The 70,973-nt window shown below is 39.3% G+C and overlaps 8 protein-coding genes across 8 annotated transcripts; 6 read left to right on the top strand and 2 right to left on the bottom strand.

The window, feature by feature from the left end:
* Positions 1 to 4,294: 4,294 nt before the first annotated feature.
* LOC140941507 (uncharacterized) lies at positions 4,295 to 6,067 on the top strand. Its single transcript, XM_073390514.1, has one exon. It carries the CDS (start codon positions 4,295 to 4,297, stop codon positions 5,912 to 5,914), a length of 1,620 nt encoding a protein of 539 aa, XP_073246615.1. The 3' UTR covers positions 5,915 to 6,067.
* A 6,399-nt stretch (positions 6,068 to 12,466) lies between these two features.
* On the top strand, positions 12,467 to 14,896 carry LOC140941339 (uncharacterized). The gene has a single exon (XM_073390324.1). The coding sequence runs from the start codon at positions 12,707 to 12,709 to the stop codon at positions 14,324 to 14,326; it is 1,620 nt and encodes a 539-aa protein (XP_073246425.1). The 5' UTR covers positions 12,467 to 12,706; the 3' UTR covers positions 14,327 to 14,896.
* Positions 14,897 to 19,905: 5,009 nt separating this feature from the next.
* Positions 19,906 to 22,128, top strand: LOC140941424 (uncharacterized). Its single transcript, XM_073390423.1, has one exon. It carries the CDS (start codon positions 20,291 to 20,293, stop codon positions 21,908 to 21,910), a length of 1,620 nt encoding a protein of 539 aa, XP_073246524.1. The 5' UTR covers positions 19,906 to 20,290; the 3' UTR covers positions 21,911 to 22,128.
* A 5,938-nt stretch (positions 22,129 to 28,066) lies between these two features.
* On the top strand, positions 28,067 to 30,023 carry LOC140941417 (uncharacterized). Its single transcript, XM_073390418.1, has one exon. The coding sequence runs from the start codon at positions 28,108 to 28,110 to the stop codon at positions 29,725 to 29,727; it is 1,620 nt and encodes a 539-aa protein (XP_073246519.1). The 5' UTR covers positions 28,067 to 28,107; the 3' UTR covers positions 29,728 to 30,023.
* Positions 30,024 to 33,997: 3,974 nt separating this feature from the next.
* LOC140941578 (uncharacterized) lies at positions 33,998 to 40,216 on the top strand. The gene is made up of 3 exons (XM_073390596.1): positions 33,998 to 34,256; positions 35,449 to 36,398; positions 38,965 to 40,216. The coding sequence occupies exons 1-3, from the start codon at positions 34,091 to 34,093 to the stop codon at positions 40,186 to 40,188; spliced, it is 2,340 nt and encodes a 779-aa protein (XP_073246697.1). The 5' UTR covers positions 33,998 to 34,090; the 3' UTR covers positions 40,189 to 40,216.
* A 2,687-nt stretch (positions 40,217 to 42,903) lies between these two features.
* On the top strand, positions 42,904 to 45,156 carry LOC140941221 (QRFP-like peptide receptor). The gene has a single exon (XM_073390201.1). It carries the CDS (start codon positions 43,081 to 43,083, stop codon positions 44,677 to 44,679), a length of 1,599 nt encoding a protein of 532 aa, XP_073246302.1. The 5' UTR covers positions 42,904 to 43,080; the 3' UTR covers positions 44,680 to 45,156.
* Positions 45,157 to 49,665: 4,509 nt separating this feature from the next.
* Positions 49,666 to 55,817, bottom strand: LOC140940878 (astacin-like metalloprotease toxin 1). Its single transcript, XM_073389842.1, has 8 exons — positions 55,805 to 55,817; positions 54,608 to 54,697; positions 53,439 to 53,630; positions 52,484 to 52,598; positions 51,771 to 51,955; positions 51,119 to 51,337; positions 50,314 to 50,484; positions 49,666 to 50,001 (listed from the first exon to the last, which is right to left on the bottom strand). Exons 1-8 carry the CDS (start codon positions 55,815 to 55,817, stop codon positions 49,826 to 49,828), a joined length of 1,161 nt encoding a protein of 386 aa, XP_073245943.1. The 3' UTR covers positions 49,666 to 49,825.
* A 298-nt stretch (positions 55,818 to 56,115) lies between these two features.
* Positions 56,116 to 67,456, bottom strand: LOC140940877 (blastula protease 10-like). The gene is made up of 10 exons (XM_073389841.1): positions 67,333 to 67,456; positions 64,810 to 64,873; positions 61,510 to 61,614; positions 60,101 to 60,304; positions 59,589 to 59,706; positions 58,664 to 58,848; positions 58,175 to 58,393; positions 57,476 to 57,643; positions 56,649 to 56,867; positions 56,116 to 56,126 (listed from the first exon to the last, which is right to left on the bottom strand). Exons 1-10 carry the CDS (start codon positions 67,333 to 67,335, stop codon positions 56,116 to 56,118), a joined length of 1,296 nt encoding a protein of 431 aa, XP_073245942.1. The 5' UTR covers positions 67,336 to 67,456.
* Between the last annotated feature and the right edge of the window lie 3,517 nt (positions 67,457 to 70,973).

Raw genomic sequence — 70,973 nt, 5'->3', positions numbered from 1 at the left:
TTTCGAGCGATTTTATTGGCTATTTTGGGCCACGTGTTAGCAAATCGGAGGGCGGGTATTAGACGATACACCCGTCCGTGTCGACTCATTTACCCTTTGATTTTTGAATGAATGAATGAATGAATGACTTGTTTATTTAAACCTTTTGCACCTTAGAGCTGAATTGCAGGTAGAAGTCAGTTAAACAGAAACGTTAATAATTAAAACACTAGTAGTGCATTTTACGGTTACAATGGCAGGACAGTAAATGATCCATTTGAACGTGTACAGTAAGCCGAAGATTAGTGATCAATTCCGCATGCTTTGATTTAAAGGGAAGATTGGGTTCTCAGGACTAATTCTTTGACAAAATTGACACAAGTATCTTCGCGACGTTGCCTTATAAGCGCGCGATCCATGCCAGTGCGTCTTAGTATGACCTCGTATGAAGTAAAGGGATGATAATGGAGAGGGCGCGCTTCTGGATTTTCTCCATGTCATTGGCGAGGTAGTTAGGGAGATTAGTAAAAGCAGCGGCTGCATATTCAAGAACAGATCTGTCAAGTGAACAATATACAATGATGATGGGATGGAGTCCACTCTTCCACGCGAGGGAGTGCCCCTTTCTTTCCACGCGTTAACTTCCGGGAATAATCAGCATGATTATGAATGATTATGAAAGATCAGTTGGGGAAAATCTCTGCAAAGTGGTGAAAATTTAAAGACGTTTGTATGGTTGGGGCAAGTGTGTGCCCCCCATCATACAAACGTCTGTAAAATTTGGTGACTTTGAGGAGCTACGTCTTTGTTAGTTGTCAACAAATCACTTTCAAACTTGACAATTTTACTAAACGCCCTCTTTCCAGCAGAGTCGACGGATTTTCTCTGACTTATCCGTAAAAAAAGTTGAAAAAAAAAACAACTTAAAAAGGTCTATTTGAATTGCCTGGCATGTTAGCCTTGGTCAACCTGGTCAGCGGAAGTATTAGACCTTTGTGATTTTTTGTGGAGCCTGGGACTGATACCGCTCGACTTTTTCACTTGCTCCTGCTTGCTGTTACACCATCGGTCGCAATATTACCACTTTTGCACGTCAATAAGCGATTTCTGTGGATACTTCAATATTGTGAAGCATCATTCGTAGGTCAAGAAACATGGATTGCTGTACAGAAGAACAACTGGGTTCTGGGTCTGGGTTCAGAACTAACCCTGAAGCTTAGGATCATAACCTTTTCCAGTTATGATTCTAGCTCCGGCCCCCTGCTGCAAGAGCTAGGATGGGACGGGCTTTCTATACGCAGAATTAAGCTCCTTGTTACAGAAATTTTCAAGGTGTACAACAATATGGCAACTGACCTATGCCAAATATTTTTGAAAATGAGGTCCACTTTTGATACTAGGGGCTCCTTTTCTAGATTTCAATTGCCTCTTCCCAAAACCAATTCAGTATGACAAAAAACGTTTTGGCCTTCAATTTGCGAAAACAGGGGCCCGCAGAAACGATCAGTGGTCTGAATGAACTGAAAAGGTCAGTATGGTGGATTCGTTTATTTTTATTTAAGATTTTTGCGACTGAAAACCGGATAGATTACAATTCGTTCATCTTCAACTGTTCAAGACCCTTTCTAATTTAAAATTTTTGTCACAACTAACAATCTCACACCAAGGACAGTGAAATTCAACCACATGATCAGTGATGCATTGCTGGGGTTGAGGTTCCGAATAGCTGGCCATGTAAAAAGTTAATGCCTAACCGGTCCCTGCTAAACTACTAGTTTGTCAAAATAACAGTGTTAGTGACATTCGAAAGACCCCTGTCGGGTTAAAAAACAACTTGTTCACACTGTTGAAGCCTATAATTTCCAACCTTCCATGCCTTTTCACTAGTTTATGATACTAAACCCGTGCTGCTCTTAAAATTCGTCTCTTATGTGAATGAAAAATAATTTTGTCAAGACTTCGCCAATTTTAACAAGCTCAATAGTTGAAAAATGACGAGCAATGTGTGATCCAGCTACCGTGTTACCTCACAATTTGGCAAATGCCCTACAATTTTCCAATAGGCTGAGCACCCTTAGAATCAGTTGTAAAAAAATCAAATGCACCAACCATAGTATCGTCCTTTTATCACCAGGCTCCACAGAGGCTACATAGGCGGATATCTCTAATTCCACTTTTTGGTTCTTTAAAGTAACACAGTAAAGTTGACGACAGAGACTGTATCCTACCTAGTTTGTTCGGTCATCCAGCATTGCGCAGGGTAATTATGGAATTTGTGGATTTTTCGAATGTTATTAGCCCTAGCAGAGTTGGATCGATGTGTTTCCGAATAAACACGTTCAACACGGTCAAAGACAATGAGACGATGAGGCAAAGGCAAGCGGCTATTGAGAGCCGCCGTACAAAAGCGGCCGTCTCGTAATTGAACAGCTAACAGGATCAGGAGTGGGTGAAAAAAATACATAAACAAACAACAGAATCGATGGACCTAACCCCCGAAGCGATATAAAGCTTCATGCCAGGAAAATCAAAAGAAATTAGAGGGTCTTTGAGGGCGCTGTAATAAGCGAGCACGTGTTTGGCATAGTTGAGCCATTAAGCGCACATGTCCGCATGTGCACTACTTCCGCATGGCTCAAAGGGTTTTGACTTGTACAAAGACGCACATCCCAATATTTGGCATCTTTCACCAGCTGTAATAGGGTGATTTTACTTAACCCCTGAAATAGGTAGTAGAATACTACGCACTATTATGCAGTAATTCTATTGTCTTATTATGTTTATTTACCGCCATTTTGCACTAGTTGTCATTAACTGTTTCTCGAGTCAAGTAAAATCGCTATAACACCCCATTGTGGGCCAATCACTGAGCGACCCTATACTACTATCAGAGGTGGATGCAAGAGAAGGCGAGCATGCTTATAAATGAGTTTATAGCAGGGGCGGATCTAGGAGGAGGGTGCAGGGGGTGCGCACCCCCCCCCCCCTGAGATGACCTGCGGTTTTCTAATACAACTAGCGGTATTATGCAAAAAAAAAAAACACTATGTGGTTTATTGGTGTTGAAGTAGAGCAAGAGACGAGTGCACCCCCTCCTAAAAAAAATCCTGGATCCGCCCCTGTATGGCTGCAAGGTGAGGCACCCTTCACAGTTAAAAGAACCATACATGATGCCAAAAGTAGTTTTGTCTAAAAAAGCGAGACATGGTCATTCTACGTACTACGTGGTTTTCGTAAGGCCGGTGTCTTTTCGGTGTCTTTTTAGCCTTCTCTATTACGTCATTTGGTGATCACAACCATCCAGAACACCAAGAAACTACTCCAAGCCGGTTTGACACGACACTTGACCTGGGAGAGACTGGGGGCAGATTCAATGCTAGTATAGGTCTCTGAGATTTCTCGAAGATGATATTCAGCGTTGCTGCAGCGAAGACGCATCTGATCAGAGCTAATGAGCGGGTCATGACGAGGCACGGATAAGGTGAATCATTATCAGTCAAATGCTTTATGGTTGGTAGGTCCAATCTATTGGACCAATCTGAAGTTGCGTCCATAACTGCCATGATCCTGCAGTTCCTATATATGTTTTTGATATATACTCATTGTTTCATCGTCCTTTCAATGACTTGTTCTCTGTTGGCTTGTTAGCTCAGTTGGTAGAGCGTTGCACCGGTATCACATAGGTTAAGGGTTCGAGTCCCGTACAAACTTGAATTACAAAACAAAAAAACACGGGCAACGGGCTTAGGAATAGTGGTCCTTGATGAAAGACTTCAAAATTTGATGACTTTGAAGTCTTCAAGTATAACATCAGTAAAGTGGATCTTATTATGCTATTAGATGACAATAACTGCTCTAACTGCTCTCTTTGCATTTCTTAATTTTTTATTTCTAAGGATACATTTGTGCATATTGTATACAGTTCTCCCGAATTTCTTATTGGCTTATACTCTACATAGTTTTTCTTAATTTCTTAATTCTTATATTCTCTTTCTTTCATTTTTAATTAATTAATTAATTGATTTATTCTTTTTAAACTATTTTAGTGTCCCTACTTAGTGGTTATACACCGCTATTACAGTTTTGACACTTTAATAAAGGTATCATCATAATCATCAATGCAAATATTGCGTTGCGTTTTAGCGAGTTTGTTGACAAGAATTCAAAAATCAGCTTTTGTACATCCGCTTTAGTATTTTCGTAACCACGATTTTTTCAGTTTCCTTCGCGTCATTAGTATTTCAGTTCGGTTTCGTCAGAGTCGTTATTCAGTGCAAATAGCGATTTTGTGATAGCGCTTCATCAAGGAAGGAAAATGAGTAGCAGTACAGTGATAGACGTGTTTGGTCACATTCTTTACAGTTTTACTCGAGATGTAACAGAGCACTATAATCCAGATGAACCGGAATTTACTGAAGAATCTTTTGGATACAGTCCTCTGGAAAGCACAGGACGAGAGTGGTATCTTCATCCTGTTGAGGAACTTATTTACCAAGAATACAGCGACAGAGAAGCAACAAGCCTTGACTATTTGGCCTCTTATAGTTTTAATATGGAAATACACGACGCAAGTTCTATAGAAGAGACCACAAACACCCCGGAGACACACCAAGATGACGACATAACCATGGCTTGGAGGCGACTGAGACCCTGCATTCAACGTACTATTTTAAAATCAATGTACTTCGGAGCTTTGATTACGCTTTTAACATCTTTGCTTGTAGGGATGATATACACGCTGGTATCGTATATATCCTTTAAAACTATCCACATCTGTCAATACTACCCGTTAAACTCAACGGCACTACAGGTTCAATGGATGAGGTCAATGTCGGATGTAGTTGGCTGCGCTTTCCTATATATCTGGTTCTTCGCACTCTTAAACTTTCTCTTTCGACCCTTTCAGTTACGCGGTGTTAAAAGAAAACTGTTCTTTGTTTGCCTTATTACATATTTTCTGGACACCATTTATCGTGTTGCCCTCCAGGCTCTAGGGATATCTCATTCCTACGTTTCGTATCCAGTGAAATTTCCTCTCAATGCTTTGTTTCTCATCAATCAATGTTTGCAAGTTCATTTTTTAACCAGATGTATTTGTACAAGTGCACGAAAAAAAATCAGGGCTAAGTTATTCTTCAAAATGATCGTACCAAGCTGTTTTAGTTTCTTGAGTTTTTTCCTTGTGGCTTCCTTGATTTATCCGGCATACAACGAAGCAGATGTCGATAAAAAACTATTGATTGCAACTTTCGCCCCTCTAGTGGGAGTTCTTGTAAAGGTTACCTCCCGTATTTGTGTTCAAACGTTGTATAACATCACTCATCCGGGGTATTCTTACGTATTATTATCGCCGTTGTACTGTGGAGCAGCTATCGTTTTTCGAGTTTTGCAAGCTGATCTTGGTAGCTTATACGACATTGTCATCCTGGGAATAATTCACGGCGCTGCAGAAGTCATTAAACGAAGCACCATGGTTTTCATTGATCACATTTGTCACATGTTGCGGAAAAGAAAATCAGCACCTTGGGGAAGTTTTCGTACTCCTCGCCGTGAAAGACTTATGGCAGATATCGCCATTATGAGCATGTTGTATGAATCAACTGCTATTGTGTCTATGAATGGATATTTGTACTTGTATCAATTTGTATACCTAAAGGGCGAGTCCTTCGTTAATTTACTGCAATCATTCGAAATTCACACGTCAGTCTCCCTCGCGATTGAGTGGGTGTTTAACAGCGTTTCTGTAGCGATTGAAACTCGTTATCAAAACATGCCTGTCATGGCTATTTGGAGAAGAAGATGGAAGCGCCACATTTTAGTAGCAATCGTAAATGCGGTGCCAATGGCTCTTTGGAGCAGCACTAATCTTTTAGATATTTTACATGGACGTTTCACCGAAATCTCAACTGGGCCATGCAAAATGCCATTTACTTGAGAACATTCACTTTATGTAGAACCTATCAAAGATTTACTTGCTGTAACGAGATGTTGAAAACGAATTGGAAAGAGAGAGTCACAGTGCTGACAGTGGTCGCTTCACTTGAACTTTAATTACTCTCAAATTTCAATGTAGCTTACATGAGCTAATATCTTCGAGGAAAGAAATAAGTTAAATACATAACAAGAATACACTATATTTAGTTTTAACAAATATATCTAGTTATAACTCACCGATTTGTTTTCGAGTGATTTTATTGGCTATTTTGGGCCACGTGGTAGCAAATCGGAGGGCGGGTATCAGACGATACAAGGGCGCCCACACAATCTGTTAGTGTAGCCGATTGTTATTTTATAGTAAATGTACTGGATATACCGTTTGCTTCACCTATAGCGATATATCGCTAACTATGTATATAACTCAATGATAACTAAACGTTGAATTACCTTGCCTGGGGTGTATAGTCGTCCTTTTGCCTCAAAAGCGGGTTTTTGAGCGATTTTGAATGAATTTGAGTTCGCCGTTGACTGTTCCATATAATAGAAGGACAAGGGAGGAATCCTTGTTTTGAAAGGGTTCCAGCGCCGGAGCGATTTTTCCCCCCAAAATCGCATCGCTCCGCTTTCAAACTTCGCAGCATAAAGGTCAAAAGATTTACGATTCTTCTCGTACCTTCCAATCGAAAATCCATCCAAACGGCCCGTAGCTAGCCCTCGAAGAAAATCAAAATCCCACAGTATTCGAGCGACTGGAATGCGTAGCAAGATTCATACGTGCCAGCCAGAAACCGTCCCGCTGATTGCCTCTTTTTGATTGGATGTCGTTAAACAACAAACGCTTACCAAGTCTTCTTCATCAGTTATTATTTAACCATTTGTTTAACGACATCCAATAAAAAAAGGCAATCAGCGGGACGGTTTCTGGGTGGCACGTATGAATCTTGCTACGCATTCCAGTCGCTCGAATACTGTGGGATTTTGATTTTCTTCGAGGGCTAGCTACGGGCCGTTTGGATGGACTTTCGATTGGAAGGTACGAGAAGAATTGTAAATCTTTTGACCTTTATGCTGCGAAGTTTGAAAGCGGAGCGATGCGATTTTGGGGGGAAAAATTGCTCCGGCGCTGGAACCCTTTCAAAACAAGGATTCCTCCCTTGTCCTTCTATTATATGGAACAGTCAACGGCGAACTCAAATTCATTCAAAATCGCTCAAAAAACCCACTTTTGAGGCAAAAGGACGACTATACACCCCAGGCAAGGTAATTCAACGTTTAGTTATCATTGATTTATATACATAATTAGCGATATATCGCTATAGGTGAAGCAAACGGTATATCCAGTACATTTACTATAAAATAACAATCGGCTACACAAACAGATTGTGTGGGCCCCCTGTGGATACACCCGTCCGTGTCGACTCATTTACCCTTTGATTTTTGAATGAATGAATGAATGACTTGTTTATTTAAACCTTTTGCACCTTAGAGCTGAATTGCAGGTAGAGGTCAGTTAAACAGAAACAATAAAAATTAAAACACTAGTAGTAAGTACATTTTACGGTTACAATGGCAGGACAGTAAATGATCCATTTGAACGTGTACAGTAAGCCGAAGATTAGTGATCAATTCTGCATGCTTTGAATTAAAGGGAAGATTGGGTTTTCAGGACTAATTCTTTGACAAAAAATTGACACAAGTATCTTCGCGACGTTGCCTTATAAGCGCGCGATCCCTGCCAGTGCGTCTTAGTATGACCTCGTATGAAGTAAAGGGATGATAATGGAGAGGGCGCGCTTCTGGATTTTCTCCATGTCATTGGCGAGGTAGTTAGGGAGATTAGAAAAAGCAGCGGCTGCATATTCAAGTACAGATCTGTCAAGTGAACAATATACAATGACAATGGAATGGAGTCCACTCTTCCACGCGAGGGAGTGCCCCTTTCTTTCCACGCGTTAACTTCCGGGAATAATCAGCATGATTATGAATGATTATGAAAGATCAGTTGGGGAAAATCTCTGCAAAGTGGCGAAAATTTAAAGACGTTTGTATGGTTGGGGCAAATGTGTGCCCCCTATCATACAAACGTCTGTAAAATTTCGTGACTTTGAGGAGCTACGTCTTTGTTAGTTGTCAACAAATCACTTTCAAACTTGACAATTTTACTAAACGCCCTCTTTCCAGCAAATTCGACGGATTTTCTCTGACTTATCCGCAAAAAAAGTTGAAAAAAAAAAAAAAACTTAAAAAGGTCTATTTGAATTGCCTTGCACGTTAGCCTTGGTCAACCTGGTCAGCGGAAGTATTAGACCTTTGTGATTTTTGGTGGAGCCTGGGACTGATACCGCTCGACTTTTTCACTTGCAGTTACACCATCGGTCGCAATATTTCCACTTTGGCTCGTCAATAAGCGATTTCTGTGGATATTTCAATATTGTGAAGCATCATTCGTAAGTCAAGAAACATGGATTGCTGTACAGAAGAACAACTGGGTTCTGGGTCTGGGTTCAGAACTAACCCTGAAGCTTAGGATCATAACCCTTTCCAGTTATGATTCTAGCTCCGGCCCCCTGCTGCAAGAGCTAGGATGGGACGGGCTTTCTATACGCAGAATTAAGCTCCTTGTTACAGAAATTTTCAAGGTGTACAACAATATGGCAACTGACCTATGCCAAATATTTTTGAAAATGAGGTCCACTTATGATACTAGGGGCTCCTTTTCTAGATTTCAATTGCCTCTTCCCAAAACCAATTCAGTATGACAAAAAACGTTTTGACCTTCAATTTGCGAAAAGAGGGGCCCGCAGAAACGATCAGTGGTCTGAATGAACTGAAAAGGTCAGTATGGTGGATTCGTTTATTTTTATTTAAGATTTTTGCGACTGAAAACCGGATAGATTACAATTCGTTCATCTTCAACTGTTCAAGACCCTTTCTAATTTAAAATTTTTGTCACAACTAACAATCTCACACCAAGGACAGTGAAATTCAACCACATGATCAGTGATGCATTGCTGGGGTTGAGGTTCCGAATAGCTGGCCATGTAAAAAGTTAATGCCTAACCGGTCCCTGCTAAACTACTAGTTTGTCAAAATAACAGTGTTAGTGACATTCGAAAGACCCCTGTCGGGTTAAAAAACCACTTGTTCACACTGTTGAAGCCAATAATTTCCACCCTTCCATGTCTTTTCACTAGTTTATGATACTAAACCCGTTCTGCTCCTAAAATTCGTCTCTTATGTGAGTGAAAAATAATTTTGTCAAGACTTCGCCAATTTTAACAAGCTCAATAGTTGAAAAATGACGAGCAATGTGTGATCCAGCTACCGTGTTACCTCACAACTTGGCAAATGCCCTACAATTTTCCAATAGGCTGGGCACCCTTAGAATCAGTTGTAAAAAAACAAAAGCACCAGCCATAGCATCGTCCTTTTATCACCAGGCTCCACAGAGGCTACATAGGCGGATATCTCTAATTCCACTTTTTGGTTCTTTAAAGTAACACAGTAAAGTTGACGACAGAGACTGTATCCTACCTAGTTTGTTTGATCATCCACACTGTCAACACGGTCAAAGACAATGAGACGATGAGGCAAAGGCAAGCGGCTATCGAGAGCCGCCGCACAAAAGCGGCCGTCTCGTAATTGAACAGCTAACAGGATCGGGAGTGGGTGAAAAAAAAAACATAAACAAACAACAGAATCGATGGACCTAACCCCCGAAGCGATATAAAGCTTCGTGCCAGGAAAATCAAAAGAAATTAGAGGGTTTTTGAGGGCGCTGTAATAAGCGAGCACGTGTTTGGCATAGCGGAGCCATTAAGCGCTCATGTCCGCATGTGCACTATTTCCGCATGGCTCAAAGGGTTTTGACTTGTACAAAGACGCACATCCCAATATTTGACATCTCTCACCAGCTGTAATAGGGTGATTTTACTTAACCCGCGAAATATGTAGTAGAATACTACGCACTATTATGCACTAATTCTATTGTCTTATTATGTTTATTTATAGCCATTTTGCACTAGTTGTTATTAACTGTTTCTCGGGTCAAGTAAAATCGCTATAACACCCCGTTGTAGGCCAATCACTGAGCGACCCTATACTTCTATCAGAGGTAGATGCAAGAGAATGCGAGCATGCGTATAAATGAGTTCATGGCTGCAAGGTGAGGCACCCTTCACAGTTCAAGGAACCTTACATGATGCCAAAAGTTGTCTTGTCTAAGAAAGCGAGACATGGTCATTCTACGTACTACGTGGTTTTCGTAAGGCCGGTGTCTTCGGTGTCTTTTTAGTCTTCTCTATTACGTCATTTTGTGATCACAACCATCCAGAACACCAAGAAACTACTCCAAACCGGTTTGACACGACACTTGAGCTGGGAGAGACTGGGGGCAGATTCAATGCTAGTATAGGTCTCTGAGATTTCTCAAAGATGATATTCAGCGATGCTGCTAGAAAGACGCATCTGATCAGAGCTAATGAGCGGGTCATGACGAGGCACGGATAAGGTGAATCATTATCAGTCAAATGCTTTATGGTTGGTAGGTCCAATCTATTGGACCAATCTGAAGTTGCGTCCATAACTGCCATGATCCTGCTGTTCCTATATATGTTTTTGATATATACTCATTGTTTCATCGTCCTTTCAATGACTTGTTCTCTGTTGGCTTGTTAGCTCAGTTGGTAGAGCGTTGCACCGGTATACATACATATACATACATACATACATTTTATTGATGCTCCCTAAGTGGGCTTTTCAGCTCAATAGAATAAAAAATGCAAATTTATATAAATTAATTAAATATGTAAGTACAATAATATTATAATTACAAAAAATATATCAACTTAATAAAACATTTGCAAGATGACGCCTAAAATTCCTGGGGCATTTTAAGGACTTAATATTATCATTCAAGGAGTTCCAGAGTTTTGCTCCTCTGAAAGCAAAGGAGCGCTGCCCTGTTGACAGGCGACATAAAGGTATATCCAAAGCACCTGATGATCGAGTTTGTCTATTATGGACTTGAGAACGTGATTTAAACATATCAGCAAGATAGTCTAGAACAAGCTTGTTAATACATTTGTGCATCATAGTAGCGTCATTTAGATGAGTTTCTCTCTAATAGGAAGCCATTTCGACGATCGCAACCCATCCGAAATATGGTCATACTTTCTTAGTCCCAGAATAATTCGTCCAGCAAAGTTTTGGACTTTTTGTAACTTGTCAATATTGCTGCTGCTGGTATTACTCCAGACAGTTGAACAATATTGGAGTTTACTAAAGACAAATGAATTTATTACTAACAAAAGCGTTTTCCTATCCAGGAGATGCTTGATTCTGTTAATTTGGTACAATTTAAAAAGGCATTTCGAGGCAGTCTCAGTGATATGTTGGTTATAACTGAGGCGTGTGTCGAGAAGAACACCCAAGTCCTTAACGACAGGCACAGGTGTTATTTCCTTGTCAAAAAGTGTTATACTGAATGATGACAGTTTCTTTAAAAGTTGTGGTAATCCAACAGCTAGAACCTTAGTTTTGTCCGGATTAATCAAAAGAGAGTTTTTACAGCACCACTGAGATATTCTCGTAAGATCTTCGTTTAAGGCGAGGATGGACGTGGGTAATTCGGCAGGTGAAAAGGACAAATACAATTTACAGTCATCAACATAGGAGGCAGATAGACAACGTTTAGGAACAGAAAGGAGGTCGTTAACATAGATTGTAAACAAAACCGGACCTAAAATAGAGCCTTGCGGAACTCCGAACTCAAGTGAGAGTACTTTAGAAACTGCGTCACCAATTCGAACGCACCGTTGTCGGTTAGAAAGGTAACTCTGAAATCAATCCAACGCACCCTGGGAAAAAGCGAGATATTGTAGCTTGGATAACAAGATGTCGTGTCGAATACTATCAAATGCTTTAGACATATCTAATAAGATCATGATGGAAACTTTCTTGCTATCCATAGCCTGGAGAAACTGATCCGTAACGTACAGCAGAGGTGTTTCTGTCGAGTGAAGCTTTCTATTTCCGCTCTGATGTGCTGCCAGTTTATTATTTCTAATTAGATGCTCCATAAGTTGTCCATGTACCAACCTTTCAGTGACTTTTGAGACTATTGGTAATAATGAGATGGGGCGATAGTTGTATCACATAGGTTAAGGGTTCGAGTCCCGTACAAACTTGAATTACAAAACAAAAAAAAACGGGCAACGGGCTTAGGAATAGTGGTCCTTGATGAAAGTCTTCAAAATTTGATGACTTTGAAGTCTTCAAGTATAACATCAGTGAAGTGGATCTTAGTATGCTATTAGATGACAATAACTGCTCAAACTGCTCTCTTTGCATTTCTTAATTTTTTTATTTCTATGGATACATTTCTGCATATTGTATATAGTTCTCCCGAATTTCTTATTGGCTTATACTCTACATAGTTTTTCTTAATTTCTTAATTCTTATATTCTCTTTCTTTCATTTTTAATTAATTAATTGATTTATTCTTTTCTAACTTATTTTAGTGTCCCCACTTAGTGGTTATACACCGCTACTACAGTTTTGACACTTTAATAAAGGTATCATCATAATCATCAATGCAAATATTGCGTTGCGTTTTAGCGAGTTTGTTGACAAGAATTCAAAAATCAGCTTTTGTACATCCGCTTTAGCACGTTCGTAACCACGATTTTTTCAGTTTCCTTCGCTTCATTAGTATTTCAGTTCGGTTTCGTCAGAGCCGTTATTCAGTGCAAATAGCGATTTTGTGATAGCGCTTCATCAAGGAAGGAAAATGAGTAGCAGTACAGTGATAGACGTGTTTGGTCACATTCTTTACAGTTTTACTCGAGGTGTAACGGAGCACTATAATCCAGATGAACCGGAATTTACTGAGGAATCTTTTGGATACAGTCCTCTGGAAAGCACAGGACGAGAGTGGTATCTTCATCCTGTTGAGGAACTTATTTACCAAGAATACAGCGACAGAGAAGCAACAAGCCTTGACTATTTGGCCTCTTATAGTTTTAATATAGAAATACACAACGCAAGTTCTATAGAAGAGAGCACAAACACCCCGGGGACACACCAAGATGACGGCATAACCATGGCTTGGAGGCGACTGAGACCCTGCATTCAACGTACTATTTTAAAATCAATGTACTTCGGAGCTTTGATTACGCTTTTAACATCTTTACTTGTAGGGATGATATACACGCTTGTATCGTATATATCCCTTAAAACTATCCACACCTGTCAATATACCCCGTTAAACTCAACGTCACTAAAGGTGCAATGGGTGAGGACAATGTCGGAAGTAGTTAGCTGCGCTTTCCTATATATCTGGTTCTTCGCACTCTTAAACTTTCTCTTTCGACCCTTTCAGTTACGCGGCATTAAAAGAAAACTGTTCTTTGTTTGCCTTATTACATATATTCTGGACACCATTTTTCGTGTTGCCCTCCAGGCTCTAGGGATATCTCATTCCTACGTTTCGTATCCAGTGAAAATTCCTCTCACTGCTTTGTTTCTTATCAATCAATGTTTGCAAGTTTATGTCTTAACAAGATACATTTGTACAAGTTCACGAAAAAAAATCAGGGCTCAGTTGTTCTTCAAAATGATCTCACCAACTTGCTTTGGTTCCTTGAGTTTTTTCCTTGTGGCTTCCTTGATTTATCCGACATACAACAAAGCAGATGTCGATAAAAAACTACTGATTGCAACTTTCGCCCCTCTAGTGGGAGTTCTTGTAAAGGTTACCTCCCGTATTTGTGTTCAAACGTTGTATAACATCACTCATCCGGGGTATTCTTACGTATTATTATCGCCGTTGTATTGTGCATCAGCGATCGTTTTTCGAGTTTTGCAAGCTGATCTTGGTAGCTTATACGACATTGTCATCCTGGGAATAATTCACGGCGCTGCAGAAGTCATTGAACGAAGCACCATGGTTTTCATTGATCACATTTGTCACATGTTGCGGAAAAGAAAATCAGCACCTTGGGGAAGTTTTCGTACTCCTCGCCGTGAAAGACTTATGGCAGATATCGCCATTATGAGCATGTTGTATGAATCAACTGCCATTGTGTCTGTCAATGGATATTTGTACTTGTATCAATTTGTATACCTAAAGGGCGAGTCCTTCGTTAATTTACTGCAATCATTCGCAATTCACACGTCAGTCTCCCTCGCGATTGAGTGGGTGTTTAACAGCGTTTCTGTAGCGATTGAAACTCGTTATCAAAACATGCCTGTCATGGCTATTTGGAGAAGAAGATGGAAGCGCCACATTTTAGTAGCAATCGTAAATGCGGTGCCAATGGCTCTTTGGAGCAGCACTAATCTTTTAGATATTTTACATGGACGTTTCACCGAAATCTCAACTGGGCCATGCAAAATGCCATTTACTTGAGAACATTCACTTTATGTAGAACCTATCAAAGATTTACTTGCTGTAACGAGATGTTGAAAACGAATTGGAAAGAGGGAGTCATAGTGATGACAGTGGTCGCTTCACTTGAACTTCAATTACTCTCGAATTTCAATGTAGCTTACATGAGCTAATATCTTCGAGGAAAGAAATAAGTTAAATACATAACAAGAATACATTATATTTAGTTTTAACAAATATATCTAGTTATAACTCACCGATTAGTTTTCGAGTGATTTTATTGGCTATTTTGGGCCACGTGTTAGCAAATCGGAGGGCGGGTATCAGACGATACACCTGTCAGCGTCGACTCATTTACCCTTTGATTTTTGAATGAATGAATGAATGACTTGTTTATTTAAACCTTTTGCAGCTTAAAGCTGAATTGCAGGTAGAGGTCAGTTAAACAGAAACAATAATAATTAAAACACTAGTAGTAAGTACATTTTACGGTTACAATGGCAGGACAGTAAATGATCCATTTGAACGTGTACAGTAAGCCGAAGATGAGCGAACAATTCTGCATGCTTTGAATTAAAGAGAAGATTGGGTTTTCAGGACGGATTCTTTAACAAAATTGACACAAGTATCTTCGCGACGTTGCCTTATAAGCGCGCGATCCCTGCCAGTGCGTCTTTGTATGACCTCGTATGAAGTAAAGGGAGATGATGGAGAGGGCGCGCTTCTGGATTTTTCTCCATGTCATTGGCGAGGTAGTTGGGGAGATTAGTAAAAGCAGCGGCTGCATATTCAAGTACAGACCTGTCAAGTGAACAATATACAATGACAATGGAATGGAGTCCACTCTTCCACGCGAGGGAGTGCCCCTTTCTTTCCACGCGTTAACTTCCGGGAATAACCAGCATGATTATGAATGATTATGAAAGATCAGTTGGGGAAAATCTCTGCAAAGTGGTGAAAATTTAAAGACGTTTGTATGGTTGGGGCAAATGTGTGCCCCCCATCATACAAACGTCTGTAAAATTTCGTGACTTTGAGGAGCTACGTCTTTGTTAGTTGTCAACAAATCACTTTCAAACTTAACAATTTTACAAAACGCTCTCTTTCCAGCAGAGTCGACGGATTTTCTCTGACTTAACCGTTAAAAAAGGTTGAAAAAATACTTAAAAAGGTCTATTTGAATTGCTTGGCACGTTAGCCTTGGTCAACCTGGTCAGCGGAAGTATTAGACCTTTGTGATTTTTGGTGGAGCCTGGGACTGATACCGCTCGACTTTTTCACTTGCTGTTACACCATCGGTCGCAATATTTCCACTTTGGCTCGTCAATAAGCGATTTCTGTGGATATTTCAATATTGTGAAGCATCATTCGTAAGTCAAGAAACATGGATTGCTGTACAGAAGAACAACTGGGTTCTGGGTCTGGGTTCAGAACTAACCCTGAAGCTTAGGATCATAACCTTTTCCAGTTATGATTCTAGCTCCGGCCCCCTGCTGCAAGAGCTAGGATGGGACGGGCTTTCTATACGCAGAATTAAGCTCCTTGCTACAGAAATTTTCAAGGTGTACAACAATATGGCAATTGACCTATGCCAAATATTTTTGAAAATGAGGTCCACTTATGATACTAGGGGCTCCTTTTCTAGATTTCAATTGCCTCTTCCCAAAACCAATTCAGTATGACAAAAAACGTTTTGACCTTCAATTTGCGAAAAGAGGGGCCCGCAGAAACGATCAGTGGTCTGAATGAACTGAAAAGGTCAGTATGGTGGATTCGTTTATTTTTATTTAAGATTTTTGCGACTGAAAACCGGATAGATTACAATTCGTTCATCTTCAACTGTTCAAGACCCTTTCTAATTTAAAATTTTTGTCACAACTAACAATCTCACACCGAGGACAGTGAAATTCAACCACATGATCAGTGATGCATTGCTGGGGTTGAGGTTCCGAATAGCTGGCCATGTAAAAAGTTAATGCCTAACCGGTCCCTGCTAAACTACTAGTTTGTCAAAATAACAGTGTTAGTGACATTCGAAAGACCCCTGTCGGGTTAAAAAACCACTTGTTCACACTGTTGAAGCCAATAATTTCCACCCTTCCATGTCTTTTCACTAGTTTATGATACTAAACCCGTTCTGCTCCTAAAATTCGTCTCTTATGTGAGTGAAAAATAATTTTGTCAAGACTTCGCCAATTTTAACAAGCTCAATAGTTGAAAAATGACGAGCAATGTGCGATCCAGCTACCGTGTTACCTCACAACTTGGCAAATGCCCTACAATTTTCCAATACGCTGGGCACCCTTAGAATCAGTTGTAAAAAAACAAAAGCACCAGCCATAGCATCGTCCTTTTATCACCAGGCTCCACAGAGGCTACATAGGCGGATATCTCTAATTCCACTTTTTGGTTCTTTAAAGTAACACAGTAAAGTTGACGACAGAGACTGTATCCTACCTAGTTTGTTTGATCATCCACTCTGTCAACACGGTCAAAGACAATGAGACGATGAGGCAAAGGCAAGCGGCTATCGAGGGCCGCCGCACAAAAGCGGCCGTCTCGTAATTGAACAGCTAACAGGATCGGGAGTGGGTGAAAAAAAAAACATAAACAAACAACAGAATCGATGGACCTAACCCCCGAAGCGATATAAAGCTTCGTGCCAGGAAAATCAAAAGAAATTAGAGGGTTTTTGAGGGCGCTGTAATAAGCGAGCACGTGTTTGGCATAGCGGAGCCATTAAGCGCGCATGTCCGCATGTGCACTATTTCCGCATGGCTCAAAGGGTTTTGACTTGTACAAAGACGCACATCCCAATATTTGACATCTCTCACCAGCTGTAATAGGGTGATTTTACTTAACCCGCGAAATATGTAGTAGAATACTACGCGCTATTATGCACTAATTCTATTGTCTTAGAGCGGTTTTCATTTGAGTGTCGAAAAGTAATTGGTTTTGCACTTTCTACACGATGCGATTGGCTTAAAAGATTCGCGCCACCTTTTCATCCAATCAGAAGTAAAACCAAAGCCAATTGTGACGCGCTCCCATGCATTTTCCCGCGCTTTGCGTCAGCCACATGTAATTACTTCGAGTTTTGATTGGTTCAATGTATTGTCTGTGTCCTATGTGATTGGCCAGAGTAATTACTTTGGTTTTGGTTTTACGACACTCAAACGAAAACCACTCTATTATGTTTATTTATAGCCATTTTGCACTAGTTGTTATTAACTGTTTCTCGGGTCAAGTAAAATCGCTATAACACCCCGTTGTAGGCCAATCACTGAGCGACCCTATACTTCTATCAGAGGTAGATGCAAGAGAATGCGAGCATGCGTATAAATGAGTTCATGGCTGCAAGGTGAGGCACCCTTCACAGTTCAAGGAACCTTACATGATGCCAAAAGTTGTCTTGTCTAAGAAAGCGAGACATGGTCATTCTACGTACTACGTGGTTTTCGTAAGGCCGGTGTCTTCGGTGTCTTTTTAGTCTTCTCTATTACGTCATTTTGTGATCACAACCATCCAGAACACCAAGAAACTACTCCAAACCGGTTTGACACGACACTTGAGCTGGGAGAGACTGGGGGCAGATTCAATGCTAGTATAGGTCTCTGAGATTTCTCAAAGATGATATTCAGCGATGCTGCTAGAAAGACGCATCTGATCAGAGCTAATGAGCGGGTCATGACGAGGCACGGATAAGGTGAATCATTATCAGTCAAATGCTTTATGGTTGGTAGGTCCAATCTATTGGACCAATCTGAAGTTGCGTCCATAACTGCCATGATCCTGCTGTTCCTATATATGTTTTTGATATATACTCATTGTTTCATCGTCCTTTCAATGACTTGTTCTCTGTTGGCTTGTTAGCTCAGTTGGTAGAGCGTTGCACCGGTATACATACATATACATACATACATACATTTTATTGATGCTCCCTAAGTGGGCTTTTCAGCTCAATAGAATAAAAAATGCAAATTTATATAAATCAATTAAATATGTAAGTACAATAATATTATAATTACAAAAAATATATCAACTTAATAAAACATTTGCAAGATGACGCCTAAAATTCCTGGGGCATTTTAAGGACTTAATATTATCATTCAAGGAGTTCCAGAGTTTTGCTCCTCTGAAAGCAAAGGGGCGCTGCCCTGTTGACAGGCGACATAAAGGTATATCCAAAGCACCTGATGATCGAGTTTGTCTATTATGGACTTGAGAACGTGATTTAAACATATCAGCAAGATAGTCTAGAACAAGCTTGTTAATACATTTGTGCATCATAGTAGCGTCATTTAGATGAGTTTCTCTCTAATAGGAAGCCATTTCGACGATCGCAACCCATCCGAAATATGGTCATACTTTCTTAGTCCCAGAATAATTCGTCCAGCAAAGTTTTGGACTTTTTGTAACTTGTCAATATTGCTGCTGCTGGTATTACTCCAGACAGTTGAACAATATTGGAGTTTACTAAAGACAAATGAATTTATTACTAACAAAAGCGTTTTCCTATCCAGGAGATGCTTGATTCTGTTAATTTGGTACAATTTAAAAAGGCATTTCGAGGCAGTCTCAGTGATATGTTGGTTATAACTGAGGCGTGTGTCGAGAAGAACACCCAAGTCCTTAACGACAGGCACAGGTGTTATTTCCTTGTCAAAAAGTGTTATACTGAATGATGACAGTTTCTTTAAAAGTTGTGGTAATCCAACAGCTAGAACCTTAGTTTTGTCCGGATTAATCAAAAGAGAGTTTTTACAGCACCACTGAGATATTCTCGTAAGATCTTCGTTTAAGGCGAGGATGGACGTGGGTAATTCGGCAGGTGAAAAGGACAAATACAATTTACAGTCATCAACATAGGAGGCAGATAGACAACGTTTAGGAACAGAAAGGAGGTCGTTAACATAGATTGTAAACAAAACCGGACCTAAAATAGAGCCTTGCGGAACTCCGAACTCAAGTGAGAGTACTTTAGAAACTGCGTCACCAATTCGAACGCACCGTTGTCGGTTAGAAAGGTAACTCTGAAATCAATCCAACGCACCCTGGGAAAAAGCGAGATATTGTAGCTTGGATAACAAGATGTCGTGTCGAATACTATCAAATGCTTTAGACATATCTAATAAGACCATGATGGAAACTTTCTTGCTATCCATAGCCTGGAGAAACTGATCCGTAACGTACAGCAGAGGTGTTTCTGTCGAGTGAAGCTTTCTATTTCCGCTCTGATGTGCTGCCAGTTTATTATTTCTAATTAGATGCTCCATAAGTTGTCCATGTACCAACCTTTCAGTGACTTTTGAGACTATTGGTAATAATGAGATGGGGCGATAGTTGTATCACATAGGTTAAGGGTTCGAGTCCCGTACAAACTTGAATTACAAAACAAAAAAAAACGGGCAACGGGCTTAGGAATAGTGGTCCTTGATGAAAGTCTTCAAAATTTGATGACTTTGAAGTCTTCAAGTATAACATCAGTGAAGTGGATCTTAGTATGCTATTAGATGACAATAACTGCTCAAACTGCTCTCTTTGCATTTCTTAATTTTTTATTTCTATGGATACATTTGTGCATATTGTATATAGTTCTCTTGAATTTCTTATTGGCTTATACTCTACATAGTTTTTCTTAATTTCTTAATTCTTATATTCTCTTTCTTACATTTTTAATTAATTAATTGATTTATTCTTTTTTAACTTATTTTAGTGTCCCCACTTAGTGGTTATACACCGCTACTACAGTTTTGACACTTTAATAAAGGTATCATCATAATCATCAATGCAAATATTGCGTTGCGTTTTAGCGAGTTTGTTGACAAGAATTCAAAAATCAGCTTTTGTACATCCGCTTTAGCACGTTCGTAACCACGATTTTTTCAGTTTCCTTCGCTTCATTAGTATTTCAGTTCGGTTTCGTCAGAGCCGTTATTCAGTGCAAATAGCGATTTTGTGATAGCGCTTCATCAAGGAAGGAAAATGAGTAGCAGTACAGTGATAGACGTGTTTGGTCACATTCTTTACAGTTTTACTCGAGGTGTAACGGAGCACTATAATCCAGATGAACCGGAATTTACTGAGGAATCTTTTGGATACAGTCCTCTGGAAAGCACAGGACGAGAGTGGTATCTTCATCCTGTTGAGGAACTTATTTACCAAGAATACAGCGACAGAGAAGCAACAAGCCTTGACTATTTGGCCTCTTATAGTTTTAATATAGAAATACACGACGCAAGTTCTATAGAAGAGAGCACAAACACCCCGGGGACACACCAAGATGACGGCATAACCATGGCTTGGAGGCGACTGAGACCCTGCATTCAACGTACTATTTTAAAATCAATGTACTTCGGAGCTTTGATTACGCTTTTAACATCTTTACTTGTAGGGATGATATACACGCTTGTATCGTATATATCCCTTAAAACTATCCACACCTGTCAATATACCCCGTTAAACTCAACGTCACTAAAGGTGCAATGGGTGAGGACAATGTCGGAAGTAGTTAGCTGCGCTTTCCTATATATCTGGTTCTTCGCACTCTTAAACTTTCTCTTTCGACCCTTTCAGTTACGCGGCATTAAAAGAAAACTGTTCTTTGTTTGCCTTATTACATATATTCTGGACACCATTTTTCGTGTTGCCCTCCAGGCTCTAGGGATATCTCATTCCTACGTTTCGTATCCAGTGAAAATTCCTCTCACTGCTTTGTTTCTTATCAATCAATGTTTGCAAGTTTATGTCTTAACCAGATACATTTGTACAAGTTCACGAAAAAAAATCAGGGCTCAGTTGTTCTTCAAAATGATCTCACCAACTTGCTTTGGTTCCTTGAGTTTTTTCCTTGTGGCTTCCTTGATTTATCCGACATACAACAAAGCAGATGTCGATAAAAAACTACTGATTGCAACTTTCGCCCCTCTAGTGGGAGTTCTTGTAAAGGTTACCTCCCGTATTTGTGTTCAAACGTTGTATAACATCACTCATCCGGGGTATTCTTACGTATTATTATCGCCGTTGTATTGTGCATCAGCGATCGTTTTTCGAGTTTTGCAAGCTGATCTTGGTAGCTTATACGACATTGTCATCCTGGGAATAATTCACGGCGCTGCAGAAGTCATTGAACGAAGCACCATGGTTTTCATTGATCACATTTGTCACATGTTGCGGAAAAGGAAATCAGCACCTTGGGGAAGTTTTCGTACTCCTCGCCGTGAAAGACTCATGGCAGATATCGCCATCATGAGTATGTTGTATGAATCAACTGCCATTGTGTCTATGAATGGATATTTGTACTTGTATCAATTTGTATACCTAAAGGGCGAGTCCTTCGTTAATTTACTGGAAGCATTCGCAATTCAAACCGCAGTCTCCCTCGCGATTGAGTGGGTGTTTAACAGCGTTTCTGTAGCGATTGAAACTCGTTATCAAAACATGCCTGTCATGGCTATTTGGAGAAGAAGATGGAAGCGCCACATTTTAGTAGCAATCGTAAATGCGGTGCCAATGGCTCTTTGGACCAGCACTAATATTTTAGATATTTTACATGGACGTTTCACCGAAATCTCAACTGAGCCATGCAAAATGCCATTTACTTGAGAACATTGGATAAAACTTTTTATGAAAAAGTGAATCACTGGATAATGTAATGTTAGAGCTCCGATCATGATTGGCTTAGCCTTCATGGTGCATGCGTCATTATACCATGCTCTCCAAATATGGTAACTGCACGCGTCTGCTCAAAATTTGCTTGTTGGATATGACATGGTTATAGCCAACTCTGCGGTACGCTCCTTGTTGGCTAAGTACCATTCACATCCAAAGCGCGCTGGTGGAAGAGTTGTTAAATATAGAATCTATCAAAGATTTACTTGCTGTAACGAGATATCAAAAACGAATTAAAAAGAGGGGGTCATAGTGCTGACAGTGGTCTCGAGTTGGGTGGGTAGAAAACTAAGACCTAAGACCTAAGACCCAAAAACGAAGACCCCCTCAAAATCACTTATAAATATCTAGAAACGGGTATCTCGACCTTAGATGTGTAAGAAACAACAATATCTTCAATTAGTATATACACACTCAGTGATCTTTGTAATTCAAGCAATCTGATTGGTTAGCTATCTCGGACTATGACGTTATATTCACCGCGCTAGGCGGTGAATATAAAGCCGAACAAAATCGCTGTCGTGAACTGGGTGTTTTGCCAAAGTTTCAAAGTAAAACCTTTTTGAAAATACACGAATATCCAAGTGCTGATGACTTTGAAGGCAAGAAAAGACTTCATGGTGTTAAACAGCGTGATTTATTGTGAAGTGGTTTACTTTAGCTGACTTTTTGTACGCTCGAAGCTATGTTTACCACTACAGAGGAAAACGAGGTCGCTTTGTCACTGTTTTGTGATTTCGGGATTTTCTCGCAAGACCAATTTTGAAGTTAATTTGTGGAGAAGAGATGAAGGCAAATATTTTCGAAAATTGTACGTGCCAGCAAGTTAACAAGTCAAAGAACTTTGGAGATAAACAACGCTCACCTTGATCGCAGCCGCTGTTGACAGCATTTGCAAGAAGCGACGAAGAAAACTTTCTCATTCACGGTGAGTTGACAGAAACAAATAAAGCTCTAGATACTTTTCTTCTCAGAATTGGGTAGTAATTTAAATTTTCGGCGTTTTCTTTTAAACCGTTGATGCTAAAGCTTACAAAACTCGATACAAAAGGATTAAAACTATCATTTGCCATGTTTGAAGATACTGTAAAGATCGAACTTTTGCGCATCCACTGTTTACGGCCTTGTGCTCACGCATGAATTTTCACCCGTCAATCAAACTAATCGTTTTTTAATGGTTTCCTTTCTGATTCTGTTGAGATCACTTCGTGTGAATATACTAAAACAATTATTCACCTCAGGCTCAGTTAATATTGTTGAATAATCCCCTCGACTTCGTCTCGGGGATTATTCAACAATATTAACTTCGCCTTCGGCGAATAATTGTTAATTATACAAAATTTCGACCAGAGTCTTCGTTTTCTACACAATCCCCCCGGTGTGTAGAAAACGAAGACCCCCCTCAAAATCACTTGAAAACGGAGGGAAACTGCTTTTAACGACCTCTAGAGACTAAAGGAGTGTAAGAAACAACACGGCTCCTGACGATTTGGCTCTTTGGAGCAGCACTAATCTTTTAGATATTTTGCATGGACGTTTCACCGAAATCTCAACTGGGCCATGCAAAATGCCATTTACTTGAGAACATTCACTTTATGTAGAACCTATCAAAGATTTACTTGCTGTAACGAGATGTTGAAAACGAATTGGAAAGAGGGGGTCACAGTGCTGACAGTGATCGCTTCACTTGAAATTTATTTACTCTCGAATTTCAGAGTAGCTTACATGAGCTAATATCTTCGAGGAAAGAAATAAGTTAAATACATAACAAGAATACACTATATTTAGTTTTAATAAATATATCTAGTTATAACCCACCGATTAGTTTTCGAGCGATTTTATTGGCTATTTTGGGCCACGTGTTAGCAAATCGGAGGGCGGGTATTAGACGATACACCCGTCCGTGTCGACTCATTTACCCTTTGATTTTTGAATGAATGAATGAATGAATGAATGACTTGTTTATTTAAACCTTTTGCACCTTAGAGCTGAATTGCAGGTAGAGGTCAGTTAAACAGAAACATTAATAATTAAAACACTAGTAGTAAGTACATTTTACGGTTACAATGGCAGGACAGTAAATGATCCATTTGAACGTGTACAGTAAGCCGAAGATTAGTGATCAATTCTGCATGCTTTGATTTAAAGGGAAGATTGGGTTTTCAGGACTAATTCTTTGACAAAATTGACACAAGTATCTTCGCGACGTTGCCTTATAAGCGCGCGATCCATGCCAGTGCGTCTTAGTATGACCTCGTATGAAGTAAAGGGATGATAATGGAGAGGGCGCGCTTCTGGATTTTCTCCATGTCATTGGCGAGGTAGTTAGGGAGATTAGTAAAAGCAGCGGCTGCATATTCAAGTACAGATCTGTCAAGTGAACAATATACAATGATGATGGGATGGAGTCCACTCTTCCACGCGAGGGAGTGCCCCTTTCTTTCCACGTGTTAACTTCCGGGAATAATCAGCATGATTATGAATGATTATGAAAGATCAGTTGGGGAAAATCTCTGCAAAGTGGTGAAAATTTAAAGACGTTTGTATGGTTGGGGCAAGTGTTTGCCCCCCATCATACAAACGTCTGTAAAATTTGGTGACTTTGAGGAGCTACGTCTTTGTTAGTTGTCAACAAATCACTTTCAAACTTGACAATTTTACTAAACGCCCTCTTTCCAGCAGAGTCGACGGATTTTCTCTGACTTATCCGTAAAAAAAGTTGAAAAAAAAAACAACTTAAAAAGGTCTATTTGAATTGCCTGGCATGTTAGCCTTGGTCAACCTGGTCAGCGGAAGTATTAGACCTTTGTGATTTTTGGTGGAGCCTGGGACTGATACCGCTCGACTTTTTCACTTGCTCCTGCTTGCTGTTACACCATCGGTCGCAATATTACCACTTTTGCACGTCAATAAGCGATTTCTGTGGATACTTCAATATTGTGAAGCATCATTCGTAGGTCAAGAAACATGGATTGCTGTACAGAAGAACAACTGGGTTCTGGGTCTGGGTTCAGAACTTACCCTGAAGCTTAGGATCATAACCTTTTCCAGTTATGATTCTAGCTCCGGCCCCCTGCTGCAAGAGCTAGGATGGGACGGGCTTTCTATACGCAGAATTAAGCTCCTTGCTACAGAAATTTTCAAGGTGTACAACAATATGGCAATTGACCTATGCCAAATATTTTTGAAAATGAGGTCCACTTTTGATACTAGGGGCTCCTTTTCTAGATTTCAATTGCCTCTTCCCAAAACCAATTCAGTATGACAAAAAACGTTTTGACCTTCAATTTGCGAAAAGAGGGGCCCGCAGAAACGATCAGTGGTCTGAATGAACTGAAAAGGTCAGTATGGTGGATTCGTTTATTTTTATTTAAGATTTTTGCGACTGAAAACCGGATAGATTACAATTCGTTCATCTTCAACTGTTCAAGACCCTTTCTAATTTAAAATTTCTGTCACAACTAACAATCTCACACCAAGGACAGTGAAATTCAACCACATGATCAGTGATGCATTGCTGGGGTTGAGGTTCCGAATAGCTGGCCATGTAAAAAGTTAATGCCTAACCGGTCCCTGCTAAACTACTAGTTTGTCAAAATAACAGTGTTAGTGACATTCGAAAGACCCCTGTCGGGTTAAAAAACAACTTGTTCACACTGTTGAAGCCTATAATTTCCAACCTTCCATGCCTTTTCACTAGTTTATGATACTAAACCCGTGCTGCTCTTAAAATTCGTCTCTTATGTGAGTGAAAAATAATTTTGTCAAGACTTCGCCAATTTTAACAAGCTCAATAGTTGAAAAATGACGAGCAATGTGTGATCCAGCTACCGTGTTACCTCACAATTTGGCAAATGCCCTACAATTTTCCAATAGGCTGAGCACCCTTAGAATCAGTTGTAAAAAAACAAAAGCACCAGCCATAGCATCGTCCTTTTATCACCAGGCTCCACAGAGGCTACATAGGCGGATATCTCTAATTCCACTTTTTGGTTCTTTAAAGTAACACAGTAAAGTTGACGACAGAGACTGTATCCTACCTAGTTTGTTCGGTCATCCAGCATTGCGCAGGGTAATTATGGAATTTGTGGATTTTTCGAATGTTATTAGCCCTAGCAGAGTTGGATCGATGTGTTTCCGAATAAACACGTTCAACACGGTCAAAGACAATGAGACGATGAGGCAAAGGCAAGCGGCTATTGAGAGCCGCCGCACAAAAGCGGCCGTCTCGTAATTGAACAGCTAACAGGATCAGGAGTGGGTGAAAAAAATACATAAACAAACAACAGAATCGATGGACCTAACCCCCGAAGCGATATAAAGCTTCGTGCCAGGAAAATCAAAAGAAATTAGAGGGTCTTTGAGGGCGCTGTAATAAGCGAGCACGTGTTTGGCATAGTGGAGCCATTAAGCGCACATGTCCGCATGTGCACTACTTCCGCATGGCTCAAAGGGTTTTGACTTGTACAAAGACGCACATCCCAATATTTGGCATCTTTCACCAGCTGTAATAGGGTGATTTTACTTAACCCCTGAAATAGGTAGTAGAATACTACGCACTATTATGCAGTAATTCTATTGTCTTATTATGTTTATTTACCGCCATTTTGCACTAGTTGTTATTAACTGTTTCTCGAGTCAAGTAAAATCGCTATAACACCCCATTGTGGGCCAATCACTGAGCGACCCTATACTACTATCAGAGGTGGATGCAAGAGAAGGCGAGCATGCTTATAAATGAGTTTATGGCGGGGGCGGATCTAGGGGGAGGGTGCAGGGGGTGCGCACCCCCCCCCCCCCCCTCCTGAGATGACCTGCGGTTTTCTAATACAGCTAGCGGTATTATGCAAAAAAAAAACACTATGTGGTTTATTGGTGTTGAAGTAGAGCAAGAGACGAGTGCACCCCCTCCTAAAAAAAATCCTGGATCCGCCCCTGTATGGCTGCAAGGTGAGGCACCCTTCACAGTTAAAAGAACCATACATGATGCCAAAAGTAGTTTTGTCTAAAAAAGCGAGACATGGTCATTCTACGTACTACGTGGTTTTCGTAAGGCCGGTGTCTTTTCGGTGTCTTTTTAGTCTTCTCTATTACGTCATTTGGTGATCACAACCATCCAGAACACCAAGAAACTACTCCAAGCCGGTTTGACACGACACTTGACCTGGGAGAGACTGGGGGCAGATTCAATGCTAGTATAGGTCTCTGAGATTTCTCGAAGATGATATTCAGCGTTGCTGTAGCGAAGACGCATCTGATCAGAGCTAATGAGCGGGTCATGACGAGGCACGGATAAGGTGAATCATTATCAGTCAAATGCTTTATGGTTGGTAGGTCCAATCTATTGGACCAATCTGAAGTTGCGTCCATAACTGCCATGATCCTGCTGTTCCTATATATGTTTTTGATATATACTCATTGTTTCATCGTCCTTTCAATGACTTGTTCTCTGTTGGCTTGTTAGCTCAGTTGGTAGAGCGTTGCACCGGTATCACATAGGTTAAGGGTTCGAGTCCCGTACAAACTTGAATTACAAAACAAAAAAACACGGGCAACGGGCTTAGGAATAGTGGTCCTTGATGAAAGACTTCAAAATTTGATGACTTTGAAGTCTTCAAGTATAACATCAGTAAAGTGGATCTTAGTATGCTATTAGATGACAATAACTGCTCTAACTGCTCTCTTTGCATTTCTTAATTTTTTATTTCTAAGGATACATTTGTGCATATTGTATACAGTTCTCCCGAATTTCTTATTGGCTTATACTCTACATAGTTTTTCTTAATTTCTTAATTCTTATATTCTCTTTCTTACATTTTTAATTAATTAATTAATTGATTTATTCTTTTTAAACTATTTTAGTGTCCCTACTTAGTGGTTATACACCGCTATTACAGTTTTGACACTTTAATAAAGGTATCATCATAATCATCAATGCAAATATTGCGTTGCGTTTTAGCGAGTTTGTTGACAAGAATTCAAAAATCAGCTTTTGTACATCCGCTTTAGCACGTTCGTAACCACGATTTTTTCAGTTTCCTTCTCTTCATTAGTATTTCAGTTCGGTTTCGTCAGAGCCGTTATTCAGTGCAAATAGCGATTTTGTGATAGCGCTTCATCAAGGAAGGAAAATGAGTAGCAGTACAGTGATAGACGTGTTTGGTCACATTCTTTACAGTTTTACTCGAGATGTAACAGAGCACTATAATCCAGATGAACCGGAATTTACTGAAGAATCTTTTGGATACAGTCCTCTGGAAAGCACAGGACGAGAGTGGTATCTTCATCCTGTTGAGGAACTTATTTACCAAGAATACAGCGACAGAGAAGCAACAAGCCTTGACTATTTAGCCTCTTATAGTTTTAATATGGAAATACACGACGCAAGTTCTATAGAAGAGACCACAAACACCCCGGAGACACACCAAGATGACGACATAACCATGGCTTGGAGGCGACTGAGACCCTGCATTCAACGTACTATTTTAAAATCAATGTACTTCGGAGCTTTGATTTCGCTTTTAACATCTTTGCTTGTAGGGATGATATACACGCTGGTATCGTATATATCCTTTAAAACTATCCACATCTGTCAATACTACCCGTTAAACTCAACGGCACTACAGGTTCAATGGATGAGGTCAATGTCGGATGTAGTTGGCTGCGCTTTCCTATATATCTGGTTCTTCGCACTCTTAAACTTTCTCTTTCGACCCTTTCAGTTACGCGGTGTTAAAAGAAAACTGTTCTTTGTTTGCCTTATTACATATATTCTGGACACCATTTATCGTGTTGCCCTCCAGGCTCTAGGGATATCTCATTCCTACGTTTCGTATCCAGTGAAAATTCCTCTCAATGCTTTGTTTCTCATCAATCAATGTTTGCAAGTTCATTTTTTAACCAGATGTATTTGTACAAGTTCACGAAAAAAAATCAGGGCTAAGTTGTTCTTCAAAATGATCGTACCAAGCTGTTTTAGTTTCTTGAGTTTTTTCCTTGTGGCATCCTTGATTTATCCGGCATACAACGAAGCAGACGTCGATAAAAAACTATTGATTGCAACTTTCGCCCCTCTAGTGGGAGTTCTTGTAAAGGTTACCTCCCGTATTTGTGTTCAAACGTTGTATAACATCACTCATCCGGGGTATTCTTACGTATTATTATCGCCGTTGTACTGTGGATCAGCTATCGTTTTTCGAGTTTTGCAAGCTGATCTTGGTAACTTACACGACATTGTCATCCTGGGAATAATTCACGGTGCTGCAGAAGTCATTGAACGAAGCACCATGGTTTTCATTGATCACATTTGTCACATGTTGCGGAAAAGAAAATCAGCACCTTGGGGAAGTTTTCGTACTCCTCGCCGTGAAAGACTTATGGCAGATATCGCCATTATGAGCATGTTGTATGAATCAACTGCCATTGTGTCTGTCAATGGATATTTGTACTTGTATCAATTTGTATACCTAAAGGGCGAGTCCTTCGTTAATTTACTGCAATCATTCGCAATTCACACGTCAGTCTCCCTCGCAATTGAGTGGGTGTTTAACAGCGTTTCTCTAGCGATTGAAACTCGTTATCAAAACATGCCTGTAATGGCTATTTGGAGAAGAAGATGGAAGCGCCACATTTTAGTAGCAATCATAAATGCTGTACCAATGGCTCTTTGGACCAGCACTAATATTTTAGATATTTTACATGGACGTTTCACCGAAATCTCAACTGGGCCATGCAAAATGCCATTTTCTTGAGAACATTGGATAAAACTTTTTATTAAAAACTGATTCACTGGATAATGCAATGCTAGAGCTCCGATCATGATTGGCTTAGCCTTCATGGTACATGAGCCATTATACCATGCTCTGAATGTTCTCCAAATATGGTAACTACACGCGTCTGCTCAAAATTTGCTTGTTGGATATGACATGGTTATAGCCAACTCGACGCTACGCTCCTCGTTGGCTAAGTACCATCTCACATCCAAAGTGCCCCCACTCGTGGAATAGTTGTTAAATATAGAACCTATCAAAAATTTACTTGCTGTAACGAGATAGAGCAATATTTGTGTGAATGATGTTGTAATTGAAACTAAAGATAACATCATACTTCTAGGAGTAGTGTTAGATTCTAAGCTAAATTTCTCTGAGCATATAATATCTATCTGTAAAAAAGCCAGCCAGAGAATTGGTGTTCTAATGAGACTACGTAATCTAATTCCTATGAAATCTAAGTTAATATTATTCAAAAGCGCGATATTACCATTCCTCACCTACTGTCACCTAGTGTGGCATTTTTGCGAAGCAAGTGACACTCGAAAGCTTGAAAGACTACAAGAAAGAGGACTTAGAGCGGTTTTCAAGGATAATAATTCTAGTTATGAACAACTATTAGAGAAGGCAGACCTGCCCACACTACTAAATAGTCGCTTACAGGATCTGTGCATCCTTATGTATAAAGTAAAGCATAAACTGTGCCCTGCGTATACAAGTAACATCTTTAAAGAACCAAATAGTAATTACAATCTGAGGCAAGCAGATTTCTCTATACCTAGGTATGAGACAGTCACCTACGGCAAGCAGTCTATTAGATATCTAGGGCCTAGGCTATGGACAAAACTACCCAAGAGTATTAGGGACGTCACAACCCTAATGTCGTTTAAAAGCAAGATACGCCAACTCAATATAAGTGAACTTTTAGATGATGGCTGCGCAGGCTGTAGCCTTTGTTCATTTTGACTTCTGTATATTTTTACTATAAATCTCGTAATTAGATAACTATAGATATTTTACCTACTACTGTATATAGTTTTTACTTTGTATATTCTCCCCTAATTTGTGTCCCCAAATTAGTAAAGGGATTCTTTTTTCCCTGGCTAGACGGCTTTGACACTTTAATAAAGTTTCTATCTATCTATCTATATTAAAAACGAATTAAAAAGAGGGGATCACAGTGCTGACAGTGGTCGGTTCACTTGAACTTTATTTACTCTCGAATTTCAGAGTAGGTTACATAAGCTAATTTCTTCGAGGAAAAAAAGTCGTTAGGGACTTGTCAGAAATTAGCAGGGGGGGGGGGGGGGTGGAAACAGAAGGAGGGTCACAACTTTTTGAGACTGCAGAAAAGGGAGGGGTCATGAAAATGGGCCGTTAAAAGGGGAAGGGTCATGCAAATATGTGTCCGCGATCATGTAGAGGTTCACCCACAGAACAAAAAAGAAGTTCTTTATTTTGTAAAAAAAAAACCTGGGAGAAATAGGAGAGTTGAGTGATCAGCTGTCAGAATCAGAGTCGGACTCTTAATGCTGTCATCTAAAATGTATGTATATGGCATTATAAAGAACAGATTAGAAATACATTTTGAGCTTTCATAATACTGACTCACCCTAGTGTATTACAAGAACTAGATTTTATCATTTATACAAGAGGGGGAGGGTCATGATATTTTAGGCCAAGATCAAGGGGGGGTTAGCAAATTTCACTCCCATTGCAGGGATGGGTTTCCTCATTTCCGAACCCAAATTTAAAATTCCCACCCTCTCCTCCCTTAAATACATAACAAGAGCACTCTATATTTATAGTTAAAGTAACTAGTATTAACAAATATATCTAGGTACAGGGAACCACCTCTCAGATTTCGTGTGAGTTTATTGGCTATTTTTGGTCACGTGGTGGCAAATCGGAGGTCGGGTATCGAGCGACACACCCGTCCGCGTCGACTCATTTGACCTACAATTTTTGAATGAATGAATGACTTGTTTATTGACACCTTTTGCTGAATTGCAGGTACAGGTCAGTTAAACATAAAAAATTACAATTAAAACGCTAGTTGCACAGTAAGCCGAAGATGAGTGAACAATTCTGCTTTGAATTGAAGAGAAGATTGGGTTGTCAGGACTAATTCTTTTAACAAAATTGACACACGCTTCTTCGTATGAAGTAAAGGTCATAGGCTCCTGATTGGAGAGCGCGTTCGATCTTCTGGATTTTCTCCATGTCATTGCATGTTGGCGGGGTAGTTGAGGAGATTAGTAAAAGCAGTAGCTGATCGAAGTACAAATCTGACAAGTGAACAGTAGACAATAGCGAGATCATCAGGACTGCACTCTTTCACGCGAGGCAGTGCTTCGGGCACGGGCTAACTTCCGGGAATAGAACCTTTCTTTCCACAAGGGGATTTCATTGATGACGGCCGTTTAAACGCTACCCAAGCGTGTGTGATAATGGCGTGAGCTCGATAATTTAGTTTAGTTGAGATGAAGCGTTTTTTTTTATTATTAAATAGAATTCTTTTCCGAATATATGATATATTTTTAATGGTATGAATTTTTTCAACCGAAATTAAGTGTCTTTTTTTAATCAAAAGGAATAATATAAATCGTGCTTTGCCTGAATAGTTTTTTAAGTGATGAAATTAATTGTCAATAGGATTTTATAGTTAGCTTTGTTATCAATTTTTATTATAATAATTATTATTATTATTACTGATCAGTTTCGAAGGATCGGATTCCACTTTCACATGATTTTAGGGTCCGATTATATCCGAAGATGTCCGAAGACTTCCGAAGACGTTACGAAGAGTTCCGTCTAACACGAACATGGGAACTCAAAGGAACAATGACTTCCCTATTAAAAAAAAGAGAATTCGGAGAAAGTCGATCATCACATAGACTCTTCTTTTCTCTCTTTGGTTCTGGTTTCCTTAAATAAGTAATATATTTTTCAAAATGTGTCAGTTAATGCTGTAATGGTTCAAACTTTTCCACCAGCGGTGACAAATCGGAACACAAGCGTGAGTAGGCGTGAGATCCAACTTTTCGATCCCCAGGTGTGACAATCACGCCTTAGGCGTGACACTTGGCAAGTATACACTCAAGTACGCCAAGGAACTGAATCAGGCCAAGACACTGAAGTAGGCCAAGACATTTAAGTAAGCCAGTTATGCATCAGTCAATTCCACCTGCGCCCAGCCCCCCCCCCCCCGGGCAACTGCGGGGCATTTGCCCGCCTTGTCAGTCCCGGGGGTGGGGCATTTGCAAATTTTGCACTGCCCGGGGGCCGGGCATTTGCCAGCCCCCAGGTCGTTCCCGAGCTTTTGACACGCACGCGGTTTCCCATCAGAATATAACTACAAAGAAGGTTTTACTGGAAAAAAAGCAGATTGGCTCGTCTGTAAAGGACAGGAATAAATTGTAGAGGGTTTTAAAGGCATGTTCTCGATTTTTCATGTATGTATGCATTTCTTCATTGCTTATAAAGCCAGAATTACGCAGCGAAATTGTAGCTATCGATGTGAATCAACATTTTTTGGTTATTGAATCAAATTTCTGTTGATATATTTGAAGAACGTCCTTTCATATTTATAAAACTATTCACAACATATAACATTACAGCGCTCTATTAATGTCTAAAAATGTCAATAATTTTATATCAATACTAAAACCATAAACTGCTGGTGCATGTCGTTGCGGCGTGAAGTCTTAATTAGAGTCCTCGCGCTATTACAAAGGAAGACGTTAATTGAAACAAAAAATCGCACATTAAAATGCTTAAAATGGCACTATTTGACTGTTCGATCAATGAAAAATGTTGCAGTGTTGACGGAGGACGGGGCATTTGCCCTCTTTTTTCGTCCCCACCCCGGGGGATTTGACAGCTCAAGAGTCCCCATCCCCGGGAATTTGCCATCCAAGGCAAAAAAAAATGCTTATGCCCGGGGGTCAGCCCGGGGGGGGGGGGGGGGGGGGGCTGGGCGCAGGTGGAATTGACTGATGCATTACCTCAAGCACGCCAAGTTACTGAAGTAGGCTGAGACACAAAAGTAAGCCAAGACACTCAAGCACGCCAAAACACAGAAGCAAGCCAAGTGCCTAAGTAAGCCAAGTACCTCGGTACACTAGGAGAAAGGCTGCACTCCAAGAATCTATATATCGGTACACTATAGGAATCATATATGAAGTACCTACCGACCGTTGTGTTGTGTTGGTACATTTTTGGGGCCTGGGACTAATATCGCTCGAGTTACACCATCGGTCGCAATATTTTCTCTTTGGCACTTCAATACGCGATGTTTGTGGATATTTCAATATTGTGAAGGATCATTCGTGAGTCAAGGAACATGGATTACTCTACAGAAGAACAGCAAATGGAAGTTGAAGCTCTGAAATCAATCTACGGGGAACAGTTTACTACAGGAGGAGGAAGCGCGGATAATCAACCTGTCTTCTATGAAGTGAAAGTTGAGCAAGAAAACACCAAGATTAGCCTTATTTTTACAATCCCAGGTATTATTCTTCATTTTTGTTATCAGCCTCCTTAAATTGCATAATTCTTCATTTCATACTCAGCAATATTCAATAAATTTACTAAACGTCTTATCTCAAATTAATAATCTCAAAATCATGAAGTTTGAACCTCCCCAAATCCTTTCATTATCCCCGTCACTTTGAAACCCTAAGATTTCCTTGACCTTTCAAGCCTTTAATTAAGTACGCTGGTGATTCATGATTTTTTTAGGGATGAACCACGGGGTGCAGGAAATCTTACCAACCCAAGTAAGGAAAAAATTATTGCAGAGGGAGAAATCCCCTCTTTTATTTTGAATTAACCCACACGTTTTTGACCCAAAAATTGCCTTTGGAAGCGAGTCAGGCTGTTTTCTGGTCATTGTTTGGCTTTTTAAAATGAGCAAAAACCGCCCAAAACACCTTTGATAAGTCCAGTACTCTGTGGTCTTCCTTTTTCAGATGCAAAATATCAGCTTCTCTCAAGTTCACGCATGTGCAGAAAGCAAAATTTTGAGGTAGTTTTAGGGGTTTAAAAGTGACAAGAGGCCAAAATTTCGCAAATCGCTGTTAAATTTGTTAGTTGAGCACTCTGTGGCCTTTTTTCCAGATGCAAAATATCAGCCTCCAAACATTTGGGCATGCGCAGAAGGCAAATTTTTAGGTTTAGCAGTGACACAACAGTCTTGAAATGTACTTTTCACTTTCTCTCCTCTCCTCTTCTTTTGCTTTCCTCGCCTCCATTAAAACTGAGTTGGTCACAAGGAGTGGAAGGGAAATAGATCTGTTTCAAATGTTGCATTTTACATGTGCTAAACTTGATGCTAATGAAGAAAGTTAACAATGTTCTTACTCATTTGCAAATAAGATTTTGGAAAAATTCCTCAGTACTTACTCAAAACTTACATGCAAGGAATTTTGATCAGGATAAAAAAAGCTTTAGGAAACAGATTTCGGTTCCATTGTTTTTCAAACATGGTAATGGTTCTGTATGAGAAATGATTGTTACTGTTAAATCCTAGGGCTTGCATGTAGTTGGGACTGAACCTGATATTTGATATTTGGTCAAGATTTGGATCAGAGAGGCATAATGAGTGCATTGTTTTAGCTGACATAAACCATGTACAATATTTCGTGTTTGCTGTAGTCAATTTGTTGATATTCAATGTTTTATTATTGTGTATTATTCAAGAGAAATATCCAGAGGTACCTCCATCCATCAGCATAACACAAGATGGTCAACCAGTTTACACAGAACTTGAGTCTCTGCTTTACAGCTGTGCGGAGGGACAGAAAGGGGAAGTTATGATTTACAATCTTGTAGAAGAAGCTACATCCTGGATACAGAAGCAAAAAGTCACTGAACTTAACCCTTCACAAGCAGAGGAAAGCCCATCAGAAAATGTAGAAAACACCTGCAAATTTTTCTTGGAAGGAAAATGTAGATTTGGAAGCAAGTGCCGTAACAAACATGAGGGGACAAGAAGTTCTAAGACTGAAAAAGTAGATGAATCACTGCACTCACAACTCACATGTGAAAACACGGCAAAATTATTAAAAACAACTGATAATGAAAAAAAGTCTCACATAGCATTAACATCAGCTGAAAGGTCAGTGAACAGAGATATCCAGAAGGAGTCTTGCCCCTCTAAAAAGAAACCTCCAATGAAAACAGCCAGTGATGTCATATCAAGAATTATTTGGGATGATGAGCTGCAGCCAAAAGACTTCATGGTTGGTTACCTCGATCGTTTCACTGGAATCATGGAAAAAGGTTTTGGAGAGTTCTCATGGGAAGACCTTGCTTCAGTTGATCATTTTGTTGATCTTGCTATACCTCGACACAGAATCCAGTACTTTAAGTACCTTGGAGAAATAGTGTGGGACAAAAGGGAACGTATTGATAAAGTCTTTGGCTCTACAGGAAGCAAAGAGACTATTTTAGATGTGAAAGAGAGATTCAGAGGATCAACCACAAATGAAGATAATAGTAGTTTTAACGATGTGAGGGAGTTTTCTGAAGCAGATGAATCAAGTTACACTGTGCCTGTTCTCCCCGAACAACTGCGTGAGGAAAAAGGTCCAAATTATTTCATTGCTGTACAGATTTCAGACTCTGAGGTAATCAACAGCATTACTAAGGTAGGTAAACAGATAGTCTGTTATTACTGTGCATTAGTTGCTAAATAATGATATTATTAAACCCCTTCCATCTGCTGGTAGGGTAGGTAATGGTTGCAGCTAGGGAATGTCTGAGGAATCCAGTAGGGAGGATTAACAGGGTGAAAACATTTTGCTGTGAATCTTACTTTACTTATGGCTGTCCAAATCTCCTGTGTCTTTTATTCATTGTTTTAATATACTTAACAAGTACCTAGAAATGTATTGCTCTGTTATTGCCTTAATTGCAGTTTTCCTGTTCTTTCTATAAACCTCAAAATGCGCCAGATTGCATCTCCAGGCCCTATTTTAAAAAAATTTTCAGGCAGAGCATACCCCCAGACCTCCCTAGGGGGTTGCACCCTTTCAATGCTGGATTGTCTGATGCTACTTTTATTTGGCAGCTAGCTACTCAAAAATATCTGGAGAACACTGTCTGTAAGACTTTAAGGTCCAAACATTTTTGTCTGTGGTGGAGTATTCTCTTAAAAATCTTTGAGTTTATCTACCACTTGATCTGTGTTTCAAAGCAAAGTATTCAAGATTTTTTTCAGCCCAGGGAAAATACATGTAATCTGGCAGCGGGCAATTTTGCCATTTCTGGTGCAATAGTTGCCACCTACTCAACACTTATTTTTAGTAATACTAAACACAAACCACACAAATGTGCACCTTTGCCACCTTTTGTCTGTGGTTATCTTGCCTACTTTTGTAAAACATTTTGACTGCCTGGGCTGATTTGTTGAAATGGGGTTTTATATTTAAAATACACAAAAGCTTCCAAACATGGGCAATGAAATAATAGTAATAATTCAGTTAACAATATTAATAGTTTTGTTAATTTTATTAGTAGTATTTTTATCAAATATTATTATTATTATTAAATAAAAGAAGATCATTGCAGTCACTGACTCGTCCTCAGCCATCGTGCACTATCTCTTCTTCACTCCGTAGTTCCTTAAATATGATTTTCCTTTTCTTCATTAAAATTAATTATTATCAATAGTAAAGTCGAACCTCCATGTGTGACCACCTCTCACAGGTGCCTGTCTCCCATGAGCAACTGCCAATCCAAAACACCAAAATTTTCCCAGTTAAAGCCTTACAGTTGGAACCTCTAGTAAACGACCACCTCTTGTAAGCAACCGCGACCACTTTTTGGGCCTGACAATTAACAATTTTCCATTGTTTTTAACCTCTTGTAAGCAACCACTTGATGCATTCTCTGATCTCTATTTTCGCTGGGTGCACTATTATACTTAGAATATACCAAGACGTTTAGTGACAACATGGAACTACACATATCCTTACTTAGACATTGCATGCAATAAATTATCTCCCATAAAGCAGATGTACCTGGACCTCTTCTTGGAAGAAACACCCTGTATTTTGATTCTTGTAAACAACCACCTCCTGTAAGCGACCACCTGTCTTTGCATTTTTGGTGGTCGCTTACAGGAGGTTCGACTGTATCATTATTGAGGCCTGGATGGCACATCTCTACATACCAGTACCTAAGTCCCCAGCACAACCACCACTCCTGCTGTTTGGGCAGTCACAACTTCACATCCGTCCTGGTCTAGTTATTCAATAGTAACTGTGATACCGTAACTCCTCTATTAAACCCCCAGGGGTCTTGTTTATTTCAAACACATTTAGGGGGGGGGGGGGGGCTTAATAGAGACAAGGGCTTATTTTAAAAGGTTGACTTATTTACTGTAATTTAGCGAACATGGTAGTGTCAGATCTCTGTAAATAACTAAAAGCTCAAGTACAAGAAGTAGAAGGTCATGCAGCTGAGGATCAAAAACCAATCCATGTTTACACGATCTTTCATTTATTAGTGAAGAATAACAAGGGGGAGGGGAGGGGAGGGGGGCTTATTAGAGAGGGGGTGGCTTATTTGACAGAGGGATCTTAATAGAGGATTTAAGGTAGTTATGCAGTAGTACATGTGATAAAGTTAGCACAGTATCCAAGTGCAGGACAACTTGCTTCTGCAAAGCGTTTTCAGGGCCAGTGTGACATCAACTTTCCAGGGTTCGTACAGAGTCTTGAATTATTGAAAGAGTCTTGAAATTTGCCCGGCAATTTTCCAGACTTGAAAAAAGGCTGGATGAAGTCTGGAAAATGGTAAAAGGTCTTGAGATTTGTTTTTCAAAGCTGCAACAGGTGCTCCGTAAGTGAATTTTTCCATCGTTCTGGTCAAATCGTATTTAATCTCGCTCATACGTTTGCAGCGCGTCATGAAAAAAGCATTATTCCTGTGTTTTTTTAAGGTCTCTGTTGATCAACTATTTGATAACCTTGAGTCTGGAAAAAGAAATTATTGTTTTAGAAAAACGTCTGGAAAAAGTCTTGAATCTTGGATCCACAAAATAATCTGTACGAACCTTACCTCCCTGGTAGCTTGTGTACAGACCCCTCCCCTCAGGAAAAATCGGGGGCCGGGGGGGGGGATCTGTACACAGGCTACTCGCTGAGCAGTTTTCTTCCCTAAAATAGTTGACTTCTCATAGTCTAAGAAAAACTGCTTTTTTGGTGACAGATCCAAAATATGATCCAACCAGAAATAGCACCTAAAGGGCAGTACAAGTTAATTCCAAGCCAAAGACTGCATCTTACATTGCTAATGTTGACGTTGGATAGTGAAGATGATGTTACAACTGCCAAAAGTATCCTCAAGTCAGTACAGCCCGTACTGGTGTCCATTCTTCCCCTGAGCCACAAACTGCGATTTAATGGCCTTGGACAGTTCAGTGGTAGAGTTTTATATGCCAGTTTGGAGCCTGACGAAGGATTGTTCAAGCTTGTGCAATTCCTGAAGTTTAAGTTCAGCAGGGCTGGGATCGGTTTGGAAGGAAACAGAAGTGATTTTGTTCCACACGTGACAGTCATGAAAGGAACTTCAAATGATTTTCTGGTCAGTGATGAAATTCAGAAAAAGCTGTCAAATTTAGTGAAAGCCAACCATGAAATTGGAGAGCAAAGTGCGCATTCCCTCGTTCTCTTCTCGAGATTTCTTCCAAGGGATGTTGATGGTTCTTACCATAAAATATTAGCAGTAGAAAACTCCCTGAAGTCTCTCTCTTCTACCCTGCCCAAAAAACTTCTTCAGCGCTTAAACTATTTATTCGAAAGGGGCCAACTCTGTGATGATGAGAGAAACGAAATTCAAGAGCTCATTCAATCGGTAGGTGCCACAAATATAGAAAGGGGATTTCGAAGATTAACCGAACTAAACAATCAGTCTGAGAATAAAATAGTTTTGATAATGAGAGGTATTCCGGGAAGTGGAAAAACACATCTTGTTGAGAACTCAGTGGAAGCTGTTGGAGATCGCCAAGGATTTGTCTGTTGCAGTGCCAGGCAGTTGTTCCACAAGGCTGGTGGTTCTCCCCTTGATGCTGCTGAACTAAATATAGCTGAGGCTTACTGTCGATCTTGTTTTATGGATGCCATGGTTACGGATCGTCATTTTGTTGTTGTGGATGGTGTCCATAGCAACTGTCAGCAGTATACCGTGTTCAAGTACCTCGCAGCCGCTTTTGGTTTCACTTGTCACGTGCTTGAGATAAGGGTTACCAGCCCCGAGGATATCAAAACATGTCTCCAAAGTGCTGCTTCCGGAATACAAATGGAAGATCTTCTTGATGATGTGCAAGCCTGGGAGGATGATCCTGGTGCTGTTGTGATTGAGCCATGGTTTAAGAACTGTGATGTTTCGAAACATAAGTCCATATCATTGAAACAATTGTTAAAAACGTCTTAAAAAGTGTCATGATTATTTACTAGGGAGCTTCAGATGAACAAAGCAATAACTTTGCATCATGCTGTTTTGTACATTTTTTTTTGCCGTCACTGCACAACGACGAAGTGAAAATGCCTATTTTCACGTTTTGTGGAGGACGTGAACACAATGACTTTCTTTTTCTTTTCCTGAACTTCGATACAGTCTCTTAGAATTCAACTCCAGAAAATATTTCCAACATTTGACGAATTGAACGAGATGGAATAAGCGCGATAAAGTTTGAAGCAGCGCCAGTTCACTTTTTAAGTGACGTTTTTGAAGCTGTTGCCGTCCGTCGTTTTTGCTTAAGCTCTCTATTAACTAATAGCAGTGCCATGTGGCACAAGATTCCAATATGTGCTTAATATTTTATATATTTGTTGTGCCAAGAGTTTTATTTTGAATGACCTGAACAGTGAAGGCACAAAAACTTACCTACCTCCGTCGATTTACTACCCGTACTTGGTCTTGGTACAATTAGATTAACAACAACCATTGCAGTGGGGCGGCAATCTAAGTCAGTTTATTGGTATACCCGATAATGTACCATAAGAAACCTAGCTTTTTCCCTTTCCATGTCTCTTGGTCTAATGTCCACACTTCCTTGATGACAATATTGGTGCGTGTACTCGCTTTAACTTTGTATTATCAACACTACCATTCTTCCTTCAACACTATAATCATTTAATTTCTAGCGATTGTACTTTAGGTTCCGGCAGTGATAATCTACTAGATACCATTGACTTTCAGTTTTGAATCCCCCATAAAACACTCTGTTCACCCTCCACATTTTGCGTAAGTTGTTGTTTTCAAATGCCCAAGGAATATGCATTCCTTCCAGGAGCTTATGAAAACAATGGTTTGTGCAAAATTTGGGGGTATACAAGGTGTGCTATGGGGGATTCGAAAATAGAAGAATAGACCTTATTCACGATCGATACCCGTCATCTTTAAGGACTGACTGGATTAAAGAACTTTCGTGTGGTTTCTCAGGGGGCAAACAAGTGAAGAAAATTTGCCAATGCAAGAAATCGCGATCGAGTTTGCTTATTCTAGACAACAGAAAATGAAGAAATTTTCATCTTAAAGACAATTATAGCAAATTATGGGTGGAGGTGATCATTGTTACTATTTGGATGCAGTAGCGACCGTAGTTGTTCTCACAACAAACGAAAAGAACGTAAATCTTTTCGAAATTCGAACCGTTCATTTTGAATGACTATTAAATCGTCGTCACGTTTTGATAGAATAAGCAAACTGGACTGCGATTACACCTATCGGTAAATTGTCTCTCTTGTTTGGTCCCTGAATTAACATGTGACATAGCGTTTAACCCATCGATCCTACAGCGCATGGAAAGATGGCGCCGGGTATCGTCTATTAGCGAAAAATGATTTGTCATGGACGCGCTCCAGCTCGAACCTGCAGGGGACAAGGTTGGAAAAACTTGCGATCAGTGCCTCACAGAAAATTACCGTAAAATTCCGAAAATAAGCCTCTCCATGTATAAGCCACTCAAACCTGTAACGTAAAAAACCCTCCGTTAAATGGCCCCTCCAAATATAAGCCCCTGGGGGCTTGTAATTGGAAAATTGCCCTCAAATACAAAGTAAAACAAAGCAAAAACGGTAAATTTACTTCCAACTATAAGGCTAGCCCAATCGATTTTGAGACGCAAATTTCCCTCCGTAGATAAGCCCTTCCGAATATAAGCCCCTCAAAAAGGGCCTTTGAAAAATATAGGCTCCGGGGCTTATTTTCGGAATTTTACGGTAGTTTACAAAGTTTTAGCATGGTTAAACGAGATACCACGTTGGGAAGGGCGAGAGAGAGAGAAAACCATACTAAACATGTTTTCGTTATTGCTCCGATTATTAGGATTGCTTAAGGTTTTTTTTGTTCGTGATTAGTGCTTGTTATTTAAGAAGATGCCTGGCAAGCGCTTACCCATGGCAATCTTGTAATTACTTTATTTCCACCAAGCCAATAAGTCATGTATTATGTAACGCTGTCTTTTTAAATACTGTGAATAAGGAGAACATACTGTTAATCCGGTCACTTTCGAAAGCTAACTATTTCTTAACATATTTGTATTTCGAGCCCGCGAGAATTTGGTAAATAAAGACATTTCATGTAATTTGCTTTTCGTTCTTTTTCTAAAAGAGTAGGTTCGGATGATTAGAGATGTTTTAACGTTAGCTCATATCCGAGGCAGATGGATATGAATTCAAAGTAATTACCATAACCTGAAGACGAATTAATAAAACATCTCTTACTTCGGAAAAGAATAGTTTCCAAGTACATGGCACCTGTACAATTATTAGTACAGACAGCTTCAATGACAAAATACGAATTGAAATGTCTATTCTTCGCATTGTGTTTTGTTTTATTAGTATGGAGTTGCCAAAATTGTAGCAGAGATCGAAACCGTGCTGTGTAGGTTTCACAGATGTTGAAGGGTAGCCGGAAAAAAGGATGGGACTTTTTTATTGAACATAATAAGAAAAATTAAAGAGCTAAATTAGAGAGAGCCTGAATCTGATGCTTGTTTAATAAACAATATTTTAACGTTATTTTAACCATGTACGTCTTCTTTGGAAAGATTATCTGCCTTTTATCTGGTGTATCAGAAAACGTTTCCAAGTAGAATTTGTGGCACTTTTCTCGTTAAAAAAATCAACTGGGTCCAAAGGGTTATTCCGCTGTTATTTGACGAACGTTGCATGGCTTTGGTAGTTATTTGCGGTGCTGAATATATAAATATAATTGCAGGGTGTTTCAAAACACATTTATTTAGCTTTTGTGTTGTATAATTCGCCCGTCGCACGCCCGAGATTATAATGGTGTGCCGATTGCTTTTCAAGCCGGAGACAGATGGCCGACAGGCATTTATTTTCACATCAAGATAAAGACAATCTAAGTGTGAGAGCTGCCTCTCATTCTTCAATCACTGACCATTACAATCCTTGGGTTGATGAAACAGAAGAAATAAGCCAGCGTTATAATTACCCCTGGGAAAGAGAGCCTACTACCATGCGTGCAACGAATTTTTCGAACCTTAATGGCAGTCAAACCCAAAACATAACCGCAAAGGACCCTTTGGCTCCGATCTCGAACGGCACAGAGTTCGCAGAAGGATTTGATCGACTTGCTATCATTCAACTCATGTGCTTTCCCATCATTTCTTTTGCAGGCCTGATAGGAAACGTGTTAATATGCTTTGCTGTTTTCAAAAGAAGGCGTCTTCGTATCACCGATGTTTTCATTCTTAACTTAGCTGCCACTGATTTGGGTACGTGCGTAGTCAGCGTACCTTTTGACTTTATAGAGATTCTAGCCAAGCAATGGCCATTTGGAACCGTCCTCTGCAAAACCGTGTACCCATTACAAACTATCCTAATGGCGGTGTCTGTTTATACCTTGCTCTTCATGAGCTGGGAGAGGCATCGCTCTGTGATGCCTCCGTTAAAACCAAAACTGAAGGCCAAGCGTGCGTTTGCAATCATTCTCATGCTGTGGATCGCGTGTGTTAGTCTGGTTGGACCTTTCATAGCCATCCTCAGGGTCGAGATTGAGGACGGAAAAGCAAAGTGCACGGAGAAGTGGCCGGGAGAATACCACCCCAAAGTGTTTACCCTTGCAGTTTTCATAGTGTTGTATGTGCTTCCGTTGTTCGTGATCACTGCGAGCTACATCAAGATCAGTCAGAAACTCTTAAGGGACATACAAAGAATGAGAAAGGCAATTGGCGGCGACAAAAAGGGCAACGTCAAAAAGCCATTGACTCAAGCGAGGGCCCACAGAAATATGAGGATTGTCAAGATTTTTGTGATTGTTGTGATCGTGTTTTCTCTGTGTATGCTCCCTAATCACGTTATGTGGATATGGCATGACTTTGGATCAGGACAATATTATCAGTACTTTGATACTATCATTGTTTTTTGCTATATTTTGGTGTACTCCAATTCCGCGATCAATCCTTTTATCTTCGTATTTCTTCACCGGCGTTATTGCAAAGACATTTTCCGTAATCCCTGTGACGGGTTTAAAGCACTCGTTTCATGCGTCAGGATTGCGGAACGAGAAGAAAATAGCGATAAAACCCGCAAACAGACCAAACCTTACCGGGAAAAAACGCGCCGCAAAAAGAAACGGGCACCAAATACAAAACAAGGTGGTTTTTCACCACATAAACATTACACGATGAGAAGAGAGTTCTGGAACAATTACTGGCGCCAGGAATTAATTCCAAAGTTCGAAGCGAGAAACTTCGACCGCGCGCTTTGTTCCGAAAATGCACCCAAAATGTTTCACCTTATTGAAGAACACGAAAAGGATATCGATCAGAAGAATGATGATCGTGTTAATGTTTTGCCGCAGGCCACGAGAAAAGTGAGAGTTAACTTTGGTGAAGTCGTTCACATCGCGGATGAACGGTTAATTTTGCAAGGTGAGAGAGAATCGGTTATGTGACATACAAAGGAAAGTAAAAGAGACTTGAAATTTAGCGATGTTTTTACTGGGATAAATACATCTCAAACTAAACAAGAGCGCCCTAGAAGAAGTGAATCGAAAAGACAAAATGTAAAATAATAATAATAAATGACATTTATTTACAAGATTTATCTTCAAATGTAAAGTAAATGCATGTTTAAGACATTAGTTTTATCTATGAATATATTTAAAATCAAATACTAGCGGGAGAAGTCTATATAAAACTCATTTGTTGCTCAGTGGCGGCAGGATTCTTTAGTTTTTCTTTGAAATTAAGATAATAAGAAACGTCTGTGTGAGCAAATAAATCATTCTTGAAAAGAAAACCGCAAGCCGCTCTTGCAGATTAAACCTTGTTTAGTTCAGTCATATTCGGCTTCTTTGAGCCATATTTTTGTACTCTACAATTTAAGATTGATTATTTTGCTTTTTTTCTGATTGGGGCTTTGTCAAAAAATTATCTGTCATCCGTGGGGCGGTGGGGGCGGGGACGGAGACGGGGGGGGGGGGAATACTCCTTGATATAAATATAAGGGTCTGTGGGGTTCCAAAGCCACTATGGTTTCTCAGGTTTTTTGGTTTGAAATTGGGTTTAGATTATGACAGTTTTTGTCTAAAATAGGATGAGAAAAATCACATATTTTGGTGTGGAATTGAGGCAGGCTTTAAGAACGCGTGCTGTACTCCCCCATCCGAATTTTCCCGTAGGCGTATTCCCCGGAGGGAACGTTCAGAGTGTTTAAAAACTTATAAAGCCGCAGGAAAGAAGAAAAAAAAACAACAAAACCTACTAACAATAAATGATTATTGTAACACAGAAAACATCATCGATAATTTTACCTGTTTCTCTTTTTCCAACCAAACTTGGCAAAATTTATTTCGATAGTTATAGGATTGAATTTTCACGGAAGTTGATGCATGTTATCCAAAGATTTATTGCAGATGTTTCGAAAGTACAAGTTATGGCCTAAGTACCGAGGTTCTGATCTAAAGAGTCGTACCTCAGAATTTTTCGGTTTTTTATGTTTCCCTTTTGTGATACATATAGTGATGAAAGAACTAAGAAGCTTGTATTTTGATTGTAATAGTTTTTAGTTACTTTGATGCTCTTTGTTTACTTAGAAGACAATAAGTTACGTAATGGTGAAGACGGTATGGTTGAGCGAGATTTACAAGTGAGCGCTTTTGTCTATAACACGGCAGTGTTTTATTTTTCTGTCACCGTTTGGAGGTGGCCTTTAAAAGACAGATATAGTGTCAAAACGTGTTATGGAATAAAACTATTTGACGTGCCACACTGCAATTGGAGACAAAGTTTCTAGTAGCGTAGTACAGGAAATGTACGACATCTTTGCAGCTTTTAATAAAAGGAGAAAATTTTAATAGTACCTCATTTGTCACTTTTCTTTCATAATTCGTCAAATCGTTATGTATTCTTTAAACACGCAAAATGAATCGACATTAAATTTCATACTGTGTAGGAGGTATTATATAAATTATCCATCTCCCTGTGTTGTTCTTTATATTTTTTTTCAAGCTGTTATAGGTAACACTGCTCGATGTTAGAGTCCAGAAAAAAATCTAGAGACATGTTATCTGTCAAGAAAAAAAGAGCCTAAAATACTGAGTGCAAGGAGAAAGTCCAAGAACTTGCAATCAAAAGATGTAACCCGTTTTTTTTTTTTCGCTTTAATGTTAACCCTCCCTGTCAATGCAAAACCTGCCAGAGGTTTTGGCTTTTAAAAGGAAAGAAGTTTAGCTTATAGAGCGTATAGTTGGTACTATTTGTGTGAGCGATCTTTGAGCAAAATGTAAATAGTATGACACGCAAATCATTTACAAGACCCACTTATGGAAAACGATTTTATGGAAAGGTATAAAAGACATCCGGCTAAACCCATCTTAACCCACTGTTTAATAGATACTTTCTCTACGACGAAAATGAAAGCTTTAATTTTTCGTCGGCAAAACTGATTGTTTGGCTTATCAAACTATTTAGGACCATTTTATCAAAACAATAAAAGATCATAATGCAAAATTTAACGATAAATTTATTTTCACTGCACGAAGTCCCATAAGAACATCAAGGTGATGTGTTAAACTCACTTTTGATTCTGTGGTCGAAATCTTAAGATGCCACATTCAAATGAGAAATCTTGAGCATTACTTTGATATGATACTTGTTTATTTCTGGGTATTTTACAAACTTGGAAAATTTCGTGAATTTACCTTTGGCCACCAATGCATTGATTAAAGTTTAATAAGTGTTAACTTAACACAGCAAACAGCTGGCAGTAAAGCAGCGTAAAGCGTAATTACAAGCCCCTATTGCTTTTGGGCCCGCTTATTAAAACCTCCTTTAAGAAAAAACTCAAATAAATTATAACCCATTCTTAATTTAGGCGTAACATGGCTGTTGTGGAAAACAAAACACAAAAATAAAGAAACGGTTTAGCAAACTTTTAAATGTATTCTAATATATTTATAATCTGTGAATTGAATTCGGCACGGCAGTGGCGCGACGTTTAAAACCAAGTCGAGCTACTGCCTTGTAGCACGGCAAAGCTTGCCGTGCTACACAGCAGTAGCACGACAAATAATTCAAGTACAACAGAATTAAAAACCCCAACTGGCAGGAGGCAACCAGTTGGCTATTTACAAGCGTGGCCGAGGATTTGAACTCGGGACGACCAAGAACAAATCCAGCAAGTGGCCTGAGCGGAACACGAACCCGGGACCGCCGGACTGCGAGTCCAATGCGTTGATCACTTGGCCACGCTGCCTCTATTTTATCAAACGATTATTGTTACAAAAAAAACATTTTTTCTTACATCAATTCAGGTGTCCATTTTTTTGTCAAGTTTTGCTGTCAAAAAGGGTCAAAAGGACGGGCCTGAAAAATAAAGAAAATAAGCACTCTAGAAAATTTCACCTAGCGGCGTTTATTTTCTATTGAAGCCTGATTTTTAGCGATGCGGAAAGCAGTCGGAGAGAAAGAATCTTCATTTCATTTACGAAAAAAAAGGGCTGAGACACAAGCATAAGGATCGAAATATCCCCTTTCTTGCGCCTACTTTCGTGCTGTTGTCAGTATTCAAGTGATTCAGGACTGTTTATGCTTACGTGCTCGGGTACTTTATTATTGCGTGGCCAGTGAAAAGTAGGCTTTATTTAACAATTATTCCACGTCTGCGCGTTGGATATATATGTGTTGGCTATAATTATCTCATATCCAACAAGCGCGAGTAGAATCATTGTTTTATTAAAAACGCCCACAAAATATCGAGAGTTCTTCCTGACTTTATTTGTAAAAACAACCGATTTTCAGCTTGTTTTTAATTTTGAGCAGACACGTACAGTTACCATATTTGGAGAACATGGTATAAATGCTCATATACCATATCATGGCTCTTGAGCATATACCATGATGGCTAAGCCAATCAGAGCTCTAGAATTGCATTATCCAATGATTCAGTTTTCAATAATGATAAATATCTTGGACCAAAAATGAATTCAAATAACAACACTGCTTTGTAAGGTTTTCAAGTTTCAATGACGAAAGTTCTTGTTCAAGGGTAAAGCATCATCGTAGTTCATCTGAAGACGGAAAATAAAACCATTCAGAAGGGGAAAGATAATAAAAAATAACATCTTGACAGTTGTGGGCCAGGCTTAACACAAATACAAAAATGTACTATTCCAAAAAAAGCGTTCATTTGGACAAGAAATATTTCAGATCTTTTTTGTATCAACTCAAAATTAAAACCACCTTTTCATGTTGTAGAAATCATGAGAAATGCCAGAAAAATTGGTGAAGAAAAAAAGGTACGTTGATTTCATTGTGTTTTTTTTTTCCAGTCAAGTGCAGGAAAGTAAAATAGTTTACAGAGGTACTTTAGCTAGTTGCTTTCCGAGAGACTGAGAAGAAATTCGGTTTATTAACGCTACTGTTAAGTCTGGCTTTTGCTTTTAACTCAGTCGTATTGCTGGGTTAGGGATAATTTATGAGACATATAAGACCCATAAACTAAACGACTAATTGGTAATGGAAAAGTAGGTTACGGTAATCTGTCGAAACACGAAAGCTAAAGTAGGTTAAAAAAGGGGCCACTGAATGCCGCATTTCTTTTGCAAAGAGTGAGAAAACGACATGACAAATAAAATGTACTTATACTCATATTAGCAGCTTTTTATGTAGAGCCGTTTATTAATGAGCAAAGGACCTTAGATATACCCGTACCATCTTTGCAATATTCTTAAAGAATTGTCACGTGGTTTCTCAGGAAACAAACACTGGGTGATGAAGGCTGCTAAAACAGCTAATCGAGGTTGAGTTTGGTTATTGTAGACAACAAAAAATGAAAACCGACAGTAATGTTATAAAATACAAGATGACAAAATATGGGTAGAAGAGATCATTATGTCGTCTTGGTTTAATTCAAACAAAAAGCTTTGATTTTTTCAAAGGTCAGCAATAGTGACCTAAAACTCGACGAAACGCAATGCGTACATCTTGCGTTTCTCATGTTGAGTAAATAAACAGGCTATTACGATTGCTCGTGTTGACGACACCCAACTTCTCATGAATTAATTACATGATGAATATTACGCCGGATAAAAAGTTTGTTGTAACACTGCACGTATTGTTAGCTCCGTGTTTTGGATAAGTCTCTCATTGATTGCAGAGTCTAGTACCATTTTGTACTGAATAAAAATATCAGCGAGAATTATGATACTAAAGAAAACTTAATAAGGGGAATAAGTTTTACTTTTATAGTTTTCTGCCGCGCGAGAATGCTGAGGATATCATATTCAGCTTAACTTGACAGTCTAAATAGCCCTTAACTAAACTTCCCTCTATCTCGTGGCTTTAAAGCTTTGGAACCGTAGTGTTTATAATACTTAGGAATAAGAGGAATCGACTGTTTGTAATTTCAAGTAAAGGTGAGGAGACCATTTGTGGTGTGTTGTGTCAAAAATAGATTGATGAAATTGATGGAGACAATCTGAGAGACAACAACCAACACTGTTATTTTTGTAAAAGTTAGAGGACTGGAAGTCAGAATGCACGTGAAAAAAAACATCTATTTTTCAATAATTTTTTTTGGCTGTTTTTGTTTTTGTTTTAACAGTTTTTATTCCAGCAACGTTCAGCTTGTACACGTGTCCCAAGGCACTTCGTCCCACCATATTTTGGGGGTGGATCGTCACACAGCCTCGACCTGAAACGATGGCCAGGTCCACAAGTTACACCGCAAGAAGACCAAGATGACCAGCGACCCCAGTGACCTGGTATGGGGGCTACAAAAGTAAAATAATTCATGCCCATTAGATGATGATGATGATGATGGTGATAACACTGAGAAAAATCGCTCAGAAGGTCGTTAAAGTTTCGTTGCACTCTTATTTGTATGGAGGGACATAAAGGATCATCAGTTCATGTCTGACAAATGCCACAGATGCGAAGACCTCTGAATCAACAAAATATACATAAGGACAAGGGAGATTTGCTTATATCAGCGGCTATACTCAGATATCAGGCTCCTGCAAATGTTCAAACGTCACTTTATCTACGTCACACCCAATGGTCCATTTAACACAATACGGACTTACCATAACACTCGTTAAGCGAACATGTTTCTGTTTGTTTTTGGATTCCATAGGTACCCACCCCATAACACTGATTCCGATCACGTGACATGCAGAATCTCTGTCGTATCTTCTGGCACCGGTCGTTGCAAGGACCAAACTTTGTCCACGAGCTCCAAGGATGTGAACTGTCAGCTGTTCGAATTCAAAACAAACACTACTGTCTTATGACAGCTTATGAAGAAGGATTATTACTTCCAATCAGCACATTTTAGCAGGACACGCGTAGAGAACTGTAAAACCTCTGCAGCTTTAAATAGATAACGATCCGCTTATTTCAGGCATTCCAAAACAAAACATTGTAAACTGAGGATAGCCGTGAGCTATCGTGCGTGGTTTGGAGGTACATTGCATTGAAGTTTGTGCTGTTTCTAGAAGCTCAATTCTAAGGTGGGTGTGATTATTTCAACACCAATAGTTCTTTATTTGGTAAATTAATTTTTTTGGCTCATATCATTCCTTCATATAGCCTCAGTCCTATAGAAGCTAAAGGATACTTGGGGCTAGCACACGCGAAGTCACAGAATTGAGAAGAACTTGAATTGTATGTTGTATCTTAGCTATTCATCGCAGAGGTTAATCATTCAAACTTATCCCGTCAGACGCTGCCATTGTTCCTGAAAAGCCCCTTTGGGGAGGTAACAATAAAGTATGTATGTATGTAAAGTATGCATGTTTCATGTTTTTGTGGACTTGCATGGACGGTGCACAGCTATCGGCAACAGCATTCCAATCATTTTGTTTTTCTAAACTGCCCAGGTTTACTTACTTTTACAATCATACAGTGCATTGAGCTGCTGAATGTCCGTTTCACTAAAACCTTTCCTCTGACCAAACTCCACGCCGGGCTGTTTAAGAGCTTTTATAGTACGCTTGCCATTCTTGGAGAAGGCGCGACTCCCATAATGCATCAGACTTTGGAAGTCGTACATGGCACCAAGATAATCCAGCTTACCGTGCGAATACTTATTAAAATTGTGAGCTTGACCTGGGAAACAAAAAAACTTATGAAATGAATAAATAAATGATGAGCAGAAAATACTGTTCGGCTTTTACCTTCACAACTGAACTTGCTCTTTTCCTGGAAATCTACCTTTGAATTCGTGCTACACCGAGATAAAATCTTAACTTCCAGTTGGAGCTTTTCCGACGACATGGCCGATGGATCAAAAACTGGTCAGCTTTATATACCGATCTGTTGATGAAACCGAGTTGCATGCCGTTTGTTGTTTTTCTTTTCATCGGAAAACCGAAATACTGCTAAATATGCTTGGAAAGATACAAATTTTAGGAATCAGATAGGATAGTGAAACAAGATAAAGAAGAAAATAAGAGAGAAGGAAGCGACAGTCCTCACGACAGGTTATTCCCGGTTGGTTTGCGAGATGGTACGTATTTCTAGTTTGAAAGGAGAAACTAACCTTTGGCAACATTTTCCCACAGTACCTCCACGTACTTGTTTCTGTCTGTGCGGGATTGTTCATGCCAAAATCCAACTGCATGCATTAACTCGTGCATTATTATACCTTTCTTATCACATCCGGGACCTACAGAGAGGAGCTGAGGGCCAGTTGAAGAGAATTGCTTACCTACGCGAGACCAACATCTAAGAAAATTAGAATGGCGACTATTAACTTAGAAAAAAACTAGAACATTTTCGATTATTGAGCCGCAATGAAAACGTGTTTGAGGTTATATTTTAGTTGAAAACTAGATAGGTAAGGTTTTTTTTGATCCTCACAATGGATGACGGATATGTGAACCAGCCAGTGCCTTACATCATTCATTTTTCAAAGGATCATGTTGTGGACGTTGGGTTAGACCGAGGAATGCATGGGTTCTTCTTGTCTTTTACCAAGAGCCATGGCTCTATTGCTTTTACTCATTTTAAGCAGTGATCTGAGTTCATCTTTGTCTTCACGATAACTAGGACGCGACTTGGATCACCATTTGGTTAGTCCCAGTTCCTCTGATCACTATAGCAAAGCCCTTCATAAAAACATGTAATAATATATGAAAATCGCGTATATTCAATATTTTTCTGACATTTTTTTGTCGCCAAAACATGGAGACAGGATCAATTTGGCATCCAGTCGATTTGATGAGGGCGATTTTGGGAGCTTTAAATTCTTACCCAGGCCTTTTTACGAACCGAATCCAGGATCGTTCTTTCCCGCGAGGCTTGAAGCGTAAACAAGTGTGTCGGTGAAACTCTTTGATGGCTGCCATAATGACGCTCTTGGCACGATCTGCAAAGGATTAAAAAAGAAAAAAAGAAAGAGAAGGATAAAATGATATTAATAAATAAACAAACGAGTACAGTAAAATCTATCTTCGTTCATTTGGGCTCTGATTGGAAAAGTCTTTATTGCTGGAACGTTTTTCGGAATTTCAAACAAATAAAATTGATGATGATGACGGAAAAGGACTGCGGACAGAATGACAGAGTCTCTGGATGACTACATATAAAGAAGTTGTACGAAAGTGAGGTAATTAAACGATTAGAATTAGAAACCTTATTGTTCATCGACATAGTGCGTTTGTCAGGGATGGACAATTTTGACGGCCGTGGAATGGATATCTGCAGAGAAAAGGCAAGAAACAGAAGGAATGATTGGTTTAGCGCAAGAACAGGCCTCATTGAAATGCCACATCAACAAGACATATGACCCCCCTGTCTAGATTGTGCAGTGAAGGCTCAGAGAGTGTAGAAAGCGTGGTGAAAGGTAACAGTAAGAGTCCATTAGAAAGTGAGTAGGGGACCCGTGAACTGTGGAGAGAAGTCAGTGGTATGAGCACTCACAACCGTGGTTTTGATTCATACTAAAACTTAAAGTGTATCTTTATTAAGCAGAAACCCGAGCGGGTATTTAGCCACCTAACAGGTTACACTGTATATTGAGGGTTGCCTCTGGCCTGTTAACGGATAAATGTTATTAGAGTATAAATAACAGGACATCCAGGCGGCCTTGACTTCAATCGAGCTACGAACTGCAGCTGTCATTTTCGGTTTTTAGTGAGACCTATTAGATTTTCTGCTTGACAAGTTGCCTAACTTAAGTTAGTTGTTAACTTGTTATGAAACATACACAAAGCGGGGGAGATTCTATAGGGCACAACTCGCGACTTCCACAACTTTTGTCTGTTTCTAACAGCATTTCTTTTGATGAGATCCTCGGCTGCCCCGGGTCCGTCTGCATCGCCTTCCTCACGTTGATCTACTTGCTTTTTTTCTTCATCAGACAGCACGATATCCGCCTCGTAAAGGTTATTTCGAATATCTAAAATACCAACAAAAAAGGTATGGTTATGTTTCCATGGGTCAAAATTTGGCGTTTCTTCCTCTAATTCTACATAACATCAAAATCTGCTACCTTCATTCTTCTTCTGGAGCTTCGATCTGTGCAGTTAGTAGGCTAAAATGGCCGCCAACCAAGACGGTATACAACACTCTATAGTTATCTAATATGTCATTTTTTTGTAAGGTACATCTACTCGTCCATAAAATAGAGTTTAAAAAAAAAAACGGTATTGTCGTGGTTGTTCAAAAAATGACTTGACCTTAGTGAAATGCGGCAATTACATCTGGCAGTTTCCATACCAACTTTTTTTACTAAGACTCCGTGGCCAGAATGCGCATGCCTGCTATGAGACCAGTCACTGCATTTTTATGATTGAAATGCAGTAGTAGCGCTTAGGAAAGTGCCGAGATATACTGAACATTTTTCATCTAAGTGTAGCAAGACGTTTTTCAGTTGTTTTTATATTGTGTTGCTATGGGATATCACCTGGCTGGCTCAAAATACGTATACTGATCTCACCGCACTCTGACGGACACCGTTCTTTACGGCACATGGTAGAGAGTTTAAGCAACAACTACATGTATAGCGACGGCTTCAAACTTATTCCATCTTGTTCAATTCGACAAATGTTGGTACATTTTTCTGGAGTTAAATTGTAAAAGACTATATCGAAGTTCAAGAAAAGAAAAAGAAAGTGGTTGTCGGTCTTCTGTTCACATCCTCCACAAAACGTGAAATGAGGCATGCGCAGTTCTCGGCACATCGTAGTCATGCAGTGCGGCAAAGTTATGTACAAAAATGCGCGATGCACGTGCAAAGTTGTTGTTTTGCTTTAAATCTATTGCTTTTTTGCCGTTTTTGTTGCCGTCGCCGTTTTTTTTTTGCGTAAGCTCCTAATGGGGTGGGGGAGGGGAGTAATGCCACACAAACCACGCAAAGCAGTGTTGTAAACAGACCAGTATTCAATCCTTCAATGCTGTTTAACACTGCGTCATCTTGCTTCTCGAGTCTAAACAGCTTCCTTGTCCCATTTCTTCTTGATATTCCTGTAAACCGATTATAAGAAAAATGCCGGGCGTAAGGTCCCAAAGTCAATTCACGCTTACTATAGCCGGCATGTTAATATATATTTCCCGATTGACCGGCAATGGTCAACCTAGCCCACAAACGAAGGGCCGTGCGCTAACCGAATGGGAGTGCTAATTCTTGCTCCTGATATAAACTAGTTACAGCTATCGCTAGGTGCCAACAAGCAAAGATTTTAACTAAAGGGAGAGCATGATCGCAGGCTACCCAACATTAAACAACAACCACAGCAATAGCAGTCTTTATTATTTAGCAACAAGTAATTAAGTTAATGTTGTTCACTATTATCACATAGACCATAATGCTCCTTTTTTCTCCCCGGAAATTTTGACTTTGACCGACTGTGGGCGCTTTCCATTCAACCAAAAACTTTCAAAAATTTGGAAACAGCGTCAAATGGTACGGAAATTTCTTTTAAAAGTTTGCAGAAATTCCGGCCCGGAAACTGTTGAATTTCCTAAATGCCAACCATTCAACCGAAAATTCCTTTTGGAAATTTTTGAAAATACTGTTCCATTCGCTACTGGACGTTGCCGAAAGTTCAAACCGGACGTTTTGATTGAATGGAAAGCGCTAAGCCCATAATTGGCCCAGGCTAGGAGATCAGAAATTGTAAACAATGGTAACGAAAAATTTTGAGGAGTAAACAAGGTGCATTATGGTATATGTGAAAATGGTAAATTACTTATTTCTGTTCCAGCAGCTAAAACTGTAATTTGTCTCCGCCTAAATTAGAGATGCTCTATTTGCTCGTGAGAGATTTCCTTCAGTTAAAATTTTTAAAATAGATTAAGTCTCCTATTTTTGTCGTTAATTGTTATCAGTTAATGTTAATCAGACATATATCCTGGGTTACAGAGGATATTTTTTCTTATCGATACTGATGGTTCGCGGTGAAGCCGGGTAAACGAGACAACGGTATTTTGAGAACAGACATCTGGCGGTATCAGACATAACGAATTAATAGTTCAGAAAGTTGTAACAAGCTACGATTTTATAAAAGGTGGTCTAAGATACGAAAGTAAACCTAATGCATAAAACATACACCGTAAATCTCTTTCGGTTACCTTTTTTCCTCATAATTCAAAGTTGTTGGTCTGTCAGTTAGGCGTTTAACATATTTTTGTTTCTAATTTCAAGTAGTCTTATCTAATCGATTTATGTAATTATTTACAGCCGCATCTCAGTGATCGTTTTGAGACCATAATTAGTTTATTCAATCTGGTTTTTTTAAAATTTGTGCTTATTTGGCTACTTCATTTTATCAAAGCAGCTATGTGAGTAATGACTAAATACAAAAGTGTCCACTGATCTTTTCATACGTTATATTCCAAAAGTTTCCCTTTTTGTTCTTTTAATAATGTCCTAAATTTCTTGTTTATCTCCATCCTAGCCAAAGAAAAACAATTTCAAAGTCAGTACTTTACCATGTGATTCACGCTATAGCAACCAGTGCAGTCTGTTAATTTGGGAAACGCATGCAAGTATGCTTTTACAACATTTTTTCCAAATCAAAAAACGATCCGTGAGTCATAGAGGGATATCAGATTGGATTATTTAGTAAACGGAAAAATAATTCTTGCTCCCGGTATGAGCAATTTTAGACGGATGTCTCTTTATTCGTTTATAAACTGAAACGGCGCATTATTGCCTGGGAATCGATTCGGTATTGCGAATATTCTGTTTGTCATTGTTGTAGCCACCCTACCCCCCTACCCTAATTCTAGGATTTGAATACTTTGGCCTAAACAGGGTCAGGGCTTCAAACACTCAACGGCTAATCTTACCCAAATATTGTTTCAGTACCACCCCCCACCCCCGATGTTTCGGCAACCATTATTATCATTTCAGCTGAATCAGATTAAAAGTATTTTTTGAGCCACTGTAATAACCTTTTTTGCTTTCCCGTACCTTGTCCTTTTTTCTTTCGTGATTTGGCACGCCCTTTCTTGCATTTCTTTGCCTTGCCTTCACATTTCTGGACTTCAACAAGCATTCCTTCACATATATCACCACCGAATTGTGGGGGAGGATCATCACACATCCGGGATCTCGTTTGATAGCCCTTACCACAGGTCACACTGCAGGCGCTCCACGGACCCCATCTTCCCCAACTACCGTTCAAGGGAACTGAAACCAAAATATTAGCGTTCAGTGGATATGTTGTGGTTTAATTTTATCCTTGGCTTAAATCTTATTTCCCTTTATTTTAGGGTATGGTAATGTGCGATAATGAGTTTTAAAGGATAAAATTTAACCACAACGGATTGATTCCCTACTTCAGAGCCTTAGGTAGACAAGCGCTACTTATGATTGGCTAATACCTGGAACCTCAAAATAAGGAACCTCTATATAACGGATTGTTACGTATAATGAACGATAATCTTCGCCCCAATAATAGTAAGTAATGGAAAAGAACCTATTACGAAACTTCGTTATACGAATATACTGCTTCCCAGTCTCTTCGCCTTTCGTTATATCGAGGTTCTACCATGGTTGCCTTGAATACCATCAACCACTCCAAACTAACCCTTGTATACCCAAACCGCGATCCCAGAAATCACTGCAACCAAAGCTTGTACGGCATTCTTCCTTGAGTTTCTGAAGTGGTAAATTTCTTAATCAAAATGGTAGTTTTTGCGATAACTGATACTTAAAAATGAAATAAGAAAGACACTCTATCTAAAAAGTGTCAAAAGTGGTTGAAAATAATAGGCCTGGTCCAGCTTTGAACCTACCATTACACTCTTTGGTTTCACAGCGCTTTTTTTGGGTCTGTATCCCGTCTGCGTCAACTCCTGGGCATTTTGATTTGTCCTTAGCAGCACAGAACCGCTCGCGTATCACAGTGCATTTCTGGTCACAGGGTCCCCAATCTGTCCAACTACTCCAGCTTCCTTGGCGAGCTAGTTGAAAAGTACAGTATCGAGGAAAAAGCGCAAACATATAACTTGGTCAATGATATTGTAATTCAAGCAAATGAAACTCAGTTTGCCGGACATCCAATCATGTCCGTTTCAAGGTTCATTTCATTAGGGTGCTTCATCCGTGCGATTTGCTTAAATTTTAGTGACGATTTTCGCGACAATTTATGGTGATGTTTCAGCGATTTTCATTTCAAAAATGCTGCGTCAATTCTACGCTTTTGGTATATCTCGTGCGAAAAAATAGCGATACATTGTATAAACATTCCATCAGTTTTGAAACAATGTTAAATTTGAGTAAAAGCAATTTTAATTAGCGCCATAAAATTCCCTATGTAAACTTCGGGCCTTTAGAGCGGTATCTATGCAGTAGAAGAGTGGAATGACCGCACGGTATGCCGGAAGATCGACTGTGGTGCGAAGCATTCAGGCGCACGCCGAAGGATGATGATGATGATGATAGAGGTGGCCGATTAAAAAAATAAGTTGTTACCTTTCTTAAGAAACGCTTACTTTTGCAGTCGTACATGGCATTTAACTGTAGAATATCCGTCTTGCTTAGTTTTAATGTTCTTCCAAATTGCAGCTTGGGATTTTTAAGGGCTACCAACGTCGGTTTCCTGTTTTTGGAGAATGCATAGTTCCCATAATGCATTAAGCTTTCAAAGTCGTACATTCCATCCGCGAAGTCTACTTCCGATGCAGGATACTTGTTGAAGTTTTTTTCTTGACCTGAAGAAAAAAGCAGTGTAAGAAACTGGAAAATAATTAATTCACATATCATGATATAACTTACTAGTAAACAGATTTTTAATGTGGCTTAAAAGTTGCATTTTCTGTCAGGGTTAGTTGAAACACTTCGCCCTTTAAGGGGCATCTCTAAGATTTTTCTAACTTTAAAAATAAAAACCGGGAAGATAAAGTTTTTCCTCCAAAGTTACCCCATTGTAGCCCTGTCAAGAGGTCTCGAGAAGCTCATTATGCAATTAATTCTTATCATACCTTGTTTGATATTTTGCCATTGCACGGACAGATACTTATCTCTGTCAGTGCGGGATTGCTCGTGCCAGAAACCGATGGCATGCATAATCTCATGCAGAATGATGCCTTTACTGTTACATCCAATGCCTATGGAGACTTCTTGTTTACCAGGAACAGAATATTCTCGGCCAACTTTTGAGGAACAACTAAAAAAGTAATATTTAAGTTAAGCTTGCTCATCGGGAATACAAAGACAACCCAAACAAGAGGATCGTCAACAACTTCAACATTATTGGACGATGTTGGGCATATAATCATGTTGCTAGTTAGACCAATCAAGCGGCATCTACCAACTAAGCGGTAAATTCACATGTTGAATGTGACAAATGTTTTAAAGTGTCATTAATGCGATCCAAACAGTAACATACACATGTTTAATTCTTTAACTCCCAGAAATGATTGACATGTAACTTCTCCTTAGAACACCCAATACATTGTCCAACAGATAACTGGTGAGAATAGCTATATTCATCAGCCTGAGGATGTTGTATTGATAAAATCGCAAATTCTCATATTTAACATTCAATAAAATGTATAGCAGTCAGAAAAGACAATTACTAATCAGATCTTGAAAGTTAAAGGGTTAATCTTCCATGTTCCTTCGCAGACAAGAACAGAGAAAATACGGAACAGAGAGTTCAAATTGTACCGTGTCAAATCTAACCATCCATTACGTCAAAATGATGGATCCATACCTAGTAGTCAAACCTAGCACAAAACGGCAGATGTACAGAGCACGTTTTATCACAACATGCCCAAATTACAACCTCTGACCTTAACCTATAGCTATTGCCACACATTTTTACGGCCTAACTATTATCTTGCTGAATATACTCTCCATGCAAGCTAGCAGATCAGCAGGGTAAAAGGGTTTATAAGGACGTACCCCTTTTTTCTGACAAACTGAATCCAATGCTTGTCTGCACCCTCTTTGTCCTTAAATCGAACGCAAGAAACATCTTGAATCTCTTTCATTGCTGCTAATATGTTTGGACGAACGTCATCTGTAAAAGGGAAACTTAAGTGAGAAACTTACATTTCTGATAACATTGTGAGTACTAAAAGACGAGCTTTGCCATCCAAAACATTTCTATTTATTATAAGTGAGAAACGTACATTTCCGATAACGTTTTACGGACTAAAAGATAAGCTTTGCCATCCAAAACATTTCCATCCACATAGAATACATAGTTCGAAAAAGCAGCCTGTGAATAGGCTCCCGTTCGCCTCCCCATCAATTTTAGCTTTCTATCCTTGGTTTCTCCTTGTCTCATACACTCAAGAAAGCCTGTAACACTAGAAAAAAATCAGAATGGTATTCGCGTCATTAAGACAGATTTATTTAACAATGTTTCTCTTCATATTAGAACAGAGGCAGAAGAAAACAAAATGGCTCACTCATGCCACTTGAGATCGCAGCTGGGATGATCCTAGAAGGCCAGATCTTTCTGCGCGTGCGTATTCCTTTTCTTTTATGCCCAATACTCTCCACCTCAACTTTAGCGCCCTTCGCATCACCAGTCTCACTTGTGTCCACTCCACGCTCATGAACGTCTTGCTGGGTCAGAACGATGTCAGCTTCGAAAAAGTTGTTTTTTCTTTCTAAACGTGAAACAAAGAATAACAATGACGGATTCTGTAATACTATTATTCGTTTGTATTAATCTAACAAGTTTCGTCTTTTTTTTAATTATCACTTTTTCAGATGATAATTCCTACACCACAAAACATAACGGGCACTTCACGCAGCAACTCACGACAAAGTATTCAAATAATTAACTCCTCGTAATCAGATATACTTACCGTTTGGTTATAGTGTTGGCCTGGAAGAGCAGAAAATCACAAAATTGAAAAGAGATTCCCGACTAGCTGGAGTACAATAGCTGGCAGTGACAAGTATAAGCGGGACACCCAGGGCAAATTCAGGGCTTTAGGGCCTGTTTACACGGAGGTGGGGGACCCCAAATAGGCTAGGTAAAATGCTGTGGGTCACCCCACCTGTCATGTAAACGTGATCAAATGAAAATGAGAAATTATGTGGACAGGCGGGTTACCCACCAAAGCGGGTTACCTCACCTACCTGGGTCCCCCACCTCCATGTAAACAGGCCCTTAATCGTTCAGAGACCATGCTCCCAGCGTCACCCAATTATTTAAAGCTCTGGAGGAGATTATCAGCGCACGAGAGATCTCTCTTTTGCCATGACTTTTTTGAAAGAAAAGGGTACCAAGGCTGAACTGTTTCAAAGACGGTTTGTAAATTGCCTAACAATGAGTAAATTAATACAGTTTTAAAAATAATCGTAACCAAATTAGTGTGTCAAAGTAGACATGAATTATGTCTTTCTCTTTTCTTTATTGACATAGTTTTAATTTCCAATTTTTTTTCGTTTCTTGTTTATAGGCTCCAATATTCACCTGCTCAATTATCATTAAGTTGCCCTTACAAAGCTTCTTACATCATTACAGTTACATTTTTGGAAAAAAATAACATACTAGAATCCTTTACTTTTATAACTACCCAAATTTCGGTAGTGCTTCTGATTAGTTAAAGCAGATTTCCCGCGCGTTGCGTTCAATCATAAGCACAGATCTGGGTAGTGACTTGTCATCAGTATGGAATTTCCGCGCTCGCTTTTCAGCAGACCTCATATCGCGTGGGAACCGAGTGGTGGCGTCGCGAAATGTCGACTATTTTCTCGAGTTAGGTGGTCAGCTACTGGCTTGAACTGTATTGCATTTTTCTACTCTTTACATAGAATAAACTAGGGAAGGATTAAGCTTTAGAAAACAGCTGAAGATTCTCACCGTCGTTGATCTCCTCGATTTGATCTATGACTGTGTTGTCCTTCAAGGTTTTTGGTACCGTTTTGTCTGTTCCATCGAACACGCGCACATGCGGGGGTCGTTTCACTGGAAAATTAGAAAATGGGAAGATTTATTCATTCTTTGATTGAAAAATCCACACGTGAAATGAACAATCCATGACTTAAAATGAGCCTCGATCAAGAGAGGATAAAAGGGACAGAGAAGGCATCCCTCATACACACCCTATTTCATAGGTAATTCGTCTCGAGTTATTTTTAGAATCGGGATAAAGTTACCTCGCGCGCTGCGTGGATGTTTCGTGGAGGTTCGCACGACTAAACGCCGTGCAAAACATGTCGGGCGAAAGGCAATGAAAGCGTAAAGAGACCGAGAGCATTCCTGAATATTAAAGCGAAATGAGTCGGCGCACATCTGGGAAAAGGGAATCGTTGGACTCTTCAACAACCCGTGAAATCAGTTTAACTCGAAGTTGTCGTAACCTCAGATAAAATGAGAAATTCCGCCGGTCTAATGAAACCGGTCGTTTGTTCATTAAGTACAAACATTAACCTCAAAGGGCTGCAAAGGACCGCAAACGAATATGCCGGAAAACGTAGGATCTATAAAGACCTGATCAGCAAAAATGAAAAGTAGACATATTAAATTCTGCAAGCAGAATACTGCAATGCTGATCGTACTACGTGAAAATTAACTCTGCAAGATATCAACACGACACCGAAAGAACTCAAAACAGAGCGGGATTGTAGCCCCAACGAGGGCGAAACAGCTGTAGCGTGATTCTGTGGGTGTTGAGGGTTCTAGGTCAGAGCTTAAATCAGAGTGCGCGGATATTTTGCACCAGAGCTTTCTGGTTGTTACGCCATACTGACGAGCCCCAACGAGGGCGAAACAGCTGTCTATGGTTACAATCCCGCTCTGTTTTGAGTTCTTTCGGTGTCGTGTTGATGTCTTGCAGAGTTAATTTTCACGTAGTACGATCAGCATTGCAGTATCCTGCTTGCAGAATTCAATATGTCTACGTTTGTTCAATAAAGCAAGTAGTACGCCAAGTTTATTTTTGTTGAATAATAAAAGACTAATAAAAGAATAAATATCAAACCAGAAATTGCTCTCTTCAAACTGTAGATTATAAATGATCCTGAGAGAATCTTCAGTGTGTTAAGGATTTCCCTGCTGTACTGTTAGCTCTATACAAGAGAAGAAGGGCGATTCTTTTTTAATTTCCGTTCCGCTGACACAGCTTCAGCAGAAATCTCTCTGTAGTCGTTTTCGTCGACAAAACGAATAGCAATAGGGAGTTTAAGATACGGAGACTACGGACTACGAACTACGGCTGGACGAGCGTTGTCCTTTGTTCGTAGCCCTGGGTTGAGTCGTGCAAATATATAGAACGTTAAGATTGCACTACAGACAGTAGACTACGACAGAAGAGGCAGAGAGGGAAACAACACGCAAAGATTTTCTTGTTTTCATCACAGTTCACAAAAATGCAAGTCAGTTTTGCATGTGATCTTATCTTTAGAACAATGAACAAATTCTTCCATACTCGAAGGAAGCAATTACGTCGGGTGAAATTGGTAAACAAAGTTTTGGTTACACAGGTTTTATTTTTTCGCCCATGAATACTTATGTCAAATATTAAAGATATAGACAGAAATAGTAAAAGTTCATTTATTAGATTTAGAAGATGGACTTCTCCGACTACTGATCTGATGTAGTTTGAAGTACTGAAATGCCGAGTTTCGATTGTCTCGAGCATGTCTACATCGATCATTTTCATTCAGCAAATGGCGCGATACAAAAACTCGCATAAATAAAGGTTACACAAGTACAAAGACTCACTAATCAGTTCGAACAAACATTGAAACTTTTCAAGTGCGAAGAGAAAGTAAATTACCTCCATGATTTCTCTTCTCCTAGGCCGTCAATCTGAATTCTGCGTATAAACAGCTAAGCTTATTTGAACATGAGCTTAGCTAGATAAAAATGTAGTCACAACAGTGGATTAAAAGCGTAAATCTGAACAGAAATTAGACACAACTTACATATTTCGCTTCCCTCTCACTTAAAGCAGGTGAATTGAAAACGTTTTTACGAAAAGACGAGATTCTTGAATTACCGTGACGGCAAAATACGAGCAAAATGTTCTCCGTAGTCCTGACTGCGCGAAACAGCTCAACAACTCACCGTAGCCGCAGGAGTACGCGGGAGAAGTGAACAGTCACGTGGTTTTGATCATGCGCAGTAGCATATTTATCCGTAGCCGTAGTCCGTAGTCGCTCGTCCAGCCGTAGTTCGTAGTCCGTAGTCTCCGTATCTTAAACTCCCTAATAACTCGAGACGAATTACCTATTGAATAGGTTGTGTATGGGGGATGCCTTCTCTGTACCCTTTATCCTCTCTTGGCCTCGATTTAATATACCCTTACACTAACAGATTTTCTGCAAATTCTGACTGAGACTGAAATGGCGAAAATTATTGAACACCAATGGAAAGAACGCCCTAAAATTAGTAAAGTTGCCAAGTTTGAAAGTTAATGTCGAAAACTAACGAAAATGTACATTCGCAAATTCGCTAATTTTTAAAGATCTTTGTTTTGTTTGTGTGTGGGACAAGTCCGTGCTCCCCAACATACAAACGTCTGTAAAATTTCTTGACTTTGTGGCGCAACATCTTTGCTTGCTTTGGACAAATGACCTTAAAACTTGGTCAGTTTCCTGTTTTTAATACGCGCTCTTTCTAGCAGTGTTGATGGATATTCGCTTACTGATCGTTTTCAAAACTTGCCATATGCGGAATCGTTACCTTCAGTTCTAAATTAAGATGGCGTAAAGAATTAGTTTAAGACGGATTATTACGAATCTGGAAACGCCTCGTCCAGAGCTTTCCGACTGACGAATTTAGAAAGTTATACAATCAGGGTTTTGGAACACGAAATATCAAGGTATTTAAACAGTGTAACAGCGAGGCGACAACAAATTGTAGACCATTACCAACGCTATAGAACTGTGGGCGTTCCTCACACAGTCTGCGGTAGCCAGGATCGAAATCATCATTATTGAATATTAAGTTGTTCATTTCATGAATTGGATTAGAGTAGTAGTCAATCAACAAAAGGAACCCATTTCCCATTAATGACTTCATTACTTAAGACTTGTACGCATGGCCGACTTTGCCTGTAAGGGTGTTCAAAGAAGGAGAATTTACTTGTAAAAAAAACTTCAACGAATAATTAAATTGCCGATTGGACCAAAAATTTTGCATTTAAGTTGTTCTTACCGTGCTTTTCTGTTGGATGTGAAACACAAACTGCAAACCAGAACAGAAATGTAGCAAAAAACATCTGCAAAACGAGTAGCGGGAAAGATTATTCTTATTTCTTTTTAAAGTCAGCCATTAAATTGTTATCCTTTAAGCCCACTGTATCCACTGACTAGTAGTCCACATAAAGAGTCGTAGCCCACGTGAAGAGAATCTCTCTACCTGCATTGATTTTTTGACAAAGTACTTACAGGTTAAATAAACGCTTGATATAGCGATCAAATCTTGATTTGCGAAACTTTACGCGCACGTCAAAAATTGATAAGCGGGAGCTTAAGCAACGACGACGGAGACGGCAAAGAGAACGGGAAAATATTCAATAGGTTTGGATTAGCACTCAACTTTGTACGTGCATCACGCTTTTTTGTACGTTTTATTCCTGTGTTGTACGACTACGTACGACGAGAAAATTCCCAACATCACGTTTTATGAAGTAAAACAGAAGAAAATGATTTTCTTTTTACAACTTAGGTCCAGTTCATACATCGTGCTTTGGCCGTGCTGAACTTAATTCTTGAATGAAGTTCGACATTAGCACGGCAGAAGCATATATGACGTCTGAATCAAAGTTTTTAATTTGGTGCTGCAGAACAATTAAGTTCGACAAGATCTGCCGTGCTACATGACTCTGGCACGGCAGCGATTCAAACGTCGTGCTTTGTCGAACCTAATGCATAAATTTCGTAAAATGTATTTTCGCGGATACCAGCATGCGCATTGAGTCTGTTTATTATTACCCCAGAGCTCCTTTGCGCATGACAGAAGCGTGGCTGAATGGCTACATGGCTGCTTTCGGTGTAAGTTTGCATGCTCCTTCCTCCTTGGTTTGCAATGCTGCAGAGTCCAATAATTCATCAGGAGACGAACTACCTTTTGACGAAAATATTCCATTAGCTGGCTGTAAAGAACAAGATGAAGAGGAAGACGAGGAAGCGATCGGCGATGTTTGAGTCAGTGTCATTGCACACGAGAAATAAGAAGAGCAGCAAAAAATAAAACTTCCAATAATAACATTCGCCTGGCGGTTAAAAGGAAAAGGATTTTATGCTGCATTCCTTTTAATTTCTTCGCCTCCTCGAGTTTTGTAAGAGTTTCACTGCTTACCGCTGTACTGACTCCTGTGCGAACACCACTGAATTATTAAGTTCGACTCTGGCACGCGTCTGAATTGAAGTCGCGCTTCTGTCGAACCTAATATTAGGGACTTAAAGGTGATGTTACACGGGGCGATTCGCAACGACGAGTTTTAGCTCAACGCAGCGTTGGAACAATGTTAAAACTATTCGAAACAATGTCGCAACAATGTTGCAACGCAGTGTTGCGCTAAAAATCGTCGTTGCGAATCGTTCCTTGTAACATTACCTTTAAGATTCAACGACGCGACGGCATGCAAGAACATCTACAAACAATAGGTTTAATAAGCAAAACAATTGCACATGCATCACGCTTTTTTGTGCATTTCTTTGCTGTTTTTGCACGACTACAACGTGAAAATGCCTAATTTCGTGTTTTCAGTAAAGAGAACGTAAACAATCAACGACGAAATTTTATTTCGCTTTCTGAACTTGAAAATGGTCCCTTGGAATTCAAATTCGGGAGGTTCGCGTACGTTTGACAAAGTAAGTAAGTAGGAATAATGGCGATAAAGACTGAAAGAACGCAAATTCACTCTTTACGCGACCTTCTTGTTGCTGTGGCGTCGTTGGATCTTGAAGTCCCTATCGCTTAGGTTCTGCACGGCAGAAGTACGACGTATGAGGTGGGCTTTAGACTCAGTTCTCTAGAAATCAACTCCAGGAAAACAATTTGCCGATATTCTAAAAAATGAACGAGATGGAATGACTGCGATGAAATTAGAAACAGGGCGAATTCTACGTAGCCTACTGAGAAAACAGCCGACATTTCGCGACCACTGGTTTCCCCCCGAAACGAGTGGTGGGCGTCGCGGAATGTCAGCTGTTTTGCAGGCTAAATTCTACGGAACTGGAATAATTCCATGCAAATTTCGTGCTCGATTTTTCTTTTGTCGGCTTTTTTCTCCCCTTTAAATTTTTATCCCGACCTTATTCTCGAATTTTTTCCCGACTTTTTTTGTCGACTTTAATCCCAACTTTTGTCCCAACTTTATTCTAGACTTTTTCTCTACTTTTTTCCCAATTTTTTCTACCGCCCAATCCCAAGGCTCACTCTTGCGTAGAAGTGCTTAAACATGGCCAGATTTAATTCTTAATTGGCTTTGTAACTATTTTGTTTATCTCTGAAAATGTGTTATAGTGTCGTGCAGTTTTTTTCCCCTGGTTTCCATCCTATCAAGGCAATGCGAGGAGGTGTTTGAGAGTTACTACCATTATAGTAGAATTTGGTAAGGTAAATTGTTAAGCATTTTATGTGTTCTTAAACTCAAATCGCCTAAAATGTTGGCACTCTTTTGAGCGCGCGCTAGCTTTCGTAAAGCCAGCTCCATAGCCGTAGGATGCTTACCATGATTAGTCTACTTTTTCTTATCCTGAGGAAGTCAATCCAAGCTATTTTAGGAACAATATTCCGATTTTGATCGAAATTTACATTATACAACTGTAATTACCCTTTGTAGATCTTCGTTTACATCGCGAAACAAGGTTTTCCTAATCTTTCTTGCGACAGTCTCGCGCATCAGTCTGTAATTCCATATTAGCAAATAAATTTTGATTGGTTCTCCGCAAAAAGAAAACCCTGCACATCGACTCATACGCTTTAGAGTAACATGCCTCTTATTAAAATGGCCTTTCAATACTGTTGATTCCGCAATCGCTAAATCGAAGTAGTGACTGAAATGAAACGATTTTTTTAAAGCGAACATAAAAGCTAGAATGTATTTATTCAAATTGAATTTATTGTGATATCACTTGTAATTTTCTAGCTTCCAGGTAATCTGTGATCAGGCGTTGGAAAAGGGAGGATTAGCTCCGCCTAATCGCTGGTTAACTTTCAGGTTATAAACAGTGGGGTCAATTTGTGGCACCCGTCACTAATCTATCATCGTCTATTTCGTTCTTTAAGAATATCCCGGGTGTAATTCTTTGTTTTAAGCAGGGATTTCTTTCACCAGTATTGTCCAAACCTGCCACAATGTGTCAGGATGTGTGATTTTGTATCTTAAGTTTATGATTTATTAACAAGTCTTGTTAAAGGTCTATCAAAATCGATCCACCACGACAACAGGAAAGCCTAAATAAATGAGAGAGTAAAAAGTCCTTAAAATATCTGAAATATCTTCTTCAATTCAGTAGCAATGTGATTTCCTTGTTGCAATCAATAAATTTTCGCTCCTGTCAGCTGTTTCTTTTGCCAGTCTTCCTTATCATGTACAATGCTTTGTTCATATGATATAAAGATTTATGTAAAATCACCTGGTTATTTTCTTACCCAAACCAAAACTCCAGAGCCAAATTCCCACACCAACTGAAAAAGATCGAAAGTAAGATAGTCATTGTGAAAATGTATTAATATAATTATCGTACGAATCAGTGTGAAGTTAATTGGAAGTCAATGTGAAAATGTATTAATATTATCACACAGACGAATCAGTGTGATCTCCGTTGGAGAAGTGTCTAAAGATTGAGTGTGAGTTGTTAATATTCTCTCCAGGTTAACTGAGATGAAAAATGGCCTTGTTAACTTTAATTTATATCCTAACCTAAATGAAGTAAATGTTTTAAGCTTACCTTTGGTATTTTGGTTACCTTTGTCAGGCATTTATAAAAACAAGGCAATTACAGCGGCAGTTAAGAGAACTGGCCATTTAAAAGATAAAATAATCCACCTTCAGCTGGTGGTCGCTGGTGTTTTTTTTTTCACTTACTCTCTATACAGCTATCCTTAAGGTGGTGCGATCCAGTATTTTTGTAGACGCAGCTTCCTTTTTTAGACCAGTTCTACGTAAACAGCTTGCACATTCAGGCGTGAATTTAGGATAAATACTGACCGATTTTCTAAACGATCGCCGAAGGCGCAAGTTTCTAGGAGGTCGGGGGGGCATGCCCCCCGCCCCTTGAAATTTTTTGGATTTTAAATCCCTAAAGTCTTCTTTCCTGGGTTTATGAGTCATATAGACAGGATATTGGCCAGTTCCACTCTCCTCGGATGAAGCCTTGCAAAGCGGCGGATTATTTCATCAAGGTCAATTTACGTGTTGTAGTCAGGATATGGAGCAAGGCGAGTCCAAACCATTTTCTAGATTTAAAATTGGAAAATTTGTCTTATTATTAAAAGTATATTTATCATAAAAAATCCGACCAATTTCCGTAAAACGGTGGAAACCGGTGTGGATTCGTGCATGTCATTATTGAAGCCATGGTTACACTTGGACTGAACTTTATTATGATATCATTTTTTTGCGATCGAAATTAACATCACATGACAATGATATCGCAAGTGTTTTACTGTTCTACGAAGTTTCACAAAAATCTAGAAGAGGAATTTCAAAATATTTTGGAATTTATGCGTAATTAAAGTTCTATAATCATCATAACCCTTACCAAACTATATGTATTTTGAAACTGATTTTAAAGTATTTAAAATGTATTTTCAGTATTTGAACACTATTTTCCTGTATTTTAATACTATTTGACAAAAAAATTTAAATTTTCGCCCCTGTTTGAAATATATCTTGAGTGTAGTTAAATTGTATTTCATGTAAAGGAAAACCTCTCTCATCAATTTGCAATGTATTTTGTTTAATAAATATGATTAAAATAGAGTGTTTAAAATGTATTTTGGGCATAGAACCACTAACACTGTTACAAACAGAGTTCAAATAGACTATTTGAAATATGTTTTAAGGGCTTTATGCTGACTGTAATTAAGATACTTTTAAATAGGGTACTTTAACTCTGTTTTGAGTTGTATCTAAAATGTATTTTGAGACGCATCCACCCTCAAAGTTACAAACATAGTTCAAATAGACTATTTGAAATATGTTTTAAGAGCCTAAATGCTGACCGTATTTTAAATCCTTTTAAATAGGGTACTTTAACACTGTTTTGAGTTGTATCTAAAATGTATTTTGAGACGCATCCACTGACAAAGTTACAAACAGAGTTCAAATAGAGTATTTGAAATATGTTTTAAAACCTTAAGAACTGACCGCATTTTAAATACTTTTAAATAGGGTACTTAAACACTGTTTTGAGGTCATTTGAATTGTATTTTGGGCACACAGCACCCTGACTATAAAAACAGATTATCCATAAACTATTTGAAGTCTGCTTAAAGTCATCAAATGCTTACCTTATTGTAAATACTTTAAAGTAGTGTACTTATAACTTATTATTACTAGGGTGCAATACTGTAATGTCTTTTGGGAGACTTATACTCAGACTATAAATAAAAGTAACAATTGCACAAAGTTAATTTTTAAGCCTTCATCGTGTCACGAACTCATAAATGACTCAAAACAAGCTGTCACATATTGTGGACCGGATTCTCCTCCCAACAAAGTTCGAAGCTGAGCGAAAAATTAAATCTAAATTAAATAAAAAAAGAGAAGAAAATTAGGAACAGGTTTTAGCTTTGACTGACAACACGTAACTGTGACAGTGTTCCGATAAAAGATCTATCCGTTCCTCACTGTTCATTACCTGCAAGCTCTCTGCGAAAATCTCCGCGTAGATTTTAGCCGTGATTCAATTAATGCAGTTACGGGACTTTCCATAAGTTTTTTAAAAGAAACTTCTTAAAATCGCATTTTAATTTCATATAGAAATTTTTTCACAAACAGCCGAAGCCGCGGGCCGAGAACCGGATGCACGCGGTCAACAGAGGTTTATCTAAAATAAGCCCTTGAAATTACATAATAAATAAATTATCCAAGCTAAGATCTCACCTCATATATATTGCATCAAGAAACAAAGCTCAGATATGAATAAATTCTGACATATGGTTATCTTTCTCTCATAGATTATTCCGCACATGCATGGCATATTATTTCTAAGATGTCACGCGCGACTGAAATCACGACTTCGTGCCGCGGTGATGTGACAAATGCACGTGATAAACAAACCGTCCTTTGTCCTTTGCTCATTTCAAATTATTGTACCGGCGGTTGCTGTGATGGCGGGTGCGCTTGATTTTACTGTTTGTTA

The sequence above is a fragment of the Porites lutea genome, chromosome 6 (assembly GCF_958299795.1).
Source record: "Porites lutea chromosome 6, jaPorLute2.1, whole genome shotgun sequence".
NCBI lineage: Eukaryota > Metazoa > Cnidaria > Anthozoa > Scleractinia > Poritidae > Porites > Porites lutea.
Note: the sequence above shows the minus strand (reverse complement) of the source record. Positions and strands in the feature narration are given on the sequence as shown.

Coding starts and splice junctions, on each gene's coding strand:
- LOC140941578 (XM_073390596.1), top strand. CDS start 34,091: ATGGATTACTCTACAGAAGAACAGCAAATGGAAGTTGAAGCTCTGAAA. Junction 34,257..35,448: donor CCTTATTTTTACAATCCCAG/GTATTATTCTTC, acceptor GTATTATTCAAG/AGAAATATCCAGAGGTACCT. Junction 36,399..38,964: donor TAATCAACAGCATTACTAAG/GTAGGTAAACAG, acceptor TTTTGGTGACAG/ATCCAAAATATGATCCAACC.
- LOC140941221 (XM_073390201.1), top strand. CDS start 43,081: ATGGCCGACAGGCATTTATTTTCACATCAAGATAAAGACAATCTAAGT.
- LOC140941424 (XM_073390423.1), top strand. CDS start 20,291: ATGAGTAGCAGTACAGTGATAGACGTGTTTGGTCACATTCTTTACAGT.
- LOC140940878 (XM_073389842.1), bottom strand. Junction 52,599..53,438: donor TAGAATCTCCCCCGCTTTGT/GTATGTTTCATA, acceptor AATCCTTTGCAG/ATCGTGCCAAGAGCGTCATT. Junction 51,338..51,770: donor GTGGGAAAATGTTGCCAAAG/GTTAGTTTCTCC, acceptor TTTGTTTCCCAG/GTCAAGCTCACAATTTTAAT.
- LOC140940877 (XM_073389841.1), bottom strand. Junction 58,394..58,663: donor ATGGCAAAATATCAAACAAG/GTATGATAAGAA, acceptor TTTTTTCTTCAG/GTCAAGAAAAAAACTTCAAC. Junction 56,868..57,475: donor TGAAACCAAAGAGTGTAATG/GTAGGTTCAAAG, acceptor TTTTGGTTTCAG/TTCCCTTGAACGGTAGTTGG.
- LOC140941417 (XM_073390418.1), top strand. CDS start 28,108: ATGAGTAGCAGTACAGTGATAGACGTGTTTGGTCACATTCTTTACAGT.
- LOC140941507 (XM_073390514.1), top strand. CDS start 4,295: ATGAGTAGCAGTACAGTGATAGACGTGTTTGGTCACATTCTTTACAGT.
- LOC140941339 (XM_073390324.1), top strand. CDS start 12,707: ATGAGTAGCAGTACAGTGATAGACGTGTTTGGTCACATTCTTTACAGT.